The following is a 72089-nucleotide window of genomic DNA, read 5'->3' as shown; positions in this document are numbered from 1 at the left end:
CTTCCTAAATTATTCTCATTTGCAACAAATTTGAGCATCACTGCTCCTGTCTATAGTAAAGATCTCCATCCTGGCTACTCATTAGAATCACCTGGGAGTAGCATATGCCAATACTCCCAGATATACCATACTCCCAGATATACTTTGGGATGGAGGCAGTGTACCACATATTCTGAGAGCTTCCCAGGTGATTCTCATGTACAACCAGAGTCAGATGGTATTCCAAGAACTTTGGAATGGTTCTGTCTGCTAATCTGTGGAAACAGTGCCCCAATGAATACAGGATGCTGAGGTTGGTATGAGGGACAGAGATGGTCATGGGGCCCTTTATGGAAAGATAAAACCTTTACTTCACTCCGGTTAGAGGATTAGAACTCTGATATCTACAAACTAATGGATGCTTACAAAGCAACAAAGAAATAGTAGCTGAATACTGGTCCCTCTTCTGGATTCATGGGTACTCCGAGCCCAGGATTGCATTCAGAGTTGCAACTAATTGTATGGAAATGAGCCTTAGGAAGAAATTCCCATAGTTCAGTGATATTGGATTGCCAGGTTTGACAAATAAAAACACAAGATACTCGGTTAAATTAGAATGTCAGATAAATAGCCAATACTTACTAGTATGAGTATATCCATGCAACTGTGCATAACTCTAATAAATTTATCTGAATTTCAAATTTACTTCTGTGCCCCCTATTTTAGAGAATGAGTGGGGGGGAGGGGCAGAGGGAGGGAGAGAGAATCTTAAGTAGGCTCTACACTCAGAGCAGAGCCCGATGTGGGGCTGGAAATGAGTAGTCAGACACTGAACTGACTCAGCCACCCAGGTACCCTGTGCCCTCTATTTGATCAGGAAACCTTAGGGATAGACAGCTTTTGTTTAAAGACTTCTGACTCAGAGCTTTTAGAAAGTACCTGCTATATGCAGGAAAACTTGGTAAATCCTGTTGAGCCTAATTGCCTAAGATTCCACCCCCCCCCCCCCCCAACCCGGCTTTTAGGAGTTTAGGATATAATAATTCAATAAAAAGGGAGAGAACATTTGTAAATAAGCAGTAAGCTCTCCCAAGTGCTCTGACCTGCTATTTAACTCAAAATTGCATTTCTAAGCTGCATGGCCCCATGTCCCAGTGGAAACAAAAGAGAGCACCAAAAATACAAAAATGTGATGAAAATAATTTTGAGGTCATTTTTAAATTTGATTTCTCAAATCCATAGTTGTTGCTTCCCTTGAATACATATTTCTCAAAGTTGTAGAAAAAGTATTTGGTATTCTTTAAAAGGTAAAACAATTAGAATATTCACTCGCAGATTAATTCAGTGATGTTGAGTTAGGTTTATTGCTTTTTATTTCTTTCTTAGGACCTTTCATCTGAACTATGTAGAAATTCATAGCTTGAATAAAGGCATATGATTAATAAGCATAATAGCCTTTGAATAAAGGAGATTAATATGTTAAGGATTGAGTTTTGGATAGAAAAAACCCAAAAACCTTCAAAACACTGCTAAATTAGTTCTGAACTCTAACAGGAATATAATTGCAAAATTTGGAGCTAAAATTTGATTTAAATGTTACACTCAATGTATTTCTTAGGGTAATATTGAAATGATTGTCTTTAGAAAGTAAAATGAATATAGATAAAAAGCAAGGATTAAGATATGTTAATATCCGTTAATGATACTAAAGGCTCAATGACAATAAGGGATATAGTACTGATCCAGAGGAAATCACTTAACATTTCTGATATTTACACGCAGGTACCACTTTTAATTAGAACTGTTGAATGTAAGAAGGACAAAAAACCCTGGAATGTATGTATAGTGTATTTAGAAACCTAGGTAGGAAATTGAAGGTCTTAGGGACACAGGTGGTGGTTTAATTTCTTCTAATTGAAGGTTGGTACTTTGGAAGATAAAGAAGGAGCTAAGAAGTGAACAGCTGGCTCTGTAGATGGTGTCAAAGAACAGAATTTAGTTTTCTGGACCATGATGCATGATACTAAACTAATGCTCCTGGCAAAAGAAAGAGTACATCTAATGAAGAGTGGGAAGAACACGCTTGGCAGAAGACTTGCTGACCAGAACAAGAAGGCATTGATATATGAGTAGGGTAGAGAAAAAGGACCAAACAAGCTGTTAAATTATACCCTATGGAGGAAAACAAGCTGACTTAGGAAGAATAAAAATAGTAGAGAGATGATTAGTAAATTAAAAGTATAACAGGAAAGATAAAGGAGAAATGTTTGTGGCTTTATGTTTATAGCCATATTCACATAGTCTGGGTAAAGATAACCTTTTAAGTAAAAGGTAAATAATGCTTGAAGGATTTCATTATTACTTAGTGGGGATGAGAACCCTGGGTAGCTAAAGCTGCTTGACACTGAAATCCCAAGCTTTTATTGCTATTGCAAAGACACTGTATAACCTAGAAGAACATGAGGCAGGGCCTAAAGAATTGGCCAGTGAATTCCCTGGTAAGAGAAACTCTGGAAAGGATTAGTAGTGATTCTCTATCAACAGTACTGTAGGGAGAGAAAACTGGCATTTTTCTAAAGAAAGACTTTTAGGTTTCTCCTTGTTGCTTCCACTTAGGCTGACATATCAACAATTTTCAATCCCAGGGAATGTAGAACGCAGCTCAAGTCTTGAGGGGGAGGGCAAAGTCCACATCCCTGTGATAAAGACTATGTAGCAAGAAAAGGATGATGATGATCAATCCAGAATAGTGGCCACTGGGAACGTGGTAAAGATGGATCTGGACTTAGGCAGCATCTGGTATTTCAGGTTCCACAGGTCTCCATGTGTGCCATGGGCTTGAGAGGTCAAAATCTAGCATGGAGTTTTGTAACTTTATTTTCCTACAGCTGCATTTCTTTTCTGAATTCTTACTGCCTTCTCAAGAGCAGAAAAATTAGTCTGCTTTTCTCCAGGTAAATACAGTCACATCACATTAATGACTTCAGCCTTTTTGGGTATAAACTATATAAAAGTCGGTGGTTGCTCAGATATTTTCAGGTTTAAAGTCCATCACATTTAGGATTTCTGAAACTGTTTACCTACCTCCCCAGCCTTGAGGCTCATTTGCCGGGGATGGGGATAGATCTATTGCTGCAACATCAATGGGAGAAGGAGGCATCTACTTGTGTGTCCTTCCTCTTCCTGACATGCGCAGTTGGCAAGTCATGATCTTCACTTACTGGTATCTGTCTCTGCATTTGCTCACATATCCAAGGCCTTATTATGGTCCTGACATGGATGGTCAGTATCACCTTACTCACAATCTGTCATGCCTCCACTCCCTACCAGCTTTCTGTGTCAATGTTCTTACCTGCTCAAAGGTCTGAGTTGGATTAAGCTGATTTTCTGTACTTCTCTTGGGGCTGTATGTACATGACTACTGTGACTTTTTTATTTCTGACATCAATTTCATTCCCTCTATTGTTTAGCCTTGCCATTGTTGGGAAGAGGACGTGGATGGGCTTTTTCTTGCAGAACTCCCACAGTCTTCTAGTCTTAGATCTCCAAATGTAAGAGTTTCCATTTCTGTTGCTTTTTATCCTACCTGTAATCTAGGCATGAATAAGGGAAAATTGTATGCTGTTAGGTATACCAATGTCTATTCCCTTGCTTTCCAAATTTCTTCCTTCAGTGGCTCTCTCACCCATTTTTGTTGGAGGTAGAGAATAAAAAACTTGCTTAGGTTTTTTTTTTTTTTTTGACCAAGTTTGTCTTAATTAGCTTAATTAATACTTTAAAGCCCAGAAACTATTTTTATCCCTTCACCTTGATGACCTTAGTTCCTTGAGGCAATGCTCAATGGGGATGCTTCAAATGTTTAAGAAATTGGCATTGAAGAAATAGATAATGTTTCATATCCTACTGCAAGTATGTTTTAATTCTAGTTAACTTCTATTCTGATAAGTTTGTATTAAAATCATGGACAAAAGGCTTCATAAGTATGCCTGCCTATAAACTTACATATTTCCAGAAGAGCATATTTATTGGGGAAAAAAACCTCCATTTATTAAATTTTCTAGAAAATTCTCCTAGCATTAGTGGAGCTGTTTTGAGAAAATGACTTAATCCCCCAAATTGTCAATTCCTTCATCTGTAAAACAGGAATAGTACATTGTACCCATTTAATAAAACTTTTCCAACGATTACTGCCTCAGTGCCTAAAATGTGCTAATTCCTCAATACTTGTCAGCGGTTTTCACTGAAATCTTGGTATCTTGGATACAAGTGCATTGCAGAGGGAAGATAAGAGAAACATGTAAATAGTTGAGAGAATATTTATAGTTAGCTGGAACAAATTGCCTTTCCCTCCTATCCACTAACTGTGTAGTGAGTGTTTGATGCATAGTAGTAGTTCAAATGAATGCACCAATACTATATCTGTTTTAGTTATGTACATTTGTTTATATACATGTTTCTTTTCTTCCATGCCTAACAAAGCTAATGGAGCCTTAAAAAAGAAATCATGGAGGGACAACATTTTTAGGAAGGAAGTATAAAGAAAATGTTTACTTGAATGGTTGGCATTTAGAGTACTGATTGTGATACAGTAATCTGTGATATGAACAGTTTAAGGAAAGATGAATCCAATAGAGATGTCTATTTGATATAGATGTAGAATAGTCTTTTTGATTGCATGCAGAATTAATGAGATACCTAGAGAATCTCTTGAACTTTTATATTCTACCTTGAGACTTACCTGGGTCTCCGTGATCTAAGTTGTTGCTAAAGTAGTGGAGTTTCTGTGTGGAAATAGAGGTGGATGTTGGCACCAAAGTCTTGTAGTAGAGCAGGGTACCACAACTATTTACTTTCTCCCTACTTTGGGAATCCTACCAATATTGAGGTGGGTACGGAAAACAGCCATAGTCCTGAAATATTCCAGGAATGACTTTATTTTTTATTTATTTATTTATTTTTTTAAAATTTTTTTTCAACGTTTTTTATTTATTTTTGGGACAGAGAGAGACAGAGCATGAATGGGGGAGGGGCAGAGAGAGAGGGAGACACAGAATCGGAAACAGGCTCCAGGCTCCGAGCCATCAGCCCAGAGCCTGACGCGGGGCTCGAACTCACAGACCGCGAGATCGTGACCTGGCTGAAGTCGGACGCTTAACCGACTGCGCCACCCAGGCGCCCCCAGGAATGACTTTAAATACAATATCCCTGTTTAGTTGACCAGGAGCCTCCCTTTTCAGGGTCTCAGGAGGAATGACCAAAATTATAGCTTTTTTTTTTTTTTTTTTTAAACAATCACGGAACTTCTTAAGATGAAGTATGGCAGTTAGGGTTCTAGATGTAAGCAACAGGAACTGGCCATGGCTAAAAAATGAATTTGATAAAATGTTATTAGAGAGCTTGTGGAAACTGTAAGGAAGTGAGAGAAAGTTTGAAATACAGACTACAGCCAGGACCATAACCTAGATACAGTCCTAGGAACTGTCTAGCGCCAGGATAACTGATGATAGGGCTGGCAGAAGTGTATATATTATTGGCCTGGTGGGTTGAAATACAAAATGAAATCATAAGACAACTTGAAATGCTCTTGAAAGTATTTTAAAGCCATAATGCCACTAGATTATATAAATTTAAATGAATTAAATGGCGGTTATTTAAACAAAAAATAGAGCAATATGTACTATTGTAACTAGCATAATGTAGAAGTAATACTAAAATTATTTCTCACTTATAATCTTACTGTAAGATATCTCCTATTAAAGAGATTTTCTATTAAAGGGAGATATATCCCTATTAAAGAGATTTTTTCTATTAAAAATTGGAACTATCTTTCAATTCAAATTGAATAACGTGTGGGAGTATAATATACATGATGCTTTGTATCCTGGTGCTTGACTTAATACAGACGTACATGATGTACCTTATACGTGATGTACTTTGGCTTATATCTGTACATAGAATCCTATTTCATCATTTTGGAGGCTCTGTAGCATTTAACTGTTTGAAAACCACAATTTATCCAACCACTCTACAAATAATACTCAGTTTGTAATTAAACTTTTATACCATGTTTTAGGGAACATGCTCTTTCACATATATTTTAGGTACTAGTGTGAATCTCTATTGGCTGAATTCCTAGGAGTTCAACTATAGGGTTGAGGAGGGAGGCATTATTTAAAAACTTGAAATCTGTTACTAATTGGCTTCATAGATGGCTAGTCCACTTTGTAATCATAGCAACAGAACATGAGGGGGCCAAATTCCCCGTCACTTGGATGTATTTGTTATTATCTCAAGGTAATAATATTCAGAGGAATTTTACTTTCAGAGATGGCTGACTAGATTGATCAAGCTGTTCTGAATTTTTATTCTCTCTCAAAATAACTGAAAACAGAGGGATAAGATCTAATCACATTTTTTATGTTCTAGGTTATTCTTCTAAAGCTTTTGTTAATGTCATTTGTTAAAAGAATTAAAGCATGGCACTAAACTGTAGGTGGAAAAAAAGGCTAACTTTTCAAAAATACTGGAGACGGAATAATCTGATAATCATTGTTATTAAATCAGATAAGTGTTTACTTTAAGAATGACTTAGTGCTTGAAATTTCAAGATAGGTTCTCTTTTTTAGTAAATTTAACAGAACATTAAAACAAATGTTTTCCTCTCTAAAAGGACAAAAAAATAGTCTTAAGAAATTTAACAGTGTTCTATACAAGTCTAATTGTTTTCCTTTGAAAATAACATGTTGGGTTGAAACTTTCCTGTCTAATGAAAAAGTAAAATGTAAAAAAGTAAATGCCATAAATAAGAGTTGTACAAATTGAGAAAGTGTAGGTATATATTATATAGAAATAGTTCAGCCTTTTCTCTATGTTAAACATTTCTCTTTTTAAAAAATTTATTTAAAAATCACATTAAACATTTTAATACCACTGGGTAAGCTGGCTGCTCATATTGGTTTTTATGTATAAATGTGATAATTCTGCAAAAATAACTTTGATATTGTGCTGAAATATAATTTTCATTGATGTAGTCAATTATACATCCCACACAGGGATCAGCATATGTGCTAATTGCATCTGGTGTTTCATTTGCCTTTATATTTTAGCAACAAAAATGAGAATTTGATAAAGGAAAAAAAATCAACCTTTTCAAGTGGTTACCTATTCAATTTTGAGTTTGATTTTTCATTTTATCTTAAGAATAAACATTAGAAAGGAGACAGATCATTGGGATAAACACTTTGAGAATCTTGTTTATTGTACAGTTTGGCACATCTTTTGGGTGCAATTCCTACAAGGATAAAAATGACACACATTGAAAAGAGAATCTGTTTTTAGGGTCACATTATCTGTTACAACTCTTGGAAGCAGGGGAGAAAAGTATGTTCAGGATTTGTTTTAAATACAGTATTGTTTTGAAGAGGATTATGATCATAGTTATAACTGTTGGAGGTAAATTTTCATAAGGCCATACTCTGGTTTCATGGTGTAGACTATGATGGTGTAGTGGGAAGAAATTGACTTGAATTCCATAAGCACCTGGATTATAATACTGGTTCTCTTGCTACCCACCAGCTGAGTGGACTTAGGTCAGTTTATTGAGCCTCAGTTTCTTTATCTCTAAAATGGAGTTAATAATACATGCTGTAAAGGGTTGGTGTAGGTTTTGGGAAAACACATGTAAAGCACTTTAGGTAGTATCTGGAAGGTATTCAATGTTAGTTTTCTTTCTTCCAATATTAAATCTTTCATGCCAGTGAATCAGTTTTCTTGAGCCTATTAAGTATTTTTCCATCTCTATATCAAAGCAGAGATCCTTACAGAAGAATTACTGTATCCTCTATGAGCTTCAGGAAAGAAATTTACTGAAGCCTCAGGAGTTTTTGGGTCTCTACTGGTTTCTCCACCAGTCATGTTTTATGTAAATAATCTTAATATTGTTAGTGTAGATGTCATGCTTTAATTTGCTACTTAAAGGACCTCTTGATCTAAAACTGCATATGATATTTATGTTCCTATTATACTAAATGTTACCTTAAGAAAAAAGAGATTCAAATTTTCTTTTATTCATGAACCTAATAATTATAACATGGCATTAAGATAGTTGCAACAGTTCTTTTACAAATTATTTCAGAATCGTGATTTTATTTTTTCTATCTTATGAATATTCAACTGTTCATAAGCACCATTGTCCTGTTTATCTGCTGTGTATCAGATTACTGTACAGAGTAGGCCCCCTACGAATTGGTTTTTCACCACTTTCATTTCTTTGTTGATCTCTTGTTACATCTTTATAGCATTAGTCCACAGAGGCTGCTCAAAATATTCTTCATTGTCCTCAAGAACTGAATCCCACCTTTGCCCTACTTACTCTCAAAAGATCATCTTGCTGCTCTTTCAAACTGCCCCTATCCTTTCAATCTATCCTGTGCTACATTTCATACATCACACACCTGATGGGGCGCTCAATGAATGTTTACCATTGAGTGAAGAAAATTTTCCCAAAGTGTACTTTCAATCATAAATTTGATAAAGAATCTTTAGCTTCTTGTTTATTATGAAATGATCTTAAAGCTATTCAGCCTTGTATCCCTCCAGATACCTTTTCTCACTTATTTAGTGAAATGTAGAGCAGAACACAGTGTAGAATTCTGAAAGTTTGCATATTATTCCAAGTTGTAAAATTGTATTTTGTGTTCTCCAAAAAACTATAATACTGCTGTCGTTCATCCATACCAAACTCAAACACTAATGAAAAATATAGAAGAAGTAATTACAACAGTATGTCTGAGGCTTCATGGCTATGTTAGATTTCAGTTTTTTTTTTTTTTTTTTCTGGTTAGGTACCTTCCTACTCTAGTCTTCATTATATTAACTTCATATTGTCTGTATTCTAATGTTGAGGCCAGATCTCACATTTTAAGATAGAAAATATCTTAGTCCCCCCCCCCCCTTTTTTTTTTTATCAGGAAAGAACTTAAAAGAATGTAACAGAATACAGGACACATGTGAACACTTAGGTGCCAGATGGTGTTCCTTTTTGCAAGAATGATTTCATTTTCCCAGAAATACAGTGATTATTATTTCTGTTTTCTAGAGTAGGTCATGGATCCTTTAGGACCTTAGGCTGTTTGCTTATGGCCACACAGCCAATAAGTGGCGAAAGCATGATGTGAACTCAGATTCTCTTGCCACCAACTACAGATTTTCTCTTCCACACATGCTGCAAAATAACTTTCACAAATACTGGAATAGATTACCCATCTAGGAATATGAGTGGGAAAGCATTAACATTGCAGGTCATACCCTTTTGATTTTTTTTTCCCCTTCTATAATTTGAAGTCTGCTGAAATCTGGTGAGTGGCTCTTGAGGAATTTTTCACAGCTGCTCTCTTCTTTCTGGTATTTGTGACTCAGTGGGTGACCATTCCTGTCTGAAAGTCTTAGCACCGTCCTAAAGAATTCATGCATATGTTGGTCAATGAGCATACCTGGGTCACTGCTGCTATCTCCCCCACTGAATTTGCATTTGGAGTGATTTCTTTTTTATTAAAAGATTTTTTTATTGTTCATTTTTGAGGGAGAAAAGAGCATGAGTGGCGGGGGTGGTGGTGGTGGGGGGACAGAGAGGGAGACACAGAAACTGAAGCAGGCTCTAGGCTCTATGCTGTCAGCACAGAGCCCGATGTGGAGCTTGAACTCACGAACCCTGAGATCATGAGTTGAGCTGAAGTCAGACGCTTAACTGGCTGAATCACCCAGGTGCCCCTAGAGTGATAATTTCTAAGCTAAAACTTGGAGAAACAGGTCTGAGCAGGTGACTTACAATGTCTGTTTTGCAATCTAGTTCTCCATTTCTTACATAGTAGAAATGCTGGAATGGTTGTTCCTGGGATAAAGACAATATCAAATGAGAGACTGAATCTTTTTGCAAGTCATGTTACAAAGGGCTAATCACTATAGATCACTTGTGTGTGTGTGTGTGTGTGTGTGTGTGTGTGTGTGTGTACACACACACACACACACACACACACACACACATACACACGAAATAGAAATGAAAAGGAACAACCCCAGAAAAAATGGGCAAGGATATGAAAAACACAAATCACTAGAAATACCACTTAATTAAGCATTTGAAAAGATGTCCAGCCTCACTTGCAGTATGAGTGAAAATTATATCATGGTAATTAGCCATTTCTTAACTATCAAATTGGGAAAAGAACAGAAGTTTGAAAATCTCTTGGACATGTAATTTCTAGGAGTGCAAAATGGTATACCACCTATGGAAGAAAATTTGATAATTTCTAATATTACAAATGTCTTAATCCTTAAATGTGACAATCTTCTAAAATGCCTATTACAGATACACCTGGATAGGTACAAAATTTCATGTATGCCAGGTTATTCATCGAGTTTCTACTTGATACCTAGGTTGTTTAGCAGAAGAACTGGTTGAGTAGACAGAGTTCCACGTAGTGGAATATGACACAATTTTAAAAAAGAACAAAGACATTCTTGAGGCACCTAGGTGGCTCAGTAAGTTGAGCCTTCAACTCTTGGTTTTGGCTCAGGTCATGATCATGGTTTCATGACATCTGAGTGCCACGTCTGGCTCCATGCTAGCAGCACAGAGCCTGTGTGGGATTTTCTTTCCCTCTCTCTCTGCCCCTCCTCTGCCCACACTCTCTCAAAAGCAATAAATAAACTTAACAAAAAGAAGAATGAGGACATTCTCTATTACTGATAAGAAGAGGACATATTCTTACAAAATCATTTGGGAAAGCAGCAAGCAGAATAGTATATGTTGTATATTGATTCTTGAGTAAAGTAAGTGGAGGAAAATATTCTTACAAAGATAAGACACTTAGGAAAAAGTTACCTATAAAGGGTGAGAAGGAGGGCACAGTAAGGGAAGCAACACTTCTTTCTGTATTTTTCCATGTAGTTGTAACTGGAAGCATGTAATGCATTACCTGTTACAAATACAACACAGATTAACAAATCCCTGATACTGAAGGTAAATACAAATAAATCTACTTGGGTATTGAATTAATATTACCACATGGAGAGAGGTTTTGTTTCTAGCAACATTAGAATATATATATTTTGACGATACATGCTTAGTGGGTATAGATTCTAAGAACAAAAATAACTTTAAATATACTTTAAACATTATTCAGTAGTTTAATCTCTTTAAACTTTATATAATTATAAATCACAACTGTAAGAAATAGTTCCTCCTTCATGCAGTTTTCTGTAGTGGTAATACTTTGTGTAACTATAATATCACAACTCGAAAATTGATAGTAACACAACCTACCAGCTTTGCTCACATTTCACCAGTTTTACATGCACTCCTATGTGTGCATTTGTGATTATGCAACTACTTTATAGTCAAAGCTTTCTCTCTTACCTGATAATCACTAATCTCTTTTCTATGTCTCAATTTGTCCTTCCAGATGTTCTATAAATGAAATTATAGTATATATCCTAGGAGATGGGCTTCGCTAAGCAGTATGATTCATTTGAGATAATCCAAGTTGTTTCATGTATGAATAGTTCATTCCTTTTTATGACTGAGTAGTATTCCAAAATATGGGTATACCACAGTCTGTTTATTCACCTGTTGAAGTACATCTGGGTTGTCTTTTGTTGTTGTTGTTGTTGTTGTTGTTCTGTCAAAAATAAACCTGATATGAACATTTATGAGCAAATTTTTCTGTGAATGTAATTTTCACTTTTTCTGGGATAAATGCTGGGAGAACAACTACTGGGTTATATGCTAAGTGTGTATTTAGTTTTGTAAAAAACTGTCATATTCTTTCTTAGAGTGGCTTTATCATTTTACATTCCCAGTAGCAATGTATGAGTAATCCTATTTTTCTACATCCTTTTTAGTGTAATTCAGTGTTAATCACTAACTTATCTTTTTATTTTAGCCATTCTGACAAGTGTATAATGATACCTTATTGTGATGTTAGTTTGCAGCTAACAACAGCTAATGATGTTGAAAATCTTTTCATGTGTTTGTATGCCATCTGTATATTTTCTTCAGTAGAATGTCTTGATATTTTTTGCCCATCACCTAACTGGATTTTTTTTCTGTTGAGTTTTGGGACTTTATATTTTCCACATACAAGTCTTTTGTTGAATATGAGGTTTACAAGTACCTTCTTTCAGTTTGTAGCTTATCTTTTCATCATCCTTCTTACAGGATCTTTTGGAAAACAAAGTGTTAAATTTTGATGTGATCCAACTTACCTTTTTTTTTTTTTTTTTTTTCCTTTGTGGATATTTTTTTGTGTTAAGAATTCTTCACCTAGCCCTAGGGACTTAAGATTTTCTACTTTTTTCCATAAAAGTTTTGTAGTTTTACATTCAAATCTGTGGTCATTTTTGAGTAAAGATCATTTTGTGTAACAGATAAAAGGTTTAGGTCATTTTTTTTTCTTGCTTATGGATTTACAACTGTTCCTGCAGCATTATTGAAAAGGCTGTTCTTCTTCCATTGAATTACTTTTATACTTTTGTCAGATAAGTTGGGTGTATTTACACGGGTTTGTTTCTGGGAGCTCAGTTCTGTTTCATTGATCTGCATGTCTCTTCTTCTGTCCATACAATGCTGTCTTGATTATTGTAGCCATGTAGTGAGTCTTAACTTTGGGTAATTTTTTCCATTCTATTTTTTTTTTTTTGAATAATCTTTTACCTAGCCTAGGTCCTGTCTCTACAAGTTTTAGAATAGTTCTATCTACAAAAACCATGCTGGACAGTTTAACTTTTAAAAAGTAATTTGTTAGAATGATACTTTTAAAAATACTATTGGATAAAAACATAAATATATTAAGATAATATAATGAAAGTCTTTTAGTGTAAGTTACAACATGTACACATGAAAAATAAAAGGAGTAAAACATTAATGTTGAAATTGCATTACATGTATAATACAAAGTCATGAATTTTAAATCTATAGCTATGTCTGCTGAAATTGCTTCTAAGTAACAATTATCATCCATAGTAACAATAATCAGCCATAGAACCAAGGCTGTGTTCTCTCATAGTGTTTTTCCTCCTTAGAAAAATGTTGGATTTGAAATGTAGGTCATGGAAATTCCAAGGTGGTGTTGAAGGCTCCAAAGATGAATAAAGTAATGTTAAAGAACACAGGAGCCAACTCAAAGGTGCTCCCAATGACCAAAATATATATGAGAGAATAATAATTAAATTTTTTTTAATGTTTATTTTTGAGAGAGAGAGAGAGAGAACGAGCACGAGTGGAGGAGGGGCAGACAGAGAAGGAAGCACAGAATCTGAAGCAGGCTCCAGGTTCCCAGCTGTCAGCACAGAGCCCACATGTACTCCAAAATCATGACCTGAGCTGAAGTTGGACACTTAACCAACTGAATCATCCAGGTGCCCTTATGAGAGAATAATTATTAAAACTGTTGGAATTAAACTGACTTTTCAGAAATCATTGAGAGAGAATGTTGGTGAGGGTGTAGAGAGAATGAGAGAGTACACCATAGAAATTAATTTATCATTTGAAGATATTATTAAACCAACTTGTTCCTTTGAAAAACAGAAATAAAAAAAGAAGATCTAAACATATTTTTCCTGCCTTTGTGTACCTGAATTTTAGGCTTAACTAATAGCCTCATTCTAATTTAGAAAATGATCATTTTGCAATCTTTATTAGAATCCGAGCTTATGCAAGGATTAGCAATAGTATTAAAAGCATCAGTTGAGGGGTGCCTGGGTGGCTCAGTTGGTTAAGCATCTGACTTCAGCTCAGATCATGATCTTTCAGTTCGTGAGTTGAAGCCCTGTATCGGGCTCTGTGCTGACAACTCAGCCTGGACTCTGTATCAGATTCTGTGTCTCACTCTCTCTGCCCCTCCCCTGCTTATGTTCTATCTCTCTCTCAAAAATATATAAACATTAAAAAAAGCATTGATTGGTTGAATGGCTGATGGGGAAATAAATGTTTGTATGTTGTCTGTGGCTGGGAGAATAATGCCTCCCTCACCCCCTGGGGTATTCTTGTCATAATTCCTGGGGTCTGTGAATACGTTACCCTTCATAGTAAAAGGGATTTTGCAGATGTAATTAAGGGAACTTATAAGGGGAAGTTGGTGCATCGGAGTCAGAGATGTGATAAAAGAAGCAGAGGTCAGGGTTTATGAGCCAAGGAAAGCAGATAGACTTCAGAAGCTGGAATAGTCAAGACCTGCCTGACCCATTTTGACCACCTGACTCCAGAACTAGAAGACACTGAATTTGTGTCATTTTAAGCTATTAAGTTTGCCATAATTTGTCGTAGCAGCAAAATAAACTAATAGTATCAAAGTTATACTAGCCAGCTTACTTTCTGCAGTTAGACAATGGAGGGATCAGGTTGTCATTATATTAATCCAGTGGTCATTCTTACTGTGACTTGAAATTGACCAAGTTCTTGGATTGAATGTGAAGCTAACTGTAAATACAGGGTCTAGAGAAATAGGCTAAAATGACCCTGACAAATCCAAGAAGTAGAAGACAACTGGCCTAAACTCTTTAAGTGGGAAATGAAGAAAGGACAGAGTTGCCATTAACTACATTTGGGAAGATTGAGGACAGAGTCCATTTGGAAGAGCAGTTGGGAAGAGGTTTTGGATGTGTTAAGTTTGGGATACTTGTTAGAAACCCAAGTGGTTATGTCGATAGTTAAACATGTAAGTGAATTCAGAGAAGAGGCCCAGGTTGCAGATATATATGTGGGAGTCACCAATTTTTAGTATTTAAAGCCATGAAGAGAGAGGAGATCAAGAAGAGGGAGAATGGAAATTGAGAACATGTCTAAGGACATTACTGTGACCTTCCAACATTAACAGATGTTGAAATAAGGGAGCTGAAAAGGGACTGAGAATCTGCCAGTTATGTAGGAGGGTCTCTAGGAGATTGTGTTGTTCAGAAAACCAAATATAGTTAAGTGCTGACCAGGAAGGAAGTGATCAACTATGTCCAGTTCTTATAAAAATGACCAGTGACACATGTGCTTTTGGAGCATGCTTTTACATACAACTTTGTGAGATTGATCCTGGACGATAGGGTAAATCTAGACCATCTACGGTGCTTTAAAATCCATCATGTGAGTATCCCTTCTCAATTTTTTTAATCTGTTGATCACTATTTTACTCATAAAAAGGTTCTATGAGCATTCTTGTAACATGTCATTGTGCATGTGTTAAAGGGTTTTTTAGGGGCTCCTGGGCAGCTCAGTTAGTTGAGTGTCGGAGTCTTGTTTTCAGTTCAGGTCATGATGTCACAGTTCGTGGGTTTGAGTCCCCCATTGAGCCCCATGTCAGTCTCCATGCTGACAGCACGGAGCCTATTTGAAATTTTCCCTCTCTCCATGCTCTTACCCTGTTCGCGTGTGCGCTCTCTCTCTCTCTCTCTCTCTCTCAATGGATAAACGTAAAAGTGTTTTTTTTTCCCCATATAGAATATGCCTAGGGAATTGTAGGTTTATAGGTAATGGATACTTCAACCTAACTATATATTGCCAATTGCTTTTCAAAGTGATAATATGAATTTACATTATCACAAGCAGTATGAAGTTTTTATCCTTCATTAACTATTAATATATTTGTAAAATGTTGCCAAATTAATAAGTGTATAATGGAATTTTATGTTTTAATTTGAATTTTCCTTATTAGGGAGGTTGAGTATTCTTTTCATATTTGGGTTTCCTCTATGCTATACTCTAACTACCAGTATATTTTGCCTTTATTTTTATCTGGTTGATTGTCTCATAAAAATTGTGTAGGAGGTATTTATGTACTCTGGGTATTCCTTTTTGAATACGTGCATTGCAAGTAACTCCTTAGAATCTAGATCATAGCTACTCTTCTCTGTTGTATAGGGTCATATAAAAAAAAAATTTAAGTTTTTGTGTAGTTGAAATATCCCATATTTTAGTCTGTTGCTGCATTTGTGAAATATAGCTAATAGTGTCTACGTCACATTGTAGTGATGTTGCAATGAAATAATGTATGCAGAGCACTTAATACATAATTCTAAGAGTTTGGCTCATGATATGAGCTGCATAACTCTTTATAGTTATTATCACTGTATCTTTTATTATGCAAAGAGCTGCTGGGTGAAGAAAAATAATTTTATATGTGGGACAGGAGAATGAAATGACTATACTGACTTGTAATTCTAACTATCCTATATCATTCTCCAGTTCTCTGTAAAGGCAAGTTCTGGGCCAATGTCAGTCCAATACTACCCTGGCTTAATTAGTAACTTAATATAATGGTAAATCTTATTATTTGGTAGTCGAATTTTTCTCACTTTGATCAGGTTTTCCCCCTTCAACATTAGTTATTTGTGCCTTTTTTTCTTTGCAATATGAATTTTAAAATAAAAATGTTCAGTGTGTGTGTTTGTGTGTTTGTGTACAACCTGAGAAAGAAATGGTTTGTGCCAAAGATGGAAATTCATTTTGATAATGCAAATAAATCAGTACAAGTTACTACACCCTTGCATATGAATTAGATAGAAATAATGGACATCAAGGACAATAAAGTTGGAGGAAAGACTTAAACTTACATGAAACAATTTTAGGTTGCCATCGTGTGATCAGGTTTTGTTTTTGTTTTTCTTATCAGCAGTTCAGATATAAACAGAAACCTCGAATGATCTAACAATATAGGAGTCAAACTATTTAGAAGATCTTTAAGACTAATGTATAAATAAGTCAGCTAAGTGACAAATTTAGGTAAACTGATTTTTAGCCTATTTCTATAGTTGTTAAACCATTAAAAATATATTAAAATGGCATTTTAAGGCAACAACCAATTTAATTTTATGTATAAGCAGTATATCTTATGTGGCCCTAACATTAAGGAGACAAACAGAAGTCTCAATACTGGATTTTGAACTCTTCTAGATTTTGAGGAATTTATGATCCCTTCATGCATATCATTTAGAAAGTTGGAACATCACATAGAACTTAACAACAATGAATAGATTATACCCTGTCAGCAAAAGTTGATCATCTTTTAATGTTTTTCTGATCTTTTTAGAAATATTAAATATATTAAAAAGAAAAGACTTTCCAAAATTTCTGTAGCCATTGTTTAGAAGACAAGATGATCTTCAAATGGAAACGAATTCATAATTTCTGGTTTAGCTCTTAAAAAAGTTCTGTATGAATCTTCATTTTAAATGTAAATTCATAGGGGCACCTGGGTGGCTCAGTTGGTTTAGCATCTGACTTTGGCTCAGGTCATGATCTCACAGCTTGTGGGTTTAAGCCCTGAGTTGGGCTCTGTGCTGACAGCTCAGAGCCTGGAGCCTGCTTCAGATTCTGTGTCCCTCTCTCACTCCGCCCCTCCCCTACTCACACTCCGTCTCTCTCTCTCAAAAATCAACATTAAAAAAAATTACATGTAAATTCACTATTAGGCTTTGCTTTTGTAACAATTAAAATATAACCTGGACACGCTTAACCACACATTTAAAATGTACAACTCTGAGTTTCGACTATGTACACACTTGTACCACTACCACTACAACCAAGATACTACACATTCCTCTTACCCCTAAGAGGTTTTGTGCCTTTTTGCCATTCTTGCCCCCTCCATCCCTGTTCCCAGGCAACCACTCGAGATGAGCACCAATATCATCGAGAAGTTCAATGGTAGCTCTCCTCCTTAGATCAGGGCTGATGGTAGGAAATGCTATTAGAGAATTGGACTCCCTGATGGCAGTATGATGACAGGATCCAAAAAGAATTGAAACATGATGGCAGCCCTTTACCATCTGAAGCATGTTGGAGGCAGTTATCATAATGCATAGCAAAATCTAAATCACAGGGGTCACTTATGAGGTAAAATGTATTACAGTAGAGATGGCCTGGTAGATGCCTCCCAAACTGCCTAACTCAGACAAAGTAGTAAGTAAAAAAACAGTATCTCATTCTGGAAGGTGGGTGGAGAAATGGTAGAGATGAGTGCCATCATCTTCTAGACTGAAAGAGAATGCAGATAATGGTTCTCATCTCCTCAATTGGCCCATCTTATCACTGTGAAAACTGACTTGATCCTGGAAGTGTCCGTGAACCTCCAACCAATTTAACTAAACAGTTACTGCAGTGGCATGGATGTGGTGGTATGTTTGCTGTTCACTTATGGTAGGTAGATAGTAACTGATCTAGTGAATGCATTCTTGGTCATGCTTCTCAAGGAAGATAATCAAAAGCAGTTTATATTCATGGGGAATGAACAAGACTAAGCATTGATAGTCTTGCCTATGGCCATGTTAACTCTATTGGTTTATGTTGAAATAGAGTTTGAAAAGATTTGGACTATCTAGATACTCTGTAAAATACCACTTTAGTCTTTTATGTCAATCACATTGGGTTAATTGAGCCAGATAATTAAAAAAGGGTGAATATATTGGATGCCTTTGTTTTCTAGAGGGTAGGTAGAAAAACATACATTTTCTAGAGGATAAAAAGATAAACCTTGTGGAAGTTCAGGTGCTTGGCCCATCAAGCCAAGTTGTTAGCCATCTAGTTGTTAGATATCTAGTGGTCTGGATCATGCTGGGAATTCTATTCAAAAGAAAAGGACAAATTGTTGCATCCTTCACCTTGTATTCATAAGAAATAAGCACAATGCCTGGTGGGCATTTACATTCTGAATACAAACTATATTCTATGCTTGAGAATACATCACTGACTTATTTATCAAGTGACATTGATGGCTGTCTACCTTAAGCTGGGCCTGGAGCAAGAAAAGGCTCTTACCAGATTTGGTCTGTGATACAAATAGCCCTGCACTTGGAATGTACTACCCAGTGGACATTGTAGTATTACAGGTTCGGTGGTGGGAAAGGGAGTTTGTCAAGCTTCAATAGGAAAATCAAAATGCATACCCTTATTGTTTTGAAGGCCGTATCATCTATAGCAGAGAATTATACCATTGACTATAAGAACTCTCCTCTACCCCCTGGTGGATTTAGATGTGGGATGAGTGAGAAGTGCTGACAAGAACCACATATGTCTATCTTTTGCCAAGTCTGTTTAGTAAAGTCATATTAGTAATTTGCTGCCAGCCATGCTGGTAATATTTACACAAGGGAAATTGGAAATGCTGTAAATCAGGGCCTTCTTTGATCTGGAGGGCCATTTTATGTATGTATGTATTTTGAAGTGTTTAATTCCAGTTATTTAACATACTGTTTAATATTTCAGGTGTATGATATAGTAATTCAACACTTTGATACATCACTGTGTGCTCATCATGACAAGTGTACTCCTTAATCTCCATTATCTATTTAACCCATCCTCTTACACTCATCCCCTCTGGTAATTATCAATTGTCTATAATTAAGAGTCTGTTTCTTGATTTCTCTCTCTCCCACTTTCTCTCTTTCTCTTATTTTTCCCTTTGCCTATTTGTTTTGTGTCTTAAATTCCACATACGAGTGAAATCCTATGGTATTTGTCTTTCTGACTTTTTTGCTTAGCATTATACTCTCTAGCTGTATCCATGTTATTGCAAATGTCAACATTTCATTCTTTTTATGGCTGAATAATTCATTGTGTGTATATATAACATATGTTTTGCAATATTCCATTATATATTTGTGTATGTGTGTCTATATATGTGTCCATATATGTGTATGTGTGTGCATGTGTGTCTATATATGTGTCTGTGTGTTGATATATATGTGTGTGTGTGTGTGTGTGTGTTGGGGTGTGTTGATGTGTGGGTGTGTGTTTTGGGGTGTGTGTTGAGGTGTGGGTGTGTGTTTAATGTTTGAGAGAGAGAGTGCGTGAGTGGGGAAAATACAGAGAGGGGGACAGAAGATCAAAGGCGGGCTCTGTGCTTACAGCAGAGAGCCCAATGTGGGGCTGAAACTCATGAGTTATGATATCTCATTGTAGTTTTGATTTGCATTTCCCTGATGATGAGAGACGTTGATCATCTTCTCATGTGTGTGTTGGCCATGTGTGTGCCATCTTTGGAAAAATGTCTCTTCAGGTCCTCTGCTCATTTTTAATCCAACTGTTTTTTGTTGAGTTGTAGGAGTTCTTTTTGTATTTTGAATATTAACTCCTTATTGGATTTATCACCTGCAAATATCTTCTCCCATTTTGAAGTTGCCTTTTTTGTTGTTTCCTTTGCTGTGCAGAAGCTTTTTATTTTGATGTGCTCACAATAGTTTATTTTTGCTTTTGTTTCCCTTGCCTTAGGAGTTATACCTAGAAAAATGTTGCTGTGGCTGATGTCACAGAAATTACTGCCTGTGTTCTTTTCTAGGATTTTTATGATTTCAGGCTTCACATTTCTGTGTGTAATCCACTTTGAGTTTACTTTTGTGTATGGTGTTAGAAAGTCTAGTTTCATTCTTTTACAAGTAGCTCTCCAGTTTTCCCAGAACCATTTATTGAAAAGACTTTTTCCCATTGTTTATTCTGCCTCCTTGTCTTAGATTAACTGAGCATATAATTGTGGAGTAACTTGTGGGGTCTCTGTTCAGTTCCATTTGTCTATGTGTCTGTTTGTGTCAGTACTGTACTGTTTTGTTTACTATACCTTTGTAGTATCTTGAAATCTGGAATTGTGATCCTTCGAACTTTGTTCTTCTTTCTCAGGATTGCTTTGGCTATTTGAGGTCTTCTTTAGTTTTATACAAATTTTATTCTGGTTTTGTGAAAGATGTTGTTGGTATTTTGATAGGGATTGCATTGCATCTATAGACTGCTTTGGGTAATATGGACATTTGAACAATATTTTTCCAATCCATGAGTATGGAATATCTTTCCATTTGTGTCATTTCAATTTCTTTGAGCAATGTTTTATAGTTTTTGGAGGCCAGGTCTTTCACCTCCTTAGTTAAATTTATTCCTCAGTATTTTATTCCTTTTGGTACAGTTACAAATGGGGTTATATGCTTAATTTCTCCTTATGCTACTTCATTATTAGTGTATAGAAATGTGATGGATTTCTGTATGTTTATTTTTGTATCCTGTGACCTTACTGAATTCATTTATCAGATCTAGTAGCTTTTTTGTGGAGTCTTGAGGGCTTTCTATGTACTTCATCATGTGATGTGCAAATACTGAAAGTTTCACTTGTTCCCTTTTTGTTGTTGTCGGCTTTGGCTAGGACTTCCAAAATATGTTGAATGAAAGTGATAAGAGTAGACATTCTTGTGTTTCTGATCTTCGGGGGAAACCCTCTCAGTATTTCGTCATTGAGTATGATGTTAGCTGTGGATTTTTTCATATATGGCCTTTGTTATGTTGTATATTCCCTCTAAACCTATTTTGTTGAAAGCTTTTTATCATGAATGGATGTCGAATCTTGAGAAATTCTTTTTCTGCTTCTGTTGAGATGATCATATAGTTTTTATCTTTTGTTTAGTTGATGTGTAGTATATGATGTTGATTTGCAAATATGGAGCCATTCTTGCATCCTGATCATGATGAATGATTTTTAAAAAATTTATTGTTGGATTCAGTTTGCTAATATTTCATTGAGGATTTTTGCACTCATGTTCATCAAGAGATATTGGCCTGTATTTCTCTTTTTGTTGTGTATTTATCTGGTTTTGGAATCAGGGTAATACTGGCCTCGTATAATGAATTTGGAAGCTTTCCTTCCTCTTGTATTTTTTGTAATAGTTTGAGGAGAACAGGAATTAACTTCTTTAAATGTTGGGTAGAATTCACCTGTGAATTTGTCTGGTCCTAGAATCTTATTTTTTGGTAGTATTTTTGATTAACAGTTCAATTTTATTACTTGTAATCAGTCTGTTCAGATTTTATATTTATTCCTAACTTAAGTTTTAGAAGATTGTGTGTTTCTAGGAATTTATCCATTTCTTCTACGTTGTTCAGTTGGTTACCATATACTACTACTTAGGACTCTCTTATAATTTTTCATTTCTGTTCTATCAATTGTTACTTTTGTTTCTGATCTTATTTATTTGGGTCCTTTCTATTTTCTTGAGTCTGGCTAAAGGTTTGTCAATTTTGTTCATCTTTTCAAAGAACTAGCTCTTGGTTTCATTTCTTTTTTCTATTATATTTGTAGTCTCTATGTCATTTATTTCTCCTCTGATCTTATTTCCTTTCTTTTACTCACCGTGGGTTTTGTTCATCATTTTGTAGTTCTTTTAGGTGTAAGGTTAGATTATTTCCTTGTTATTCTTGAGGTAAGTGTGTATTGCTATATACTTAACTCTTAGAACTGTTTTTATTGTGTTCTAGAAGTTTTTGGCTATTGTATTTTCATTTTCCTTTGTCTCCATGTATTTTTGATTTGTTTTTTCTTTGATTGCCTCATTGATACACTAGTTGTTTTGTTTAGTCTCCAGGTGTTTGTGTTTTTTCCAGTTCTTTTTTTCTTGTGACTTATTTGTAGTTTCATATTATTGTGGTCAGAAAAGACACATGGTATGATTTATATGCTAAATCTATTGAGGCTTGTTGGATGGTCTAATATATGAACTACCTGTGGAGAATGTTCCATGTGCACTTGAATGTATATTCTGTTTTTGGATAGAATGATCTGTATATATCTGTTATGACCATCTGGTCCAATGTGTCATTCAAAGACATTGTTTCCTTACTGATCTTCTGTCTGGATGATGTAGCTATTGATGTAAATGGAGTGTAAAAGGCCTGTACTATTTTTGTATTACCATCCACTTCTTTCTTTATGTCCATTAATATTTGCTTTATGTATTTAAGTGATCCACTGTTAGCTGCATAGATATTTACAATAGTTTTTTCCTTTTGTTGGATTGATCCCTTTATCGTTATGTAATGCCCTTCTTTGTCTCTTACAGTCTTTTATTTTAAAATCTACATATTATAGGCAAAGTAGCTTTTTTTCTTCTTCTGAATTTGCATGATGAATGTTTTCCCATCCCTTCACTTTCAGTCTGTATGCATTTTTAGGTTTGAGGTGAATCTCTCCAAGCAGCATATAGATGGGTCTTATTTTATTTTTATTTTTTTAACATATTCTGCCACTTTGTTGATTGGAGTATTTAGGCCATTTACAGCTAAAGTAATTATTGACAGGTATATACTTATTGGCATTTTAAAAATTTGTTTTCTGGTTGTTTGTGTAGTTCTTCTTTGTTCTTTTTCTCTTGCTCTTTCTATGTGATGCATGAGTATCTATGGCATTTTGTTTGGGTTTATTTTTTGTGTATCTGTCATAGGCTTTGAGTCTGTGATTACCATGGAGTTGATAAATAACATTCTAAGTAAATAGTAGTACATATTAATTTGGTCATTTAAGTTCAAACACATTCTAAAAATTTTTTTTTTTTATCTTTATTTTTCCTCTACCCTTTCTCTTTCCTTTTTACTCCCTTCTCCTCTTTTTATGTATATATTATCATATTTCACCTCTTATTCATATTTTTCTTATGTCTAATTATGGCCATTTCTTTTCTACTTAAGTCCCTTTAACATTTCTTGTAAGCCTGGTTTAGTGGTGATACACTCCTCTTATTTTTTGTTTGGAAATTCTCTCTTTCTCCTTCAACTATTAGTGATAACCTTGCCTAAGAATATTCTTGGTTGTAGGTTTTTTCCTTTCAGCACTTTGAATATATATCATGCTACTTCCCTTGTGGCTTGTAAAGTTTCTGCTAAAAATCAACTGATAGCCTTATAGCTTTCTCCTTGTAGGTAATAATTCATTTTTGCCTTGCTGCTTTCAAGATTCTCTTTATTTTTATTTATTTGTTTTAGTTTCAGAGAGTGAGCATTAAAGGGAGAGAGAGAAAATCTTAAGCAGGCTCCATGCTCAGCAAGGAGCCCAGTGTGGGGTTTGATCCCATGACCCTGAGATGATGACCTGAGCCAAAATCGAGTCAGTAGTATTCCATTGTGTATATAAGCCACATCTTCTTTATGCTAGTTGGCAGTGAGAAATAATGAAATCATGCCATTTGCAGCAATGTGGGTGGAACTGGTAGGTATTATACTAAGTGAAATAAGTCAGAGAAGGACAGATACCATATGTTTTCACTTATATGTAGATCATGAGAAACTTGACAGAAGACCATGGGGGAAGGGAAGGGGAAAAAATAGATACAGAGAGGGAGAGAGGCAAACCATAAGAGACTCTTCAATACAGAGAACAAATTGAGGGGTGATGGGGGGGATTGGGAAGAGGGGAACATGGGTGATAGGCATTGAGGAGGGCACTTGTTGGGATGAGCACTGGGTGTTGTATGTAAGCGATGAACCATCCTCAAAACCAAGAGCACACTGTACACACTGTATGTTAGCCAATTTGACAATAAATTATATTAAAAACAAAAACAAAAACAAGAGTTGGATGCTTAACTGACTGAGCCACATAAGCTTCCCAACATAGTCTTTACCTTTAACCGCTGACATTTAAACAACTATGTGCTGTGGTGTGGATTTCCTAGGTGTCATCTTGTTACGGAGCTTTCTGTGTTTTTTCGACTTGGATGAACATTTCCTTATCTAGATTAGGGAAGTTTTCATTTATTATTTCTTCAAATAAGTTCTGTACATTTTGTCTCATCTTCTGGGATCCCTGTAATTGCAAATGTTGTTTTTCTTGATGTTGTTGGAGAGTTCTCTTAATCCTTCTTCATTAAAAAAACTTTTTTCTCCTTGTGTGCATTACCCCATCTCCCAGGTCATCAGTACATTCTTCTACATCCTCTATTGTTGATTACCTATAGTGTGCTTTTGAATTTAGTTATTGTATTCTGCAACTCTGGTTCTTTTTAATATTTTCTATCTCATTATTGAAAGTATCATTGAGTTCTTCCACTTTTTTAATCTTTATTTTTGAGAGAGAGAGAGAGAGAGAAAGAGATAGAGTGCAAGTGGGGGAGGAGCAGAGAGAGAGGGAGACACAAAATCCAAAGCAGGCTCCAGGCTCTGAGCTGTCAGCACAGAGCCTGACTCAGGGCTTGAACTCACGAACTGTGAGATCATGACCTGAGCCAAAGTTGAACACTTAACTGACTAAGCCACCCAGGTGCCCCATGTTCTTCTGCTCTTTTTAGTAGCCTGGTGAGTATTTTTATGATCATTACTTTAAATTCTTCATTGGGCATGTTGCTTAGTTCTGTTTTATTTAGTTATTTTTCTGAGTTTTTTCCCCCCTGTTTTTTCTTTTGGAATATATTTTTCTGTCTCTCCATTTTACTTCTGTTGTTTCTTTCAATGGATTAGGAAAAATGGCTTCTTCTAAACTTGAAGGAGTGATGTTGTGTATGGTATTCCCTATGCATATTGTGTGTGCTTGGTGACTTTTGCTGGCTAGTTGGAGCTGTGGCTATTTGATAGTTAACTCTTTTAAACCATAATGGGTCTGTCTCTTTTACTGTTATCTCTATCTTTGGTTGTTAAGTAACTGTTAGGTCAACCTCAGTTCCTCAGGAGGAATTGTTCTATTAATAGGTGTTATTTGGTGTGTTCTGTGGAGGAGGTGAGTTCACAGGCTTCCTACGTCACCACTGGAAAACCACATCTTAAATATTGTCTTTTAAAGCAAAGATGTTTTTGATGAAGTCCTGTTTATCACTGTATTTCATCTGTGATTCCAAGAAATTGTTGACTCTTTGAAATTGTGAAGATACTTTTTCCCCCTATATAACAGTTGTAACTTTTGTATGTAGTTCTATGATCCATTTTGAATTCTTATTTTTTATGAAATAAGGTAGGGGTTAATTTTCTTTTTATACAGATAACAAGTTATTCCAGAACTACTTAGAAAAATATTCTTCCCCCCACTTGTTGATTAACTTTTCTGTTTCAGTGCTTGATAACTCGATCCTTATATCAATACCACACTTCATTGATTATTGTAGGTTTAAAGAAAATACTGCAATCAAAGTGTGAGTGCTACAATGGTTCTTTGGGTTCTTTTTTGTTTGTTTGTTTTTTCAGGAATAGTTTAACTATTCTAGGTCCTTTGTGTTTCCATGTAAATACTGACCCCAATTTCCTCCAAAAATGCCAAGTGGAATGTTGATTGTCAAGGTGTGGTATATACATGCAATTAAATTTTAGCCATAAAGAATGAGATTGTTCAATTTGCAGCAACATGGGTGGATGTAGAGGGTATAATACTAAGTGAAATAAATCAATTAAAAAAGGAGATGGCACTGACTTTTTTTTAAAAGTCACTTTGAACCGGATTTTTATCATAATATTCAGTCTTCCAATCCACGAATGTGATACTCATCTCCATTTTTTTTTTTTTTAGGCCTCTAATTTTTCTCAGCAATGTTTGATGGTTTTTGACATAATAAACCTTGAACTTTTTTTGTTAAATTGATTCCTAAATACTTTCTTCTAATTACAAAAGTTTATTAGAAATTCAATTTCTAATTGTTTATTGTAGATATATAGAACTAAAATGGATTTAAATATTCGCTTTGTATCTTTGACACTTAGGGAATTCATTTATTATATCTAGTATTTTTTTTTCCCAATGGTATTAGGATTTTTTTTGGTAACATGGACAGTCATGTTTCTGAATAAGAACAATTTTAACTTTGCTTTCCTATTTGTCTTGCTCTAATGAACTAGTTAAAGCTTTGAATATGATATTAAATGGAAGTGATGAGAGCCATTGTGAATTTAAGGGAAGTGATAATATTGCCTTGTCTCAGTTTAGGCAAAAGCATTCATTTCTCCATGAAGTATATTACTCATAAGCTTTTTGTAGATGCAAAAGCATTCATTTCTCCATGAAGTATATTACTCATAAGCTTTTTGTAGATGCTTTTCATCAGATTGAGCAAGTTTCTTTTATTCTTATGCACAGAGGTTTTTTTTTTTTTTTTATCATGAATAGGAATTGAACTTTTTCAAGTGCTTTTTTTTTTATATGCGACATTTTTTTCTCCTTTATTCTGTTAATGGGGTAAGCTAGATTTTTCAAATGCTTTAGTTTAACAACCTTTTATTCTTGGTATGAACTCCATGTAGTCACAATCTATCATCCTTGTCTGTATTTGATGTCATTACAAATGTGTTACTTATTTTTTTATCCATGTTTATGAGCAATATTGGTTTGTAATTCTTTCCCCTTGGCTGTATCTTAGCTTTTATTAGTATTATGCTAGGCTAATAAAACCTGTTAAATGTGCTTTCCCTATTTTGTGAAGGAGTTTGTATAAAATTATATGCTTTCTTTACTTTTATAGAATTCAGACAGAAGGCTTCAGGCCCCTAATCTTTCACTAATGAAGATTTTTAAAGTAAATATATTTGTGAATCAGTTTTATTTGTATAGCCATTAAGGTTTTTTTTTCTTAAAGATCTTATTTTTAAGTAATCTCTATACCCAACGTGGGGCTTGAACTCAACCCTGAGTTCCAGAGTCTCATGTTCCACTGACTGAGCCAGCCAGGCATCCCATGCATAGCCGCTGAGATTTGAAATAATTCAGGGGTACGTGGGTGGTTCAGTCAGTTAAGTGTCTGACGTAAGCTTTTTCATGATCTCACAACTCATGAGTTGGAGCCCCGCATCAGGCTTTCTACTGTCTGCACCGAGCCTGCTTCGGATCCTCTGCCCCTTGATCTCTCTCGAAATTAAACATTAAAAAAAAAGATTTAAAATAATCATGTGCAAGTTTTGTTAAGTTGTATTTTTCAAGGAATTTGTCTATTCCATACAAGTTACCTAATAGCATACATTTGTTTATAATCTCTTACATGTTTAATGAATTTCCTTTAGCATTTATCATAATTCAGCCATTTACATAATACATTCTTTTAGCTTTTGTTAATTGTTAATGTCTTTTGTCCTTATTTTTCAGATGGTTAATTGGGTTGACAAAATTTGGGTTTTTCTTTCAAGACTTTATAGATGTTCTATAGTCTCTGACATCTTGTGTTTCTAATGGATGTCAGTTAACATTTGCAGGTTGTTCCCGTTTGTAACGTGTAATTTTTTTTTAGTGTTTATTTATTTTTGAGACAGAGAGAGACAGAGCATGAACGGGGGAGGGTCAGAGAGAGAGGGAGAGACAGAATCTGAAGCAGGCTCCAGGCTCTGAGCTGTCAGCACAGAGCTCGATGCGGGCCTCGACCTCACGGACCGTGAGATCATGACCTGAGCCAAAGTTGGACACTTAACCAACTGAGCCACCCAGGCGCCCCACTGTAAAGTGTAATTTTTAAAAATTTGGTTCTACTGTGTGAAGACTGGTTACATTTGTCCTTTGCTGGCTCAATATACATAGTGTGTAGCAAAGATCAATCACACCCTTGGTGGACACTAGACAACTTTTATTTCCCTGGGATCTCAAGGATCTCAGAACTACTGCTGTTATTTGTACTCACTGTACCTCAATATAAACATCCCAAGAAAATGTAACCTGAAAATTCAGGGTCACTCCTTGCATTCCTTCCTGTCTTTTCTTGCATCTTGGCCCAGTAGGTCTCCACTTTGATGCTTTAGCTCTTAGCTCTTGATGGTTAGAGAATATATATTTTTATGCTTATCTCTTACACACTTGCCTTTAGTGGAGGGTTGGTTCAAATGACCGAGTCACTCAAAAGTAAAAGTGGAAAACCTGCTTGTACTTCAGGTTAGTGCATCTAACATAATACTGGTTCTCCCTTTGAAGATTTAAAAAAAGACCTTATGCTCTTTATAGAATACTTTTCCTAGCCTTACTTGATAAAACATATATGCTGTACATACACATATATGGATATATCCATACACATAGTTTATAATATTAAACTTCTTTAGACTAAGTATTGAATATAATGAAGGACAGAACACATAACTATGAAGAGTTTTAAAATATTTTTTCTTGATTTTTAAAAGAATTTATAGGTATAAATCCTGTAATAGAAATCTGGTTTAGTGTGATTCAGTGCTTCCCCAAGTAATTCACTGTCCAGAGTTGTTTTCTCCTAATACTGTGATAATCTATGGGATTAGTAGTCATGTAACAGTCTTTATTAAATGCTGATTATTTTTTTTACTTGTGATTTTCATATGTATCTTATTAACAATACTAATAAATGGAAGTTAAATTCATAGGAGATTTACTGTCTAGCAGAGTCAGCAAGTAAAATATAAGCAAAATGGCTGATGCTTTATTTGCAGTTCATTACTGTATTAGTTTGAGCTGGCATGACAAGGTGCCATAAACTGGCTTAAACAACTAATTTATTGTTTTACAGTTTCAGAAGCTAGGAGTCAGATTCCAGGTGTCAGGAGGAATGATTTCATTTGAGGGTTATGAGGCAAAATCTTCGATATCTCTCCTTCAGCTTCTGGTGGTTTGCTGGAAAGCTTTGGCATTCCCTGGCTTGCAGAAGAGTCACCTGGTCTCTGCCTTTGTCTCACATGACATTATCCCTGTGTGCATGTGTTTGTACCCAAATTTTCCCTTTTTACAAGGGTACCGATCAACCTGAATTAGGACCCACTCTAATGACTCCATCTTAACTAATTCCATCTACATTAGCCCTATTTCCAAATAAATCCATGTTCTAAGATACTGGAGTTAAGGACTTCCATATGTGAATTGTGGGGAATGCAATTCATATCTATAGTTTTTCTAAGAAGAAATTCCCATTATGTAATTCCTTTAAGCCCGTCTCCTCCATATAGGTTCACATTAAGGAAAAAAGAAAAAAAAAAGTAAGAAGGTTGGATTACTGATTACTGTTGAAGGTACAGTTCTGCTTATTCAGTGATGGAAGAAAGGCTACATACTGGGAATAAGATCATGGGGAAATTATAAAAATGGTAAGGAAGAACTGTTTTCTCAGAAGAATTAACACGTGTTGAAAACTTTAAGGAAGTTACTTGACCTAACATAGTTACGAAAATGTATGTTACATGTAACATAGTTACAAAGTTACATATCAGTAAAAGATTTATCAAATGTATATTCTGGTATGCTACATTTGCTATTTTATGTTTAAAAATCTAACTCCTTCAAATTTTATTTCATCCAAAGTCAATAGCCATTATATCTATAAATTATTTAACTGTAGCATTTTAGTATTTGTTCAGTCTGGAGTAACCTCAAAGAGCATATGGAGAGTGTCTGTTTAGTAATGTAGAACACCTGGCACAAAATATGTGTAGAGTGCTGCCTTAATATACTACGCAGAGCTTCTAAGTAGAACCTTTGTTGCTTGATAAACAGGAAGCATCTGTTGCCTTATACAAGTAACTCAAAATTAGGCAGCCTGTAAGGTAAGAATTTCTATGCCAAAAAGACTAGAATTACTTAGCACTTGAGAGCAAGGCTCTCATTCATTTTTATTTTCCAAAGTTCCTGGCATGGAGAACTGTGAATGGTGAGTTCAATATATGTTGATGAAATATTTTGATTGAACAAAAGTCAATGAATTATGGTGTTAGGTAAATATGGTGTTCATTTTTAGCCACTTTTATTATCAATTTCGAGCCTCAATTTCTTTATGTGTTAAAAGGGGATAATTATACCTATATTAGAATGTAAGAATGAGAAATAAAACTGCTGCTACCTTACTATTGGCCATTATTATATTTCACTTAAGTGAAAACAGCTGCTCATAACTCATCCGCTTAAATTAATCATGCCCTCCTCCAGTCTGTTCTCTACCCAGGAGCTAGCACAATCACTAAAAATCCAATGAAAATCCACTCATGTACCTGTGCTACTTAAAGTCCTCTGGTTTTTCCCTATTGCCCTGAGAATAAAACCCAAATGTCTTGTAGATAATTAAGATCCTCCACAATCTGACTATGTCTTTCATCTTCAGGGATGTGATTGTTAACTTAGTGTGATAACTTGAGTGGGACAAGGGGTAACCAGATTAAACATGATTTCTGGGTATGTCTGAGAGTGTTTCCAGATGAAGTTAGCATTTTAATTGGTGGATTGAAGAAACCAGATTGCCCTCCCTACTGTGTGGTCCAAATCCAAATCATATATATGGAGAGAGGTGACAGCTATATATCCTATGAGTTGTTTCTTTGGAGAACTCTGACCAATACAACTAAGAATCCATACTCCAATCATACTAAACAATTCTCCATGGGAAGCCCCAGGCTCTATTTTCTGCAGGGTATATACCACAATTATCTTGCCCTGGAATAGTCACCCTTCTAGATCTGTTCTTTCTCATCTCACCCATTACTCCTTTTCTCTCTGACTCATTTAATTAAATATTATCTTTTCAGGTTTTTTTTTTTTTAACTGGAAAATGCCATTTGAAAAACTTGGGAACCCCTTATTACTGGGCTGGGTATTTGTCCTATATAGGACTTCTGGCACTCTGAGCTTATCTGATTCTAGCACTGAACATGGGGGCATTCATATTTTCCATTTGCTATTCTACCTACCTCACCAACTCTAATGTATGCTTATATACCTAGTATAGTTCCTAATCCCTGGTCTGTGATGAATAATTACTTACTGAATAAATGAAAAAAAATCACATTTGTAAAAAAAAAATCAAGGTACTGTTACTGGTATATAATAGGTGTCAAGGATAAAGTTCCATTTGGATTTTAGGTTTATAAACTACTAGAAGCACTTTTATAATAATCACTGCAGCAGGGAGATAATTGAGACATTGTTTTTTTTTTTCAAATACTGATGTTATCATGAGCTTTTTATAGCACATGAGTTATTAAAATCTATTTAAAGGTAAAGTAAAACACATTTTACCTTCACTGATATCTAATATGACTACTGTAAATTAAATTTATAAACTGTAATTTCCTGAACTAAATTTTATGATTATTTTGTGATTATGTAAAACCTATTCCACAAACTTTGTACCAATATTAAAATTTGATTTCAGAATGGAAAAGATAGTGTCTTGTAAGTAAAACAACGTGACAGCAAGAGAATCACAGGTTATCTTGAAGGGGAGTAAACCCTAACAGGGAAACTTTCTATAGGAAGCTTGTAGAAGAATCTAATTTTGTTTGGTACCTTTCCCTTTGTTGATTAGGTGGTAGGTTGTTTGTTTGTTTGTGTTTGTTTTGTTTTGTTTTAATTTCCAGCTTATTGGTGTCTTTAGTTACTAGCAAAAAAGAAGAAATTATAATTCAGTGTCTGAAAAATGATACTTCCGTAGATACTGGTGATGTGTATGGTACCTATTTCTTTTGTTGATTCCCTTACTACAGGGAGTCTCATATTTCTAATATCATGATTTAATTTCTCTCAGGTGGGATTATAATACTCAATTTCCCAGTGTGTAATAAAAATTATTTTTATTTAAAATATTTGGTCTATGGAGATTGCATAATCCTGAGATGCTAAATTTCCTCAAATGTTACTTTTATTACTGGAAAATTGTTCCAACTCTTGGCCAAAGATATCCTATCTCAGATAATGCTAATTCTTAGCTGTATTTCAGAGAAGTATTGTTCAGTCGTGGCTATACATCAGAATCATTGGAGAGCTTTGGGAAAAAAAGACAAGTGTTTGAGCCATATACCAGACCAATTAAATTGCAGTCCCACAGGGTGAGACTGAGGTAGGGTTATTTCTTATAAGCTCCCTCAAGTGATTATAAAGTGAAGCCAAGAGTGAACACCAGTGCCTTAGGGACTATATCTCGCTAAAAATCACAATCACTTGTCCAAGTTTTAATTCCAAGTTTATTAATGTCCCGGAAGGTTCTGATACTGAGTTTTCTTTTTTCCCTTTGTAAAGTCCTTTTTTTTTTCTTCTGATTTCCAAAATGAGACAGCAGTGGAGAAAAGTGCAAGGATTTAAAGGAAAGGCATCTATGATCCTGTTGCTTAGTGGGATTGTTGTTAAAGTTTTATTTGTTTAAATTTTAAGTTTAAAATTAAAAATGATTCAAGTAATCAAAATTGCTGTACATGGCTGCAGGAGTTTCTATTGCTGTTTTAGGAATAAACAGAGCTAGAGGAAGTATCAAGAGATTACCATGTTTAAACTTACCTTTTTTTATTAACTTTTTTTTTTTTTTTTTTTTTTTTGCTATTTTCAATCCAAAATATGTAACTGAGGCAACAGACAGGTAAAATAACTTTTTCAAAGACATAAAAAGTAGTGAAATACGTTGAACTAGATTCCATATTCCTCTCTCTCACCAGTTTACGTCACCATGCCTTGTGTTTTGAGTTACTACAGACTTTCATCCTTACACAGTGACCTTGGATTCCTACTATCTTCTTACCAGATACTAATATTTCAAACTGTATAACGCTATTTCTTTCCACTTACAGTTAAATCATGTTAGTTAGCATCGCTCTACTACAAATCTCTCCTGATACCCTTATAAATGATAGCCTGGACCTTTAGTCCAGATTTGTCTTTCTACGTCCACTGAGGCTGAGTACTAGTGCAGGCACCTATATTCTCTGAATCTAACAAACTACTGACTTTGCTAATACTGGGCCCTAAATCTGAGTAGTCATGTCTTGTCCTAGGAAACAATGCCTCCCATCCTATTAGCAAACACATTGTTTAATTAATGAAAAATCAGGCTCTAATGTCAAGTAAGTGATGGACTTGCAATGAATGCCATAAAAAAATTTGAGTTTTTTTATTCATATCCATTTATTTATCACAGTAATAGGCTATGTTCTTATTTTACAACATAAAGGATTTCCTTCTTATTGTGGTAGAGTTCTAAAAGTTGAAATTTAAATAAGACTTGTTCCCAACATTAGTGACCCTAAATAATGTTTAATTAAGCTTAAATTCTGAGTAAATTATTTCCAAACTGGTTTAAAAGTTAATGAGATAATAATCACCCAGGAGGGAACAGCATGGTAGCAGTAGTCTGAAACAGCAGCAGCCTGCCTAGTTTGTATATTTTCTCTCATTCCAGATCTCATACATGCTTAATTGACTTAAAACATTATGGTTCAAATACACTCAAGGTCACTAAATAGGCCGATAATGTGGATAGAATTGCATTACATCTAAAGCATTTAAGGCACAAACGTGTGAACATAGTTCGAGTAATGTGAGAAACAATGCTAATTCCTTATCTAACACAGTTGGAAATGCATGTTGGTTTAGTTACCCTGATAGAATGTCAGGAAATTTAGAAAGTTTATACAACCAAGTTAATAGCATAATTATTGAAAAGCAATAGTGTTTAGAGGTTTGTTTGTTTGTTTGTTTTAGCACACACACAAATTTCTGGGGAAGGTTGTTCTGCCTTTTTAATCATGTCCTGATAATGTAGTGGTAAAAAGTTACAATGGAAAATGTGGGGGAAAAATACAAGTGAAAAAAGTCACTCGTGTTACCACCATAACAAAATAATGGTCATTAACACCTTTTAAGAATTTTTAGTTGTTTTTCCCCCAATGTCCTTAAAATAGAATGGCTTTCATATTGGATATACTTTCTGTAATTTCCTTTTTTGACTTCCTGTGCTAGGAAAAGTGTTCTATGTTCTCTTATTACCTTATGGTGCTTTGGTCTCATGGCTTGTATTCTACATACAAAAGCACAAACCAGTAAAAACTCTGAAATAATTTTAAGGATTCTGTATAACCACATCCTTACATATTATGAAAAACAAATGGGTGGGAGTGGAGATTTGTGGCATATGTAACAAGCATGGAGGGTAATTTCCATATATAAACAGCTTTTTTTGCAGTAGAAAAATTGCAAGATCTTCAGAAAACAATTCACATAGAAAACCCACAAATTTAGTTCTATGTGAATGTGTTTGACCATATTGGGAATTTGACAAATGTACATTTAAACAAAAATAAAGCTGGCTTTTAAACTCAAATTTGCAGACAAAATAACATAAATACAATTTAGGTTGGGAAATAAAGTGGAATAAGCTTTGTGGAAGGTAAGCTGTCTGTATGTCAAGAGCCTTAGAGATCTGAGAATGATTTTATCCAGAAATGACATTTCTAGAAATTTGCCTTAGTGTAATACAGATGTATGAGAAGATACTGCAAGTATGCTATTCACAAACTTACCATTAATTACAGAGGTTCAAAGATACCCTAAATAATAATGGAGAATATGTTCAGTAAACTATATAGCCATTAAATATTAGGTAACTAGAAGAATATCTGAGAATTTCAAAATACTTTTAAACTGAATACCTGCTTTTCTCAAGTTCATGATTCTATCCTGATCTAAAATAGCAACAAATGGTGCTGATGTAGTTGATGCCATACACAAAAAATTAACTTTGATCTTGAACTTTTATACACAAAAATTAAAATTAACTCAAAATAGGCCCAAAATTAAGAACTAAAACTATAAAACTTCTAGAACACAATATAGGAAATTTTGGGCTTAGTAAAGATTTCCTAAAGATGAAATAAGCCCACACATATATGGTAAACTACAACAAAGGAGGCAAGAATACAATAGGGATTAGTCCCTACAACAAATAGAGCTGGGAAGACTGGATAGCTACATGCAAAAGAATGAAACTGGACCATTTTCTTAAACCATAACCAAAAATAAACTCAAAATGGATTAAAGAACTAAATGTGACACCTGAAACCATAAAACTAGAAGAAAATATAGGAAGTAATTTCTTTGACATTGGTCAAAGCAGCATTTTTTCTACATATGTCTCCTAAGGCAAGGGAAATAAAACAAAACTGTTGAGACTACACCAAAACAAAGCTTCTATATATTGAAGGAAGATAACAAAATGACAAGGTAACCTATTGAATGGGAGAAGACCTTTGCAAATGATGTATCCAATAAGGGGTTAATATCCAAAATACATAACTTATACAACTCAACAGCAAAAAAAAAAAAAAAAAAAAAAACACACACACACAAAATAATTTGATTAAAAATAAGCAGAGGGTCTGAATAGACGTTTTTCCAGAGAAGATCTGTAGATGGCCAACAGACACATGTGAAGGTGCTCATCATCACTCATCATGAGAGAAATGCAAATCAAAACCACATTCATCTATGATCTTCCACCTGTCAGAATGGCTAAAATCAAGAAGAAATATGTGTTGGCAAGGGTGTGCAGAAGAGGATTCTCATGAATTTTTGGTGGGAATGTAGAGTGGTGTAGCCACTGTGGAGTATGGAGATTCCTCAAAAAAATAAAAATATATATGATTCAGTAATTCCACTACTGTGTATTTACCCAAAGAATATAAAAACACTAATTCAAAAAGATCTCTGTGCACCCTCATGTTAATTGCAGCATTATTTACAACAGCCAAGTTAGGGAAGCAGCTCAAGTAAGTGTCCATTGATGAATGGATAAAGAAATTGTGTACACAATGGAATATTACTCAGCCAAAAAAATGAATGAGATCCTATCATTTACAACAACATGGATGGACCTAGATGGTATAATGCTAAGTGAAATACATGAAAGAAAGAAAAATACCATATGATTTCATTCATATGTGGAATTTAAGAGAAAATGAACACACAAAAAAGATAAACGGATAAAGATAGAGAACAAACTGGTGGTTGCCAGAGGAGAAGTGGCTGCTGGGAGGGTTAAAATAAAGGAGATCAGCAAAACACTTGTCTTGTTGAGCACAGAAATGTATAGAATTTGAATAATCATACACTGAAACTAACATAACATGTTAATTCCACCTCAATAAATCAGCTTAAGGTTAAAAAGTTTAATAATCTTAATTCTCTGATGTTTGAAATGATAAGAGTGTAATAAAGCAGTTGGGAAGTAACCTAATCTAATTTTTATATGATAAAATGTTTTATACGAGGTATTACAAAACTGTATTCTATTTAAAGAGTTTAAAAAAGTATTTTCAACAGTGGAGAAATATTATAGAATAAATCCACTGCTTCCCAAGACAGTTTTTTGAGAAATAATTTTTTAGAATACATTTTAGAATATTTAAAGTCTCATTGTGTACAGTCAGTTTAGATGAAGTGGATTACATTACAAGGAATCTAAAAAGGTCATACATGTGTCCAAACTTGTCTGAAAATTTGGAGTATTAAAAATATTCTCTGAAAAATGCCCATAAACATTTAAATCTGTAGATACAAGTTAAACATGGAGCATATATATATGTATATATATGTGCATGTGTGTATATATATCAAAACTGGACAAAAATAAAATCCTAACTTAGAAGAAAATATAACTTATGTGTATATTTTTTCCTAATGTTTTGTCTGAGGCATATTTTAATCATTAGGATTGGAGAGATTTGGATTTGAAAATATGGTTTAATAAAAACTAATACGTTAGCTACGTTGTCTTTTGAGAAGCATGGCTAGAGGTTTATCAATTTTATTTTTTCAAAAAACCAACTCTTGGTTTCATTGATCTGCTCTACGGTTTTTTTAGATTCTATATTGTTTATTTCTGCTCTGATCTTTATTATTTCTCTTCTTCTGCTGGGTTTGGGGTGTCTTTGCTGCTCTGCTTCTATTTCCTTTAGGTGTGCTGTTAGATTTTGTATTTGGGATTTTTCTTGTTTCTTGAGATAGGCCTGGATTGCAATGTATTTTCCTCTCAGGACTGCCTTCGCTGCATCCCAAAGCGTTTGGATTGTTGTATTTTCATTTTCATTTGTTTCCATATATTTTTTAATTTCCTCTCTAATTGCCTGGTTGACCCATTCATTCTTTAGTAGGGTGTTCTTTAACCTCCATGCTTTTGGAGGTTTTCCAGACTTTTTCCTGTGGTTGATTTCAAGCTTCATAGCATTGTGGTCCGAAAGTATGCATGGTATGATCTCAATTCGTGTATACTTATGAAGGGCTGTTTTGTGACCCAGTATGTGATCTATCTTGGAGAATGTTCCATGTGCACTTGAGAAGAAAGTATATTCTGTTGCTTTGGGATGCAGAGTTCTAAATATATCTGTCATGTTCATCTGATCCAATGTATCATTCAGGGCCCTGGTTTCTTTATTGGTCCTGTGTCTAGATGATCTATTCATTTCTGTAAGTGGGGTGTTAAAGTCCCCTGCAATTACCACATTCTTATCAATAAGGTTGCTTATGTTTGTGATTAATTGTTTTATATATTTGGGGGCTCCCGTATTCGGCGCATAGACATTTATAATTGTTAGTTCTTCTTGATGGATAGACCCTGTAATTATTATATAATGTCCTTTTTCATCTCTTGTTACAGCCTTTAATTTAAAGTCTAGTTTGTCAAGGGGCGCCTGGGTGGCTCAGTCGGTTGGGCGGCTGACTTCGGCCCAGGTCATGTTCTCGCAGTCCGTGAGTTCGAGCCCCGCGTCGGGCTCTGTGCTGACAGCTCGGAGCCTGGAGCCTGTTTCAGATTCTGTGTCTCCCTCTCTCTGACCCTCCCCCGTTCATGCTTTGTCTCTCTCTGTCTCAGAAATAAATAAATATTAAAGTCTAGTTTGTCTGATATAAGTATGGCTACTCCAGCTTTCTTTTGACTTCCAGTAGAATGATAAATAGTTCTCCATCCCCTCACTTTCAATCTGAAGGTGTCCTCAGGTCTAAAATGAGTCTCTTGTAGACAGCAAATAGATGGGTCTTGTTTTTTTATCCATTCTGATACCCTATGTCTTTTGGTTGGCACATTTAGTTCATTTACATTCAGTGTTATTATAGAAAGATATAGGTTTAGAGTCATTGTGATGTCTGTAGGTTTCATGTTTGTAGCAATGTCTCTGGTACTTTGTCTCACAGGATCCCCCTTAGGATCTCTTGTAGGGCTGGTTTAGTGGTGATGGATTCCTTCAGTTTTTGTTTGGGAAGACCTTTATCTCTCCTTCTATTCTAAATGACAGACTTGCTGGATAAAGGATTCTCGGCTGCATATTTTTTTCTGTTCATCACATTGAAGATCTCCTGCCATTCCTTTCTGGCCTGCCAAGTTTCAGTAGAGAGATCGGTCACGAGTCTTATATGTTAGAGCACGTTTATCCCTAACTGCTTTCAGAATTTTCTCTTTATCCTTGTATTTTGCCAGTTTCACTATGATATGTCGTGCAGAATATTGATTCAAGTTACGTCTGAAGGGAGTTCTCTGTGCCTCTTGGATTTCAATGCCTTTTTCCTTCCCCAGATCAGGGAAGTTCTCAGCTATGATTTCTTCAAGTACACCTTCAGCACCTTTCCCTCTCTCTTCCTCCTCTGGAATACCAATTATGCATAGATTATTTCTCTTTAGTGCATGACTTAGTTCTCTAATTTTCCCCTCATACTTCTGGATTTTTTTATCTCTTTTTCTCAGCTTCCTCTTTTTCCATAATTTTATCTTCTAGTTCACCTATTCTCTCTTCTGCCTCTTCAATCCAACCCGTGGTCATCTCCATTTTATTTTGCAACTCATTAGTAGCATTTTTTAGCTCCTCCTGGTTGTTCCTTAGTGCCTTGATCTCTGTAGCAATAGATTCTCTGCTGTCCTTTATACTGTTTTCAAGCCCAGCAATTAATTTTATGACCTTTATTCTAAATTCACTTATTGTTATATTGTTTAAATCGTTTTTGATTAGTTCGTTAGCTGTCATTATTTTCTGGAGGGTTTTTTGAGGGAAATTCTTCTGTTTCATCATTTTGGATAGTCCCTGTTGTGGTGCGGGACTGCAGGGCACTTCCCCTGTGCTGTCTTGAATAACTTGCGTTGGTGGGCGGGGCCGCAGTCAGACCTGATGTCTGCCCCCAGCCCACCGCTGGGGCCACAGTCAGACTGGTGTGTACCTTCTCTTCCCCTCTCCTAGGGGCGGGATTCACTGTGGGGTGGCGTGGCCCGTCTGGGCTACTTGCACACTGCCAGGCTTGTGGTGCTGGGGATCTGGCGAATTCGCTGGGGTGGATCGGCAAGGTGCACAGGGGTGGGAGGGGCAGGCTCAGCTAGCTTTCCCTTCGGTGATCCGCTTTGGGAGGGGCCCTGCGGCACCTGGAGGGAGTCAGACCCACCACCGGAGGAATGGATCTGCAAAAGCACAGCGTTGGGTGTTTGTGTGGTACAAGCAAGTTCCCTGGCAGGAACTGGTTCCCTTTGGGACTTTGGCTGGGGAATGGGCTAGGGAGATGGCACTGGGGAACGTCTTTGTTCCCCGCCGAGCTGTGCTCTGTTGTCCAGGGCTCAACAACTCTCCCTCCCGTTGTCCTCCAGCCCTCCCACTCTCCGAGCAGATCTGTTAACTTATAACCTTCCAGATGTTAAGTCCCGCTTGCTGTCGGAACACACTCCATCAGGCCCCTGCGCTTTGGCAAGACGGACTCGGGGAGTCTGCTTGGCCGGTGGGTCACCTCTCTGCCCCGGCTCCCTCCCGCCAGTCCGTGGAGTGCACACCGCCTTGCCGCCCTTCCCACTCTCTTCTGTGGGCCTCTCGTCTGTGCTTGGCTCCGGAGACTCCATTCTGCTAGTGTCTGGTGATTTTCTCGGTTATTTAGGCAGGTGTGGGTGGAATCTAAGTGATCCGCAGGATGCGGTGAGCCCAGCGTCCTCCTACGCCGCCATCTTCCCAGAAGCCCCTCAAGTAAACCTAGCTACATTGTCTTGATCACATTTTATAAAATGTGAACTTTAGATGGGTTCTTTGAAACTTTGAACTTTGAAAACAGTTTTCTTACGTAAAGATTGGGCGAGAGACTGGGTATGCATATTCTAACAAGTGCTGATTGTACAGCAGACATGGGATGCATTTCTTCTCTCCAGGACTTAGTGCTTCTCTTTCACCATATCCAGGATGACCAACCAGTATTTGTATTTGGGTATTGGTATTACAACTCTGTGAATCTTTGAGTTTAGTGAAATTGGTTTTGTTTCTAGAATATTTCCTCTTTTGGAGAATTGTTTTTGTTGTTTAGCCACTTTCTGCTGAAAATTTTTCTAGGTCTATACTTGTCTTTTACTATACCAAGTTGTACAAAGAGAAAACCCAAGAGGTTGTATTTTATAAAAAGATTTATGAAAGTTTTTGGGAAAGAAAAAGTGTGCAAATGAAAAATAGAAAAGTTCCCTGAGGGAGAATCATCTAAAGATGAGTGAAATTTATTACAATATCAAAGTAATATCAGCATTTGCTTATACCAATGTGACTTTTAAAATTATAGTCTGATCATACAACTTCTGCATAATGCAGTAATTTGATACCTTCAGACCTTTTATGAATCTACCAACAGAGGGCAAATATACTCCACAACATTGGTATTAAAATTAGTGTGTGATACCAAAGTAAACTTGGCATCCATAGTACAGTGACATCTACTGTGAGCTGCCCCAAACATGTAAAGCCAAAGTTCTGCTAATTGATGAGTGATAGTGATTGCTGATAGTGATAGTGATACTCTTCCTATTTGACTACTTGTCCCACCCTCCAGTTGACTTCTTTGAGCCTCTTTAGCTTAGAAATAAGCTTTTTTGTATCTATTTACCAGCCCAAAACAAATACCAGTAAACTTAATAAAAATAGAAATGTTTCATAAACTTCTAACGCCTGCTTGCACTGATGACTTCACTCTATGTAGGCTTGTGATATTTCCCTTGAATCACATTTTCAAATTACATTGCATAGTTTGTAGATGCTTTATTACATGACAAATTGATATCTTGTGAATTTTGACTAAAATTTTTCCTTCAGTCTAATGGTTTGGCGATAGGACCCTTATTGAAAGACTTTTAAAAAATTTCGTCTTATGTATATATAGAAGTAATCATTCAGGAAGTAGAGTCATGCTGGTAATAGAGATAAATTTCTGCTGAATTAGACGGTTCGTTTTTTAATTTGTGCATGAAGTTTAATAAGGGTAGAATTGATTGCTCTATTTTAGTTCTTAAATTCGGTTACTGATACTAGGTAGGTCAGTTCTTCTGGAGGACTAATGAGAATATTTCCTAAACTGACAAGAAGTACTACATATATAATATGAAATGATGAACAGAGAAAGTTGTGTTATAATTTGAATGCTGGGCAATTGACTACGATTGGCCACTATGTTATTCTCTCCTTTCTAATAACTCCTAAGGCATGATTCTGATGATATCTGAAAGCAAAATTTATTTTTTGGCCTAAGTAGATGAAACTGTGAATTCTAGAGTCATTTATATTTCATCTGTTTGTTTTCACATAACGATATTTACATGCGGTGTACAAAAGTGAGATAATGAATTTTGTATCTTGGATTGTTCATTTTATGTTTTTTGTACGTTCTATGTAAAGTAAATTTGAAAACATTTTTTGAATGATTATTTTTCTATCCTACTTTCTGGAATATTTAGATTTGGAATTTCTTTTTGTGATGATTATGTTTGTTAGTATATACTTAGAATATATGCTAAGAAAGATATGTAATGCATATTACATATACAAAAAGAATATATAATCATATATACCATATAAGTGTATATATTAATATATTAATATTGATAAGTAATATGATAATATATTAATACATAGTCTTTATACTTACATTGCTTTCCAGAGGGTTTATCTGATTTATACTAGCATTTTTACTAGCAGTTTATTAGTTTATTACTAAATATTTTCCATCATTTACTATTGTCTTCCCAAAATGGCAAATTTTCTAAGAAAAAGGTAATCTCATTATTTTAACTTGAAATTCTCATTATTTATGTATGTTTATATACTATATATTTTGTTTATAATGCAGATGGAATTTGCATTCATTTTATATCAGGGTTGAAGTATTTTTAACCTATTTTTGATAATCTCTCTTTTAAAGATGCAAATGCTTTTTATATACTGCTTGCTAATTTTGTTGTTTGCATGGGTGAAATTTTTATTACATGATGTAATTATTTTTGTATGTGATTACATGGAATTGTAACTATTATAAAACACAGTATTTTAATTATATAGGTATATTATCTGTATTTCTTTAAAGAAATCTTATATAAAATCTAGAATTGTATAAAAGTAAAAAATTTAAGAGGATGAAATGATTCATTATTTTGATACCTAATCATAGAGATTAAGACTCATTTTGAAGTACTAATAATGTTCTTCTCAGTTAAGCCTGAGTCTTTATTGACTATTAAGCTTATTAAGCTCTGCCAACTTCACCCCCTCTTTGCCTTACTCTGTTCTATTATTTATTTGCCTTAGTCTATTCTATTTTTTTCTCATGCATATTATTGCAAACATAATTCATGAAATAATTTTTACATTTATTATTTGTTATTAATATCCTCTCGTCCCTGCTCCTCAAGAGAACTTAAGTTTAAGACCATCGTCTTTGTTTTGTTCTCTCTTTGCCTATAGGTGAATTCGTAGAAACAGTAAAACGGTGGTTACCAGGGGCTGGGAGACAGGGGTGTTAGGAATATGTTGTTAAAGGGTAAACACTTGGCAACTAGGAGATGAATAAATGCTGGAGATGTAATCCATAGCATTGTGATTATAGTCAGTACTGTACTATATAGATTTTTGGAGACTAGATCTTAAAAGTGCTCACCACACACAAGAAAAGATAATTATGTGAGGTTATAGGGGTATTGAAGAACAGTGGTAATCATATTGCAATATATAGATGTCCAACCTTTTGTACACCTTAAACTCACAATATGTTATATGTCAGTTATATCTGAATAAAAATAAGTCCATTCCCATTAAATATAATTACCTGAAAAACTAAAATTAATGTAACTTTACTAATTTTTAAAATCATCAATGACTTAGGTATTGAAAAGACCTACATAATTCTTGTAAGGCTTAAGAAAGAGATCCCAAAATAAAATCTCTGATGCCTTATATCAGCAGTGAAAGATTGACCAACCGGGGACTTACATTGGATTTTAGTTGCCAAACTCTGTCATGAAGCAAAAGTTTTGCTGAAGGAAGCCAATTTTATTTTATTATTCAGATTTTAGCTTTATAATCTATTACATTTTATACTCAGAGCAGCTCTAATCTTTGAAGAGAACTGATGTGAGAAATCCTCAGACAATTTGTCATACTGCAGTTTCAATCTTGTAAAGAAAAAAGTTTCTGTTGAGTGATGGGACACCACTTAATTTGATATATGTAGAAGATGACTAAATCTAGGAATCAGAAAGTAAATTGATGGCTAGCCAGCTTATAAAAATACTCCATCTAACTTCCAAACACTTCATTATAAGACAACTACATTTTTAAAAAAATCATTAAAACATTTTTAGGGAAACTCCTTGTATCATACATTGACTAAATGGCAGTTGTTCAATTCATAAGGAATAGTGAGTTCCACTGTTTTTTTTCTAAAGATTACAGAATTTGTAAAAATACATATTTTGAAATTTTAATTCCACTATAGTTAACACTACAGTGTTATAGTAGTTTCAGGTGTACAATGTAGTGATTCAGCAATTCTATACCTTAGTGCTCATTGTAAGTGTATTCTTAATCCCCTTCACCTATTTCACCCATCTCCCCATCAGTGTCCCCTCTGGTAACCATCAGTTTGTTCTCTAGTAATGAGTCTGATATTTGGTTTGTCTCTTTTTTTTCTCTCCTTTGTTTGTATGTTTCTTAAGTTCCACATGTGAGTGAATCATGTGGAATGTGACTTTCTCTGACTGACTGACTTCACTTAGGATGATTCTTTTTATGGCTGAGTAACCTTCCTTGTGTGTGTTATATATTATATATATAATATGTAATACTATATATAATGTATATAACATATATAATACACACACATAACATACATACACATAGCTTCTTTATCCATTCATCAGTCAATGGATACTTGGGCTGCTTCCATAATTTGGCTATTATAAATAATGCTGCAATAAATGTAGGGGTGCATGTATCTTTTTGAATTAGCATTTTTGTATTCTTTGGCTAAATACCCAGTAGTGGAATTACTGGATAATATGACAATTGTATTTTTAATTTTTTTGAGGAACATCCATACTGTTTTCTACAGTGGCTGCACCAGTTTGCCTCCCATCAACAGTTCAAGGGGATTCCCCTTTTAACACATCCTCACCAACATCTGTTGTTATATGTGTTGTTGATTTTAGCTATTCTGACAGGTGTTCAGGTTGTTCTCATGGTTGTTTTAAGTTGTATTTCCCTCAAGATGAGTGATGTTGAGTATCTTTGCATGTCTGTTGGCCAACTTTATGTCTTTGGAAAGATGTCTGTTTAGGACCTCTGCTCACTTTTTAATTGGATTCTTTGTTTTTTAGGTGTTGAGTTGTAGAAGTTGTTTATATATTTTGGATACTAATCCTTTATCAGATATGTCACTTGCAAATATCTTCTTCCATTCTGTGGCTTGCCTTTTTGTTGATGATTTTGTTTGCTGTGCAGCAGCTTTTTATTTTAATGTACTCTAAATAGCTTATTTTTGCTTTCGTTTTCCTTGCCTCAGGAGATATACCTAGGAAAATGTTGCTACAGCCAGTGTCAGAAATTACTGCCTGTATTCTCTTCTAGCATTGTTAGGGTTTCAGGTCACACATTTAAGTGTTTAATCCATTTTGAGTTTATTTTTGTGTATGGTGTAAAAATGTGGTCCAGTTTTTATTCCTTTGCATGTAGCTGTCCAGTTTTTCCAACATCATTTATTGAAGAGACTTTTTTTCCATTGCATATTATTGCCTCCTTTTATCAAAAACTAAGTTTATTTCTGGGCTCTTTATTCTGTTCCATTGGTCTACGTGTCTCTTTTTGTGCCAGTACCATGCTGATTAGATTGCTATAGCTTTTGTAGTATATCTTGAAATCTAATATTGTGATACCTCCAGCTTTGTTCTTCTTTTCAATATTGTTTTTTTGTATTTTGTGGTTACATAGAAATTTTAGGATTATTTATTCTAGATCTGTGAAAAATGCAGTTGATATTTTGATAGGATTGCATTAAATCTATAGATTGCCTTGGGTAGTGTGGACATTTTAACAATGTTAGATCTTCCAATTCATTAGCATGGAATACCTTTCCATTTGTTTGTGTGACATTCAGTTTCTTTCATCAATATTTCACAGTTTTGGGGGACAGGTCTTTCCCCTCTAAGTTCATTTTTATCTAATTCTTTCTGGTGCAATTGTAAATGAGATTGTTTTCTTAATTTATCTTTTTGTTATTTTATTACTAGCATGTGGAAATGCAATGGATTTCTGTATATTCTCCAACCTTACTCAATTCATTTATCAGTTTATAGTAAATTTTTGATAGTCTTTAGGGTTTGCTATACCATGTCATCTGTCAGTAGGGAAAGTTTTATTTTTCCTTAGCAAGGTAGGTGCCTTTTGTTTCTTTTTCTTGTCTAAGTGTTGTGGCTAGGCCTTCCAATATAATGTTGAATAAAAGTGATGAGAGTGGGCATTCTTGTCTTGTTCCTGATCTTAGTGGAAGAGCTCTCAGTTTTGTGCTATTGCGTATAAGTTGTGAATTTTTCATAAGTGGTATTTATTATGTCCTGGTATGTTCCCTCTAAACTTTATTGAGGGTTTTTATCATGAATGGATATTATGCTTTGTCAAATGCCTTTTTCACAGCTACTGAAATGACCATATGGTTTTTATCCTATCTCTTGCTGTTGTAATATATGACATTGATTTCTGAATGTTGAACCACCCTTGCATCCCAGGAGTAAATCCTGCTTTATTTTGGTGAGTGATTTTTTGAATGTGGTGCTGGAATCAATTTGTCAATATTCTGTTGAAGATTTTTGTGTCCATGTTCATTGGAGATACTAGCCTGTAGTATTCTCTCTCTCTCTCCTTTTGTAGTGTTTTTTATCTGGTTTTGGTATCAGGGTAATGTTGGCCTTAAATAATGAATTTGGAGACTTTCTTTCCTCTTTTAGTTTTTGGAATAATTTAATAAGAATAGGTATTAGTTCTTTAAAAGATAGGTAGAATTCACCCATGAAGCTGTCTGGTCCTGGACTTGTAGTTGTTGGGGGCTTTTTGATTACTGATTAAATTGGAATGCTCATAATTGAGCTGTTCAAATTTTCTATTACCTCGTGTTTCAGTTTTGGTAGTTAAAATGTTTGTAGGTGGTCTAGTTTGTTGGCATATAATTTTTTATAATATTCTCTTAGAATTGTGGTGTCAGTTATTTCTCCTATTTCATTTCTGATTTTGTGTGAGTGCTTTCTTCTCTCTCTCACTGGCTAAAGGTTTATTAATTTTGTTGATCTTTTCAAAGAAACAGCTCCTGTTTTCATGATCTGTTCTGTTGTTTTTTTTGTTTTAGTTTGCTTTAATCTTTATTTCCTTCCTTCTACTGGTTTTGGGTTTTGTTTTTTTTTTTTTTGTTTTTTTTTTTTAGCTCCTGGAAGTGTAAGGTTATGTTGTTTTATATATTTATTGCTTCTTGAGGTAGACCTCTATTACTATAAACATTCCACTTAGAACAGCTTTTTCTGCCTCCCAAAGATTTTGGACATTTGTCTTCATGTATTTTTTTTTATTTCCTCTTTTATTTCATGGTTGACCCATTCATTGTTTAATAGCATGACATTTAGCCTTCATGTATTTGTGTTCTATCCAGACTTTTTCTTGTGATTATTTTCTGGTTTCATTGTATTGCAGTCAGAAAAGATGTATGGTATGACTTCATTCTTTTTGAATTTGTTGAGACTCGTTTTGTGGCCTAATATGTAATCTATTCTGGAGGATGATCCATGTGCACTTGAAATGAATGTGTCTTCTTCTGTGTTAGGATGGAATGTTCTAAATATATATTAGATTCTTCTTGTCCAGTGTGTCATTCAAAGCCACTGTTTCCTTGTTGATACTCTGTTTGGATGAACTCTCCATTTATGTAAGTGTGGAATTAAAGTCCCCTGCTATTATTGCATTCCTATTGATTACTTTGTATTTGTTATTAGCTGCATTATGTATTTGGGTGCTACCATGTTGGATGCATAAATATTTACAGTCGTTATTATCTTCTTTCTGGCATTTTTTTCTTTCCTATTTTTGTGTGTGTGTGTCCTTTCTTGATTATTGTTCCAATATTTAAAGTTTATTTTGTCTGATCTAAATATTGCTACCCCAGCTTTCTTTTTACTTCCATTTGCATGATAAATAGCATCTCTTCATTTTCAATTTGTATGTGTCTTTAGGTAGGAAATGAGTCTCTTGAACAAACTGAGGGTTGATGGGGGGTGGGAGGGAAGAGAGGGTGGGTGATGGGTATTGAGGAGGGCACCTTTTGGGATGAGCACTGGGTGTTGTATGGAAACCGATTTGACAATAAACTTCATATATTGGGAAAAAAAAAGGAAATGAGTCTCTTGTAAGCAACATATAAATGGGTCTTGCTTTTTATCTATTCCATTACACTATGTCTTTTGATGGGAACATTGAGTCCATTTAAATTCAAAGTAATTATTGATACATATATACTCATTGCCATTTATTACTTGTTTTATGGTTGTTTTCGTGGTTCTTCTGTGTTCCTTTGTTCTCTTGCTCGTTCTCTCATGGTTTGCTAGGTTTCTTTAGTGATGTACTTGGATTCCTTTCTTTTTATCCTTTGCCTGTCTATTGCTGGTTTTTGATTTGTGGTTACCGTTAGGTTTATATATAACATTTTATGCATATAGCACTCTATATTAAGTTGATAGATGCTTAAGTTTGAACCCATTCTTCACTCCTTTCCCTGCAGGTTTTAGGTATATGGTGTCATACTTCAGATCCTTTTATTTTGTGAATCCCTTAATTGATTTTTATAAGTGCACTTACTGCTTTTGTGCTTTCTACTTTTCTACTCATGCTTGTGGTCTTTCCTTCCCACCCAAAGCGTTCCCTTCAACATTTCTTGTAGGGCTGGTTTAGTGGTCATGAAATCCTTTAACTTTCGTCTGGGAAACTCTTTATGTCTCCTCCTATTCTGAATGATACCTTACTGGATGGAGTGTTCTTGGCTGCAGTTTTTTTTTCCAGCTTTTAAAAAATATGTCACTCTTGGGGCTCCTGGGTGGCTTAGGCAGTTGAGCTTCTGACTGTTGATTTCGGCTCAGGTCATGGTCCCAGGGTTGTGGGACTGAGCCCCTTGTTAGGCTCTGTGCCGAGCGTGGAGCCTACTGGAGATATTTCTTCATTGATTCTCTCTCTCTCTCTTTCCTTCCTCCTTCCCTCTCCCCCCACCACACACTTGCATTCTCGCTGTCTCTAAACATAAAATAAATCTTAAAAATTAAAATGTCATGCCACTCTCTTCTGGCCTTCAAAATTTCTGCTGAAAAAACAGCTGATAGCCTTATGGGGTGTCCGTTATGTTTCTTTTCTTTTTTTGCTTTTAAAATTCTCTGCCACTACTTTTTGACATTTTGATTACTATGTATCTTGGTATAGAGCTCTTTGGGTTGATTTTGTTGGGGTCTCTCTATTCCTCTTGGGTCTTGATGTCTGTTCCCTTCCCCAGATTTGGAAGTTTTCAGCTACTATTCCTTCATATGAATTTTCTGACCCCTTTTCTCTCTCTTCTCTTTTTGAGATTTCTATTATGCAAGTGTTATTTTACTTGTTTGGTGATGCTGAGTTCCCTTAGTCAATTTTTGTTTATTATTTTTTCTCTTTCCTGTTTAGCTTGATTGCTTTCCATTACTCAGTCCTCCGGTTGCTGATCTGTTGTTCTTCCTCTAGTCACCTATTTCTTCCATCTAGTATATTTTTAATTTCAGTTAATGAGTTCTTCATCTCTGATTGGTTCTTGGTTTTCTCTTTGAGAGATTTAGGGAGGTCTTCCACTCTTATCTCAAGTCCACTGAGTATCTTTATGTCATTACTTTAAATTCTCTATCAGGGATACTTCTTGTCTCCACTTCCTTTAGCTCTTGCTGTTATTTAATTTGGGACATAATTGTTTGTGTCCTGATGTTGTCTGACTGTTGGTTTTTATGTCCTAGGAAAGTCAGCTCCATCTCCTGCTCTTGGAAGTAGTGGTCTTAAGAAGAAGAGGTCCTGTGGTGCAATGTTTACTGTTCAGTAGAACCTGGCACTTGAAGAGTGTTTCTTATGTGTGTTGCATGTGCCCTACTGTTGGGTTGAGCCCCATTTGCCTTCAGTTCAGTTACCTGCAGTGGCTCTCTCTGCCTGTTGTGGAATGGATTTGGTCCCTGTGTTTTTAGTGGGCCAGTCTGTGATTGCCGTGGGCTTGAGTTGAGTCAGGCCAGGCATTTGCCAGAGATGCAGTAGCATTGAACTGCAGGGTGCTTTCTGTGTATTGTCCCTTGAGAACTTTCATTGGTAAGTGGGGCCTGCAATGAGCCCTCTGTCTGCCCCTAGTCCACTTCAGGGCTGCAGTGAGAGTAATGTGTGTTATCCTTTTCCTCTCCCCAGGGTAGGAGTTACTTTTGAGTGGACCTGGTTCCTGTCAGGGCTTATCGCACACTGTCAGGTTTATGGGACTGCTTTGGATGGGCTTCAGTCAAGAATATATTGGAGGGATGACGTGTGCAGGAAAACATAGGAGTGGAGTGTGTAGGTCCACCAAGGTCCTTGGCCTCTGCTAGGGGAGGGGACCTGTATAGGCTTGCTGGGTTGGAGTCCGTGGATCTGCAGAAGCATGTGCGGGCAGAGTGCATTGTTAGCAAGCTAAGTGGAGAGTGTTGTCACTGCTCTGGTTTCAGCAAATCTCCATGTATCTAGGCTGGGGGGTGGGGCGGAAATGGTTTCCAGCAGCCCATTAGTTCTTGAAGTCGCCCAAAGATCCCTGCCTTTCCAGCCCAAGCTCCTTCTTGTATACCCCAGGCATTTTTGAAACTACTACTTCTATGCTCTATCTCAGAAGGGCTGTTGACTATGATGTCTTTTTATGGGCAGGGACTCCATCCTCCCCACTTGACTAGAGCTGAGCCTGCTGAGTGGGTGTTAGGGTGTTAGGACCGTCTGGTTTTCAAAGCCAAATGTTATGGGGATTCATTCCTCATGCCTGGGGTGCCTGGCATGAGTCTCTATTCCTCTTTCTCTGTACTTGTGGCATTCCCTCCTACTTGTGGAGAATCTCACAGGTTTGTCTGGCTCTTGACCATATCTCTGACTTTCCTACTCTATTGGATGTGGCCTCTTCTCTACATTTAGCTGTAGAGAGTCTATTTTATCACTCTGCATGTAATTTTTTGCACTATTTACACTGATGTGGGTGTTACCTAGTTGTATTCATTGGTCAAAGTGAGTTTAGGATCCTCTTACTCTGCCATCATCCACAGCAGTTACAGTTATCTGGTGGTTTTGGTCGCACCATTATTGTAGGTCTTTTCATGTTCCACAAAGTTCTGAATCAGAGTTGTCTTCTCAGTCATATTCCTAATGACTGTAGCAAGATCCTGGATTTGAAAGGATGAGAAAGCCAAGTCAGAGATCCTGGTTTCCTAACATTCATACCTACCTTTGGATCACCTGTCTTATACTGGAGCAAAGAAAAGGGTTGTTTACAGCCTTGGAACAAGAGATGGAATCTTCCTACATAGCTAAGATCAGCTATACTTTTTAGTGAAATGAAGAAAATGTTGATCTTAGGAGCAAATGAATAGGTATGCTTTTAATGTTCACTATAAATGACTCATGTTCCATAAGTTCATAGTTGTTTTCCTGTTATGCAGCCCACAATGTGCAGGTGTTACCTGACATTCTATTCCCAAATGGGAGTTGGGGCTCAAGGAACTTGAAAAAAAAAACATGCTGATACTCTGACACTGTTGCTGTGAGTTTTATGCCTCTGATTCAGGAGTTTCATGTCTTTTTCCATCATCTACAAAACTGTCAGGCAGACATGTTAATACTCAAGTAAGGTAACCTCTCATATCTTTGACAGTTTTAGTTGGCAAGGATTAGATGCTGATAGAGACCTATTTTCTGGAAGAGGAAGGATGAGGGTTTTACAGGCCAGTTAATGAGACCTGAAGAAAATTCATAGGTGTTGGTTGTGAGCATGTTAAGCTACTTATGGTCAAGCAGGCAATAAATGATCTGCCAGTTGGTTGCCTTATAATAAGGAATTGAAGATGTGGTCATAGGCCAAATACCAGAAATAGGTTTAAAGACAGCTGCTTACATGGTGGTGATATTACTATATCTCCAATTAAGTGTATTATAACACTTGAAACCTGCATCAAATCCAGCTTTTTTTTTTTTAAACCAAATTATGATAGTAAACTAGGAGTTCAAATAGCCCTGTCACAAACCAGTAAATGTAAATTAGGACTGTTCCCATGTGAATGCATATTGCAGTTAACTTTTTTTTTTTTTTTTGAAATTGGGATTGAAAGAATGCATTAACATCAGTCGCTGAAAACCAATCCCCTTTGGCTTGTTACACCTTTTGCATTTCTACTATCATGTCCAGAAGTGCTGATATAGATGGTATTACTTGGTTCAGACTGTGATAATCTCTAGTAAATATCCATAAGCCATCTGCCTTTTTCACAGCCCACATAGGGTGGTAATGCAGAATTAGTTTATATCACTACTCTTGTTTTTAACATGTCACTGAATAAAAATGTAGTCTTTTTCTTCTAACCAGGTATTCCATATTGCTTCAAATTAACAATATGTAGGCTCATGCAATTCCGAAGGTTCCCATTTAGCATGGCCAATTAATACTAGCTTAAGGGCAATTTTATCTGTCTTCTATTTAAAATATCAGGTAGAGGAAGTGTTCCCCAATCAGACATAATATCCATTTTAAGGGTACATTCAGGTAATGGAGTTGCAATTACTTCATGTAACATTTGTTCAAACAGTCCAATTACATCTAGTTTACTTTAACTCCATCCACAGAAACTACATGTAGTCCCCCATCTAACTATAGCTCCTTTACAAGGTGTCCTGCTTGTTACTATATTTTCTCCAGGTGGAAGAATTCCTTGTCAATCTGGAAGTCTGTTTTTGGTGTGCTTCATTGTACCGACTGGTACCAAGACTTTTTTGGATGCACTGAAATCTGACTCCCTTTCAGGTACCATTTACAGAAATGTGTGCTTAGACTGAGTGTGAAAAGAAGTTCATCTGTGACTACTGTGGGCAGAAACTTGACAAATGGTTAGAAATTCACCTGGGGCTAAATCTAGTTTTGGCATACAGTGCTTGTTAAGGAATAATGCAACAGCTGGCTGTCTAATGGTTCAACTCCTCCTGCTGTCCAATATGCCACTCTGATATTCATTCAGAGATTGCAGTAAAAGTTATTATTATTTCTTTTTGCACTGGGTACTAAAGCCAAAAGGAAATTTTAGTACTCTTGGAGAAATGTCCTTGAAAAAAGAGAAACTCTTATAGAAAACAGTAGATGAATAATTGACGACTTATATTTGGGTTCCTGCTGTCCTGGAGCTGGAACTGCATTTATACTCACTATGGTGAACAAATGGAAAATGAGAAGTCACCCAAGGAATCATAAATACACTTTTGAAGTTGGTCCCACCAATCTGGAAACGTCGCTTCTTTAGTTACATCAGGCAAAAACTAAGATGTCATGACAGTAGGGCAGCAGCAGATGCCCAATCATAGGATGGACCACCTAAAAACAAAACAAACAAAATCCACTGTGTCCATCAAAACCAAGGGTGCAAACCCTGCGGTTCTTCCTAGAAAGCAGTGTTTCTGTGGTTGCTTCATCAAGGGGTACACAAAAACTGAAAAAAAAAAATGGTGTCAGGTGTGACGATCTTGCTGTTTCATGTAGACCATTGAACAGGCCCAAAACATGGAAGGTCCTTTATTGAGCTGTGATTGAGCAGCTTCTCAAAGCTGAAAGCAAATCTAAACCCTGCTTTTTTGGCATGGGGTTGCCATCTTCCTCTGTACCTCATGTTTCTTATGTTTTCCTTTGCTCTGACCTTAGCTGCTTTAAGAGTAGAGGTGATCAGATATCAGAGACCAATGTCTTGAGGTCTCAAGGGTGGGAGAATGAAGGCCACATGCAATCATCCAAGTATGCTGGGAAACTTTGGGCAGGAAAGAGACTTCTGTAATTCTGTTAGATACAAGCACCCAAGTCAGCGTTTTACGATTGTGGGAGAGGGGCTCCTGAATTCAAATTATGTGGCTTGGGTAGTGTTCACAGTCAGAAAGGTTACTAATATTACCTTGTAGGCCCATTGGTATAATTCAATGTACTGTTGTTAGGTCTTTTGCATCTTAAGTAGTAGTAGGAATTAATGTTTTTATACTTGTATTTTCCTATCACATCATAGCCAGTGGGGGTTCTCCCAGTATGGGAGAGCCATGTTCAGGAGAGTGTTAACATCTTTAGCTCTCACAACTTTAATGACTCATTTGAGGTACAAGTGTCTGACTGATGATTTTGTCTAGTGAAACCTCTGGCAAAAGGAGTCAGTCTATATCAGTGATACCCATTAGGGTTTTGGACTCTAAAGTCCAAACAGTCAAACCTCTTTGGAAAATTGGTTATTGGCTTTTTACTGGGCTCTTGTTGAAACTTCACACCTGGCCTGGGGCACTTTGTGATTTTTTAAAAAATTTTTTTCATTTAATTTTTTTGTTTTTTAAAATTTACATCCGAATTAGCATATAGTGCAACAATGATTTCAGGAGATTATTTAGTGCCCCTTAGCCATTTAGCCCATCCCCCCTCCGACAACCCCTCCAGTAACCCTCAGTTTATTCTTCATATTGGTGAGTCTCTTCTGTTTTGTCCCCCTCCCTGTTTTTATATTATTTTTGTTTCCCTTCCTTATGTTCATCTGTTTTGTCTCTTAAAGTCCTCATATGAGTCAAGTCACATGATTTTTGTCTTTCTCTGACTAATTTCACTTAGCATAATACCCTCCAGTTCCATCCACGTAGTTGCAAATAACAAGATTTCATTCTTTTTGATTGCTGAGTAATACTCCATTGTGTGTGTGTGTGTGTGTGTGTGTGTGTGTGTGTGTGTGTATGTATATATACATACACACACACACACACACACACATATATATATATATATATATATTTTTTTTTTTTTACCACATTTTCTTTATCCATTCTTCCATCGATGGACATTTGGGCTCTTTCCATACTTTGGCTATTGTTGATAGTGCTGCTATAAACATGGGGTTGCATGTGTCCCTTTGAAACAGCACACCTGTATCCCATGGATAAATGCCTAGTAGTGCAATTGCTGGGTCATAGGGTAGTTCTATTTTTAGTTTTTTGAGGAACCTCCATACTGTTTTCCAGAGTGGCTGCACCAGCTTGCATTCCCACCAACAATGCAAAAGAGATCCTTTTTCTCCGCATCCTCGCCAAAATCTGTTGTTGCCTGAATTGTTAATGTTAGCCATTCTGACAGGTGTAAGGTAGTATCATTGTGGTTTTCATTTGTATTTCCCTGATGATGAGTGATGTTGAGCATTTTATCATGTGTTGGTTGGCCATCTGGATGTCTTCTTTGGAGAAGTGTCTATTCATGTCTTTTGCCCATTTCTTCACCGGGTTATTTGTTTTTTGGGTGTTGAGTTTGATAAGTTCTTTATAGATTTTTGGATACTAACCCTTTATCTGATAAGTCATTTGCAAATATCTTCTCCCATTCTGTTGGTTGCCTTGTAGTGTTGCTGATTGTTTCCTTCACTGTGCAGAAGCTTTTTATTTTGATGAGTTCCCAGTATAGTTGATTTCTGCTTTTGTTTCCCTTGCCTCCAGAGACATGTTAAGTAAGAAGTTGCCATGGCCAAGATCAAAGAGGTTTTTGCCTGCTTTCTCCTCGAAGATTTTGATGGCTTCCTGTCTTACATTGAGGTCTTTCATCCATTTTGAGTTTATTTTTGTGTATGGTGTAAGAAAGTGGTCCAGGTTCATTCTTCTCCATGTCGCTGTCCAGTTTTCCCAGCACCACTTGCTGAAGAGACTGTCTTTATTCCATTGGATATTTTTTCCTGCTTTGTCAAAGATTAGTTGGCCATACGTTTGTGGGTCCATTTCTGGGTTCTCTATTCTGTTCCATTGATCTGAGGGTCTGTTTTTGTGCCAGTACCATACTGTTTTGATGATTACAGCTTTGTAGTATAGCTTAAAGTCTGGGATTGTGATGCCTCCTGCTTTGGTTTCCTTTTTCAAGATTGCTTTGGCTATTTGGGGTCTTTTCTGGTTCCATACAAATTTCAGGATTGTTTGTTCTAGCTCTGTGAAGAATGCTGGTGTTATTTTGATAGGGATTGCATTGAATATGTAGATTGCTTTGGGTAGTATCAACATTTTAACAATATTTGTTCTTCCTATCCAGGAGTATGGAATCTTTTTCCATTTTTTTGTGTCTTCTTCAATTTCTTTCATAAGCTTTCTATAGTTTTCAGCGTATAGATTTTTCACCTCTTTGGTTATATTTATTCCTAGGTATTTTATGGTTTTTTGTGCAACTGTAAATGGGATTTATTCCTTGATTTCTCTTTCTGCCGCTTCATTGTTGGTGTATCCGAATGCAACCGATTTCTGTCCGTTGATGTTATATCCTTCATGAGTCAGTTCTAGCAGTTTTTTGGTGTAATCTTTTAGGTTTTCATATAGAGTATCATGTCATCTGTGAAGAGTGAAAGTTTGACCTCCTCCTGGCCAATTTGGATGCCTTTTATTTCTTTGTGTTGTCTGATTGCAGAGGCTAAGACTTCCAATACTATGTTGAATAACAGTGGTGAGAGTGGACATCCCTGTCTTGTTCCTGACCTTAGGGGGAAAGCTCTAGGTTTTTCCCCATTGAGGATGATATTAGCGTTGGGTTGTTCATATATGGCTTTTACGATCTCAAGGTATGCTCTTTCTATCCCTACTTTCTTGAGGGTTTTTATCAAGAAAGGATGGTGTATTTTGTCAAATGCTTTCTCTGCATCTATTGAGGGGATCATTTGGTTCTTGTCCTTTCTTTTATTGATGTGATGAATCACATTAATTGTTTTGTGGATATTGAACCAGCCCTGCATCCCAGCTATAAATCCCACTTGGTTGTGGTGAATAATTTTTTTTAATGTAGTGTTGGATCTGGTTGGCTAATATCTTGTTGAGTATTTTTGCATCCATGTTCATCAGGGAAATTGGTCTATAGTTCTCCTTTTAAGTGGGGTCTCTGTTTGGTTTTGGAATCAAGGTAATGCTGGCTTCATAGAAAGAGTTTGGAAGTTTTCCTTCCATTTCTATTTTATGGAACTGCTTCAAGAGAATACGTGTTAACTCTTCCTTAAATGTTTTGTAGAATTCCCCTGGGAAGCCATCTGGCCCTGGACTCTTGTTTTTTGGCAGATTTTTTCTTACTAATTTGATTTCCTTACTGGTTATGGGTCTGTTCAAATTTTCTATTTCTTCCTGTTTCAGTTTGGGTAGTGTATATGTTTCTAGGAATTTGTCCATTCCTTCCAGATTGCCCATTTTATTGACATGTAATTGCTCATAATCTCTTATTGTTTTTATATCTGCTGTGATGGTGTGATCTCTCCCCTTTCATTCTTGGTTTTATTTACTTGGGTCCTTTTTCTTTTTGATCAAACTGGCTAGTGGTTTATCAATTTTGTTAGTTCTTGGAAAGAACCAGCCTCTGGTTTCATTGATCTGTTCTGTTTTTTTTTGGTTTCGATAGCATTAATTTCTGCTTTAATCTTTATTATTTCCTGTCTTCTGCTGGTTTTGGGTTTTATTTGCTGTTCTTTTTCCAGCTCTTTAAGGTGTAAGGTTAGGTTGTATATCTGAAATCTTTCTTCCTTCTTTAGGAAAGCCTAGATTGCTATATACTTTCCTCTTATGAGCACCTTTGCTGCATCCGAGAGGTTTGGTTGTGGTGTTATCATTTTATGCATGGTATGATCTTGATCTTTTTGTACTTAATTAGGGCTGATTTGTGTCCCAGTATATGGTCTATTCTGGAGAACGTTCCATGTGCACTGGAGAAGAATGTATATTCGACTGCTTTAGGATCAAATGTTCTGTATATATCTGTGAAGTCCATCTGGTCCAGTGTGTCATTCAAAGCCATTGTTTCCTTGTTCATTTTTTGATTAAATGATCTGTCCATTGCTGTGAGTGGGGTGTTGAAGTCTCCTACTATTATGGTATTACTGTCTATGAGTTTCTTTATGTTGTGATTAATTGATTTATATATTTGGGTGCCTTCACGTTTGGCGCATAAATGTTTTCAGTTGTTAGGTCTCCTTGGGAGATACACCCCTTGATTATGATATAATGCCCTTCTGCATCTCTTGATACAGTCTTTATTTTAAAGTCTAGATTATCTGATATAAGTATGGCTACTCCAGCTTTCTTTTGTTGTCCATTAGCATGATAGATGGTTCTCCATCCCCTTATTTTCAATCTGAGGGTGTCTTTAGGTCTACTGTGGGTCTCTTGTAAACAGCATATAGATGGATCTTGTTTTCTTATCCATTATGTTACCCTATGTCTTTTGACTGGGGCATTGAGTCCATTGACATTTAGAGTGAGTACTGAAAGATATGAATTCATTGCCATTATGATGCTTGTAGAGTTGGAGTTTCTGGTGGTGTTCTCTGGTCTTTTCTAATCTTTGTTGCTTTTGGTATTTATTTATTTATATATATATATATATTTTCATCTTTTCTCCCCTCACAGAGTCCCCCTTAAAATTTCTTGCAGGGCTGGTTTAGTGGTCACAAACTCCTTTAATTTTTGTTTGTCTGGGAAACTTTTTGTCTCTCCTTCTATTTTGAATGACAGCCTTGCTGGATAAAGAATTCTTGGCTGCATATTTTTTCTTTTTTTTTTCTTAAAATTTTTGTTAATATTTTTATTTGTTTTTGAGACAGAGACAGAGCATGAGCAGGGGAGGGGCAGACAGAGAGGGAGACACAGAATCTGAAGGTGGCTCTAGGCTCTGAGCTGTCAGCACAGAGCCCGACGAGGGGCTTGAACTCACAGACTGTGAGATCATGACATGAGCTAAAGTTGGATGCTTAACCGACTGAGCCACCCAGGTGCCCCCGGCTGCATATTTTTTCTGATTCAGCACACTGATTATATCCTGCCACTCCTTTCCGGACTGCCGGGTTTTTGTGGATAGGTCTGCTGCAAACCTGATCTGTCTTCCCTTGTAGGTTAGGGACTTTTTTTCCCTTGCTGCTTTCATGATTCTCTCCTTGCCTGAGTATTTTGTGAATTTGACTATGATATGCCTTGTTTATGGTCGGTTTTTGTTGAATCTAATGGGGGTCCTCTGTGCCTCCTGGATTTTGATGTCTGTGTCTTTCCTCAGGTTAGGGAAGTTTTCTTCTATGATTTGCTCACATAACCCTTCTACCCCTATTTGTCTCTCTTCCTCTTCTGGAACCCCTATGATTCTGTTATTATTCCTTTTTAATGAGTCACTGATTTCTCTAATTCTTAATTCGTGCTCTTTTGCCTTAATCTCCGTCTTTTTTCTGCTTCATTATTCTAAGTTTGTCCTCTGTATCACTGATTCTCTGTTCTGCCTCACCCATCCTTGCTGCCACGGCATCCATCCGTCATTGCTGCTCAGTTATAGCATTTTTAATTTCATTCTGGCTATTTTTTACTTCTTTTATCTCTGCAAAAATGGATTCTAATCTATTTTCGACTCCAGCTAGTATTCTTATTATCGTGATTCTAAATTCTGGTTCAGACATCTTGCTTGTATCTGTGTTGGTTAAATCCCTGGCTGTAGTTTCTTTGTGCTTTTCTTTTGGGGCGAATTCCTTCATTTTGTCATTTTGAAGGGAGAAAAGGAATTAATGAAGTAGAAAAATTAAAATTAAAAAATGTTAAAACTAAAAAATTAAAAACACACACACTCACAAAAATTGAAATAATGATTGCTAGATCTTAGGTGTGTTTTGGTATGGGTGTTGAAAGTGGTTTGACAGATTAGAGAAAAAAAGGGGGGAGAAGGAAATCATTTTAGAATTTGAAAAAATGAATACACTGAAGTAGACTAAAATGAGATGATGGGAGTAAAATAGAATTTGAAAAAATATACACAAAATAAAATAGTAGAATTAAGGAAAAATATTTTTAATAAAGATTAAAAATATATATGAATTTTTTTCTATATTCAAGAAAAAATGAAAAAGATGAAAAAAAGGAAATCGTTTGAAAATTTGAAAAAGTGAATACAATGTAGTAGACTAAAATAAAATGATGGAAGTAAAATAGAATTTGAAAAAATTTACAAGAAAGCAAGAAATGTAGTAAAAAATTAAAGAAAAATATTTTTAATAGAAATTGAAAGTAAAAATGAAGTTTTTCTTTCTGCATTCAAGTAAAAGAAAAGAAATGAAAAAGAGGAAAAAAAAAGGATGTCGTTTGAAAATTTGAAAAGGTGAATACACTGAAGTAGACTAAAATAAAATGATGGAAGTAAAATACAATTTGAAAAAAAATTACACAAAAGTGAAAAATATAGTAATAAAAATTAAAAATATTTTTAATAAAAATTGAAAATAAAAATGCATTTTTTCTCTTTCTGTATTCAAGAAAAAGAAGTATAAAGGAGAAAAAAAGGAAAGAGAATTGAATAGATGGACCTGCTAACAGATTGAAGTAGGACTGAAATTACTTGGTTTTCCCCTAGAAGCTAGACTATGTAGCGCTTTATAGTCCATGAACTAAGCAGGCGGTGAGACTTGTGTTCTTGAAGAGTGTGCTTGGCTGAGTTGGATGGGGCTCAGTGTAACGGCTCTGCTCTCCACTAGATGGTGCTGCTAGCCTACTGGGGTGGAGTGTTGTTGTGATAGTAAGGTGTATATTCTCATGTACGGGAGTGGTGAAAGTGGCATCACCCAGCTACCCAGTCTCTGGTATCAGAACTCTGTTCTCCCTGTTCAGCAATCACTCACCTGTCCTCTGTCTTCAGCTTTCATCCACTCCCTGCTTTTTCACTCTCCGTGACCAGGCCCTAGGCAGAACCTCTGTCCCGAGTTTTGTCTCAGATGCGCCTGTTTTCCCCGACCCCTTACCTCTGAAGGACTGCAGCTTTGACCCCTTCCGCCCCTCTGCAGGAGGGTCTCACTGAGCAATGGACGAATGAACAATGGCCGAATATCAGCTGCACCCAGGAACGCTTGCTGGACCCTACTGCTGCTGGTGCCCTGAGACTGTGGCCAGGTGCCAGCCCGCCCCAGAAAAAGTTCGCGAGACAGTGTAACAGCAGCGTTTCAGGGATTATGGAAAATCACAACACACATCTGGCACCAGGCTTCACCCTCAACGACCTTGTTCTAGCACCAGCGAATGCGGCCGTTTTCTGGGGTCTGCTGGGACCAGGTGGTTTCAGCAGTGTCTACCAAATGTCCTTCCAGCAGTGGAAGCACTTTTCCCTGTGTGGCCCAAGAATGTCCTGGACCCTACTCTGTTCCTGGGGATTTGCCCTTCCTACCAGAGCACTGCCAGGTATCGACCTGCAGAGTTGCAGACTTTGTACTCCCCTTGTTTACAGTCTTAATGGAATTTAAACCCTCTCCTTTTTCCTTTCTCCCTTTTTAGTTTAGTCCCTGCGGCTGTTTCCACTTTCTCTCCAGCTGCTTTTGGGGAGGGTGCTTTTCCTATATTCTCTGCACCCCCCCCCCCCAGTGTCTGTCCTCTCTCAGGTTGCAAAAGCACCTTCCTTCCTGCTCCTTCTTGCTCCCCAAGTTCACCTCTCCATGCCGCATACCTGCTGAATTCTGTGGTTCAGGTTGTGCAGATTATTGTGTTAATCTTCCAATCAGTTTTCTAGGTGTGTAGGATGGTTTAATGTTGGTCTGGCTGTATTTCATGGATGCGAGACACACAAAAAACTTCCGTGCTGTTCTGCCATCTTGGCTTCTCCCTCCACTTTGTGATTCTTAAGTCTGATATTCTTTTTCCAGGGCAGGTAGAGTTAGTGACTAACAGGGTGGGAGGGGCCCAAAAAACCTTATCAAATGGAAATAGTATATTTAAAAATGCTGCAGCTCTTGCTATCTGGTCTGCTGTTTGAAAAACTATAGACTGGCAAATAAAAGACATTCCTCTTTGGGGCCACAAACTATAGAAACTAATAATAGCTGTTGGTTGAATGGCTGGCTCCCTCATATAGATGTCCATTATAAGAGACTGTTACTTGAGGAGTTTGACTAGAATCAAGCTTATGATCAAGTCTGCACCATCCAGATTGCCACTGTTGCTGTCTAGATCCATCATTATACTGGACAGGACCACACATCCATCATGACAGATTGGGCTCAAGTATGGACTATATGTTTCTGATACACTATAGTCAGATTGCTGACTCATTTTTCTCACAGCAAGGGAACCCTTGTTGCATAGAGCATGGCTCCTGCTGCTTTGGCAAATTGACTGTCAGACCTTTGACCTCTCTTTGGACTTTCTGTGAAGCCTCACTGCTGTTAACACATTTCAGGTTATGGTATAGCTGTTCAATCTCATCAGCTGACTATGACCATATTGTTATGGATCTTGAAAAGTATCCATGTCATATTTTCAGCTTTCCAGGCCATTTGCAGAAAGCAGGACTCCTTTCTTTGCAATAGCCACTGAACAATGGGTTGATAGGTAAGATTTTTGGTAGGCCTTCTATACTCCCTATAATCTGCATTTGTATTGAGTGCAAAATGCACCCTCAAAATTAAACTCAAAAAGATTTCTCATTATCTTTCTCATTTTTAATTTTTCCTGGCCTATACATCTTAGTAATGGACTTTATTGATTAAATGTTGGCTGTCCCCAGAAGAAAATTACCTTCTCTTGACTGCTTCGTGGGTTAAATAAGATCAGAGCAAAAACAGTGTTCACTTATTTAGATTTACTTTGAAAATTCAAAATTCTGGTTCTGACTATATCTGTGTAAGATGAATTTTGATTTATTGCAACCCTGGTTGGTATACTCCCTGGATGGCGACCTTGCTAAAAGTAAGTCTAAGGAACTTAGACGTAATTCTGATTCAGTCATTACTTGGATTCTCTTGTTCCATGAGATGGTCCTAGACGTTAAGGATGGATGAGCACTTGGTAGAGCAGTAGCTCTAACAGTGACACAGACAAAAATGGGTCTCTATAAATTTGATTAAAAATTCTCTTGCTTCTTTTGGACTGATCCTTTGGATAATGGTGTGGGTGCACATAAGGGATTATAGGAAGGAAAGGTAAAATTGTAGCTATTGACATGAGATATACTGATTTTCTAGAGGTAGAAGTTCTTCTTAGAGGAATAACTGACTTATTATTTATTAGTATTTCTACAATAGGATTAGCCCAGTTAAAAGGGTGGAAGAAAATTACCTTTGTCTTTGGCTAAGTAATCAGTGACACTACCTTGGACCTGAAAGATGTTCAAGTTAGCCTCAACCCATTAGAGTTATTAAGGATGATAGGATTATTCTAGGTGTACTTATTGTGGGCCAAGGAAGAATCTATGTAATCATTAGTGCAGCCTACTAAGGTTATATTTATGCCTTAGGTGAGGTGAAAAGTCAATATCAAAACAAGGAGAAAGCTACCTGGCTGTCTACAGTATCACTTGATAGTTTAGGAAATTTGTTCAGCTGGTGTACTGCAAGTCTCACCCCATTTATTGGCTCTGGTTGTGAGTCTTAAATAAGTGCTGTATGAAACAAACTTAATGAATTTGGTGTCATCATCTGTCAATGAAATTAATTAGATTGGCCGACAGAGGAGTGTACTTATTGGAAAATCTACTGGAAGCCAAGACTGTGTAGTAATTTGGTGCGGATATTTTGGGGAGACCATGCTTTATGGGTTTCTCATATTGCCATACATATCTTCTCAAGGATGGATGCATTACTATAGCCTTGGAAGATAAGGATGTATTTCTCATAATCCTTTGGAGTAGAGGGCATGGTTACTACAATCACCCTGAACCTGTCTAGTATAATGAAGACAATGTCAGCTTCTAGAGCAAAAGGCAGGACTACTTGGCCCACCAAAAAATTCAAATTTGCTAAGGTCAGGATTGCTTCCCAATGATGCAGCATACCTGGCTATTTTGCATTGCTTTACGGAAATTGGAGCTTGAATTGGTGCAAAAACTTCTGATACTCTGCTACTGCTATTGCTGTGTTTCTGACCCAGGAGAAACTATCTTCTGCCAGCATCAATCAAACTAGCAAGCTAATTTGTTAGCTTGCAAGTAGGTTAAACTTGAGGTACTTTACATCTCTTGGCAGTGAAAAGGCATCATTTTGACCCTCTTGACTTTCCTAATTATGTGATTTTTACCATTTCTTACCATGGCTACATGTTAGAATCATCTGGGCAACTTTTAAAAAAACACTTATGCCTTTGATCCATCGAAGACCATTGAAAATCATTCTCTGAGGGTAGGTCCTAAGCTTTGGTAATTTTTAAAGGCTTCCTACGTAATGATAATGTGCAGTCAGGAATTTCACTAAGCCATTACCCTTAGAGCTGGATACATAAAGTGTTTGGTATGTAATTCATCATTTTGTGATCAATCATCCATGCTATCTCAGACAAATGTAAAGAATCCCAAAATCAATAGTTAAATAATAGTGCATTAAATCAGGTTTGTGACTACTTGTGCTTAATGGATGCCTTTTGGTCTTCCACAAACTTAGTTCCATGATGTTACCAGTTTTTTTTCCACCTGTGATTAGACATCTCCTTGATGATAGAATGGACTATTGTCTCTTAGACTTTTATGGGATGGCCATCTTCAACTTGATTTATAATTCTTGTTAATAATATTGCGTCCCATTGCATGCCGATCTGGTGTATCTCAATTCATCATAAGACTCCTGAAGCTTAGAAGCAAATAGTCTGGGCTACTAATGCTTGCCTTCTGTTACCTTGGATGGACTTTAACCCTGGAATGCAAGTTTTGAATGACTAAAGTATCAGTGGCTTTACACCGAGAAACCTAGATGCTTATCAACCATTAAGAATTGTTGAACTAATACAATGTAACACATAAAATTGTTCTACAAGAATTGAAGTGAAAGCAAGTTAAATTTCTTAGTTTTGAAAATCCCATCAGATATAGGTTTGGGCTTTTATGAGCCAATGTCAAGTTTTTTAGAACGACCATATTCATTTTTTAGATTATGCCAGGAACTCAGGGATTGTAGGTCAGAAAAATTAGAGGCATATGGCTATTGGTCCACTGGTGAGACTGCAAAGGTGCTTTTGGTTCAAGAGGTGCTTGGCTGATAGATGGCTTTCCTCTTTATTTACATGGCCTCAGATGAGGCCCTTCCTACCTCTAAGTGTGCCATGCCTGGGAGCAGTACTCCATTGGATTTTATATAGTCTTCCACTTGAAGCCCTGCTACCTCAGGGCCCTGCATTTGAGGAGTATAAAACTCTACCACATGAGGAAACATTACCTTCCCATTTCTTATCCTGTTTTGAGGACATCTAATTATATTGGTGATGTCTAGCCACCAGCCCCCAATTCCTGGAGCCATACCCAACTAGACAGTCCTGCCTAGCTCTGTCTCAAACCTAATGTTTCATAACCAATGGCCAAGTCACTCAACTCTGGTGATGCTTTTATCTGGTGATTTAGATAACTGATCAAAAACTCTTTCCTTTCTCAGGAAGGAGAGAGAATATTTTCAACTATTGACAATTAATTTACTACCAAGACAAGAAGCCACCATTAGTTTCTCAATGAGATCACTGTGCCGCATAAAATTTTCAGTAAATCATCCTGCTACAGAATGAGTCTATATAGCTTTGTTTACTTGTAGATGATGAAAGTGAAATGGAAATCAAGCTAGAGATAAACCAAGAATCAAGGTCTTATTGTACAGAAACTAGCCATTGTAATAGAGAATGTAGAATAAAGAGGATAATAAGGAAATAGGCCTATGGTGAACCTGGCAATATTAATGTATAAAGGACAAAAAATGAAGTACATTAAAAGTAAGAGCATGCTCTGAGATGAAAACATGGTTTAAACATTTCAGTGTTAGTTGTTTTTAATAGGTTTTTATAGGAAGGATAGTATCTTGAAGAATCTTTGCCCTGCTTTTGAGAAATCACTTAAACCTGTATTCACATTGTTACATACCAATAACATAGACACATAGGCAGATCTAGAGTTAGGTCATTATAATATCTGAATAAATTCTGGTCACATTTATGTTGTATATAGCCCTATCAGAAACCAGAAGTAGGAAAGTGGTGTTACCATTAGGAAGATACTTGGCATGTAAAGTAAACCCCCGATTACTACCTGTGTAACAATAATACTAATTTGGGTGCTTATTAAATGCAGGGTACTGTGTTAGACATTGTGGGGAATGCAGAAATGAATAATAAATGGATGTTGCAGCCAGGGACTCGCATTCTAACCTATTTCTACACAAGTAATCTAAGTAAGACTAGGTAATACAATCGAGTTCTTACAATCAATGTAAAACTCAGACTTTGGTAAAGTTTAAAGAGAGATGTGCTTTTAGTAAGAACTTAAAATACTCAAATCTGTAAGTAGTGTCATGTGGTTGAAGCATGGGGGTGGGGTGGCATGGTAAGAGGAGTGGATTGATGCATGTTCCATCAGTACAATTATACCTCACTGTGCTGGTGTTGGGTAGTAGAGGTTGCAGTTGAGTCATAATGGAGATTCAGACCTATTTAGCATGTCTAATAATGTGCTGATTAAGAGGATCGCAGATGTCTTTTGGTAGGAGTAGATTGCCTTTCCAGGGATGACTTTTCTAGGAAAATGTACCCTCAGTACCTGCAAAAAGGCAAGGGATGGATGGCAAAGAACGATGGGGAAGGCTAGTCTAGTTTGTTTTCCCAGCTCTGATTTCTGAGCCCCTCCTTTCCAGCACAAGCTGACAAGACAGATTTCATGAGAGAATGTAGCCGAATTAAGAGAGTAGGCAGTGTAGATACTCGTATGACAAACTGTTTCTGAGAGAGAGAAATGAGTAGTCTGTTTACTTTTGTATGAAAATTGGAATTATTTGAGATTGTGAGGGTGCAAGGCTTTCAAGAATGGTATGTAGAAGAGCACTGGCGGGAGCAGTGATGTACTGTGGAAAAGGGAGAAGCAGTGGACCTGGCACTCAGGATTTCCTGGGAAGGTTAAAAAATAGGATGGGTGGTGTGCCTTTGTATGATGCCCTCAGAGTATTAGAGAAGGCCCTTGGTGGTTGTCTGATTGCTTAGATCAGGTACAATAGGTGAGTCAGGAACTTTGGTCCTGTTAATATTCAAAGGCACAAAGAAGCTTGGGAAAATCTAAGGCTGCTGTACAATTCATTGGAGAGCAATAGAGTGTGCTTAGGTTGCCAGAAAATCTATTCAACAAATTAACACGGTCATGAAAGTGTAAATTCTAGGTTCTCTTTTCATTTAAATATCAAGGTATACGTCCAACAGAGAGGAGATCTCCTCTTCAGCCTATGATGCCTCCAGAGACAAAGGGGCTCCTTGAGCAAAGCTGGAATTTTCCAGGTGCATGTAATGTGTTAATGTGTGGAAAAGACAGAGTGAGAGCTCAGAATTACAGAAATCTTTTATTTTTTTTTATTCCTGAAAACTAGATTTAGGGCAGGTATTCCAGCTGATGAGCTGTTAATAAAACTTTGTTGCTTTTATTGCTTTCTTTAGCTATAAAAGCTAGAAATATTACAATCAGGTCTTATTTAAATGGCCATAAAGAGGTGAAAGAATGAAGAAAAGTGGTCCACAAGATCTGGAAAGGTCAGAGGTCAACTGTAGCAGCAGGTATACCAGACTTTATTTTTCAGCTTGCATTGACATAGATTTCTTTGAGTGGAACCATGGGATATAACTTCTTTCCTCCCACCAGCAAATATTTCTGGGTCTGGAGATCAGACAAAGAAAATCATATTAAATTCCCTCTTTTTCTTTTGATAAGGCACAACAATGTATCACTATGTATTCTGTCATTATGCTTTACTTTTTCTATTGCCTTCGGTCTGTATGAATAATAGGAATATCTTTTATCTCACAGATAAAGAATTTTTTTTTTTAGTCAGTCAAGAATCCCCAACTGTGTAGGAACAAAAATGGTGCAAAGAGAAAATATACTTGGTAAATTAAGAGCAATTGGGCTCTCCTATTTAACATTTTTAAAATGTCTTCCTATATTAGAAAAAGACCTACAGGTTCTCAGTTGAGGTCCAAAAAAGACCTCCCCTCATAGGAACAAAATCTTAATTGTCCTTTGGAGGTTCAGTATGTAATTGGGAGGACATTTTCAGCTGAAGGCCATTTGGTATCTTCTACCATCAAAGTTTGGAGCAGAGAGTCGAAAAGGAATGTATTTGTAAGGCACATGTTCAAGGGTGGGGTTGATACATCTTAGCTAGAATTCTTACATGTAGTTTTCTTGACAAATCCTTCTTTACCCACTCATTGTCATCTTGGAACTGAAATTCCAAGGTAACAGTATGTAAATGAGGAAAAGGCTGACTGTCATATTTAGGAGTCAATATGGAGGGTTCTGAGGTGTACCTTTAGGTAAGAATCATGGAGTTAAAGTTCTAACTACTAGAAGCAAAGGAGTATGCATCTTCTAGGCAAAATGCCCTGGTGTCCTACACTGGCTGAAAGCATGGATTTTGGAGTCAGGCCTGTATTGGAGGACCAGATTCAACACTTACTAGTTCTGTGACCCTGGGCCCAAGATACATACTCTCTAAGGTTCAGTTTCTTCATCTGCAAAATGAAGATAATAGTACTTACCTTTTAAGGGTGCACTGATATAATGCACATAATGTCCTTAACACATTGCCTAGAACAGAGTAAGTACCCAGTATTTGTAGTTCCTATTGTTACTGTCAGTATTGCTATTCATGTAAATATTATTACTATATGATCATTACTGAGGAGGAGGAGAAAGGAATAAAAGCAGTAGCTGGGCTTACCTAAAAGGAAAAGTGGTAGAGGGCACCAGATTAGTTTTTTCCCGTTTGCATTTTACCTCAACCATGAAATATATTTACCTCTATTTGTTTAATGTTTATGTATTTATTTTGAGAAAGAGAGGGAGACAGCATAAGCAGGGGAGGGGCAGAGAAAGAGGGCGAGATTGAATCCCAAGCAGGCTCTGTGCTCTCAGCACAGGGCCTAACACAGGGCTCAATCCCACAAACCATGAGATCATGACCTGAGCCGAAATCAAGAGTCAGATGCCTGACTGAGCCACCCAGGTTCCCCTATTTACTTCTTGTACTCTGTGCTTTCTCATTTTGATCACATTGAAATAGAAAAGTAAAAGATGAGATACCATTCATTATTATACTTTTTAAAATATTTTTTTAAAATGTTTATTTATTTTTGAGGGAGAGGAGACAGCATGCAAGCAGGGGAGGGGCAGAGAGAGAGACACACACAGAATCTGAAGCAGGCTCCAAACCCTGAGCTGTTAGCACAGAGCCTGATGTGGGGCTCAAATTCAGGAACCACGAGATCATGACCTGAAGTGAAGTCAGATGCTTAACCAACTGAGCCACCCAGGCGCCCCCATCTTTACACTTTGTTTCTTTTTAAAATTTATTTAATGTTTATTTTTGAGAGAGAGAGAGAGACAGACAGAGTGTGAGCAGGGAAGGGGCAGAAACAAAAAGTAAACCTCAATATATATTAAATCAGGGGTTATAAACTTGAGGCTCATTGGTAAGGTACGACTCACAGACAAGTAATTTTTTTTTTGATGTTTTTCATGGTGTTGGATTATAAAGTGTACATTTGAATTGGTTTCCAGCATTAAAAATACAGGCTTGGTAAGTAATCTGTGTTTCTACATTATGCAGAAAAAAAGCAGAAAATTGGGCATTCATGGCTTGTCAACCACTGCCTACACCGTGATAGTGGTGGCTCAACTTAAACAGGTTTGTGCTTTTCATTTTACTGGTGTGTTCATCACTCCCAGTTGCATCCCTAAGTCTGCAGCTGGATCTCAGTAGCTATTTGTTCTCTTTTACTCAGTTCATTTCTGTTATATTACTTACCTGGTCCTTGTTAGCATTTCATAAGCATTGTGTTCAATGAATGAGTCAGTGTGTACTAAGCTCATATGTAGTAAGCATACATTTTACTTTATTTCTTTAAATCAGACCCCCAGGCCTCACTTATATTATTGGCAGGATATTTAGTCTCATTTATTATGGAGATCAAGCTCCTCAGGGAGTTTTGGCAAGCTGTAGCCTGCCTGAGAATATTTACAATACATACATTCCATAAAGGATCCTTATGTAGATTATATAAATGTATACATTCTAAAAATTAATAAGACAAATACAACTTAGCTAAAAATGGGGAAAATCTTGAACAGGTATTCCAAAAGAACCAATTCAAATGGCCAATAAACAAAGATACTTAGTATCATTATTCAAGAAGAAAACACAATTGAAACCGTAATGAAATAACACTGTATAACTTCTCAAAGTACATAAAATTAAAAAATACTGATGGGGGTGCCTGGGTGGCTCAGTCGGTTAAGCATCTGACTCTTGATTTCAGCTCAGGTCATAATTTCACGTTTTGTGGGTTGGGCTCTGCACTGACATGTAGAGCCTGCTTGGGATTCTCTCTCTGTCTCTCTCTGCCCCTCCCCTGTGCATGCACACATGCTCGCTCTCTCAAACTAAATATTAAAAAAAAAAAGACTGGGTGTATCATGTTTTGGTGAAGATGGGGAACAATTAGAATTACATTGCTGATAGTAGGATAATTTGATATAACCATTTTGGAAAACTCTAAGGTTATATTCAGTAAAGCTATGTTTACATCAGTTTATGATCTAACAATTCTTTTTTTTTAAATTTTTTTTAACGTTTATTTATTTTTGAGACAGAGAGAGACAGAGCATGAACGGGGGAGGGTCAGAGAGAGGGAGACACAGAATCTGAAACAGGCTCCAGGCTCTGAGCTGTCAGCACAGAGCCCGATGTGGGGCTCGAACTCACAGACCGCGAGATCGTGACCTGAGCCGAAGTCGGCCGCCTAACTGACTGAGCCACCCAGGTGCCCCTGATCTAACAATTCTATTCTTCTGTCTATATCACAGAAACTAAGACATATGTTTATCAAAAGACAAATGATTTTAGTAGTTTTATTCATAATAGCCTCCAACTGGAAACAACATGTTCATCAACAGGAGGATGAATGAATAAATTGCAGAATATTACATAATAGAATGCCTCCTGTGATTATAAAAGATAGAAAACATGCATGTAGACAACATTATGCAGACAACATGGATGAATATCACAGACATAATGATGAATAAAATGAGCCAGACAAAAGGGTACACACTGTTTGATATTATTCATATAAAGTTCCAGAATGGGTTCTAGAATTAATGTATTATGATGGAAGTCTGAATAGTGGGAGGGACATGAGGGAACGTTTTTGTCATGCCGGAAATTTTTATATTTGGAATGGGGTAATGATTGCATGTGTACATACATATATAAGTATTTATGGAACTTTATACCTAAGATTTGTGTATGTGTATTAAATCTTGATTTGAAAGTATAAAGACAACTTTGTCATCTTTCAACCAACTTCCAACCTTATGTGTTACTGTCTTGTCATGTTTTTTAATTTTAGATATATTTTAAACTCTATAGGCCATTTTTATGTTATTTTGTGCACACAATTTTCATTTGGATTTACCTTTATGCCTTTACCTTTATACTTTTCAGGTATACTTCATTAATTTCCAAACTTCCATGTTTTCCAGTTGGTTGATTCTCCTACCTGAAGAAATACATATGTGTGTGTGTGTGTGTGTACACTGTTTATTTTTGAGAGAGAGAAAGAGAGAGAGAGTGTGAGTGGGGGAGGGGTAGAGAACAAGTGAGACACAGAATCTGAAGCAGGCTCCAGGCTCTGAGCTGTTAGCTCAGAGCCTGACTCAGGGTTTGAACCCAAGAATTGTGAGCTCATGACCTGAGCCAAGTCACATGCTCCACTGACTGAGCCACCCAGGCTCCCCACCCTAGTATATTTTCAGTGTAAGTTATATAGTAATGAATGTTTTCAGTTTTTGCTTGCTAAAAATGGTTTCTTGTTGCTTTTAAAGAATATTTATCTGGGTACAGAAGTCTTTGTTGGCATCTAGTTTCTTTCAGAATTTCAAAGAGGTTTCATTGTGCTCTGGCTTTCACACCTTTTTTCTTGATGCTTTCTGGGAGTTTCACTTTGTATTTGAGTTTCAGAAAATTTTGATTCATTTATGTGTGGTTTTCTCTATATGTATCTGGTTTAGGATTGCAGAACTTGAATTTGTGCACTGATAGCTTCCATCAGTTTT

The sequence above is a fragment of the Panthera pardus genome, unplaced genomic scaffold (assembly GCF_024362965.1).
Source record: "Panthera pardus isolate Hobbes unplaced genomic scaffold, ASM2436296v1 HiC_scaffold_10, whole genome shotgun sequence".
Classification (NCBI taxonomy): Eukaryota; Metazoa; Chordata; class Mammalia; order Carnivora; family Felidae; genus Panthera; species Panthera pardus.
This window is presented reverse-complemented; position numbering follows the sequence as displayed.